The sequence below is a fragment of the Pinus tabuliformis genome, chromosome Q (genome assembly GCF_031772625.1).
Source record: "Pinus tabuliformis cultivar Carrire ecotype Pingquan chromosome Q, CPIR1, whole genome shotgun sequence".
Lineage (NCBI taxonomy): Eukaryota > Viridiplantae > Streptophyta > Pinopsida > Pinales > Pinaceae > Pinus > Pinus tabuliformis.
This window is the reverse complement of record NC_142296.1, coordinates 1,208,750,784-1,208,822,872: the sequence shown is the minus strand read 5'-3', so window position 1 is coordinate 1,208,822,872 and position 72,089 is coordinate 1,208,750,784. Positions and strand designations below refer to the sequence as shown.

General features: G+C 36.9%; 1 protein-coding gene across 1 annotated transcript; it reads right to left on the bottom strand.

The window, feature by feature from the left end:
• Positions 1-48,219: 48,219 nt before the first annotated feature.
• LOC149224126 (fluoride export protein 1-like) lies at positions 48,220-66,801 on the bottom strand. Its single transcript, XM_089383494.1, has 5 exons — positions 66,654-66,801; positions 49,669-49,767; positions 49,339-49,531; positions 48,662-49,083; positions 48,220-48,567 (listed from the first exon to the last, which is right to left on the bottom strand). Exons 1-5 carry the CDS (start codon positions 66,702-66,704, stop codon positions 48,349-48,351), a joined length of 984 nt encoding a protein of 327 aa, XP_089239620.1. The 5' UTR covers positions 66,705-66,801; the 3' UTR covers positions 48,220-48,348.
• Positions 66,802-72,089: the final 5,288 nt, after the last annotated feature.

The following is a 72,089-nucleotide window of genomic DNA, read 5'->3' as shown; positions in this document are numbered from 1 at the left end:
CCACCACGGGTGGCCGTGGGGCGGGGGCTCGATTCCGGGAATCGAGCCCCCGCCCCCGGCCGCCCGTGGTGGCGCGGCCGTGGGCGGAGGGCCCTACGTGTAGGCCCTCCGCCCAGGGTCGCGCCCCCACGGGCGGCCGAGGGGCGGGGGCCCGAAACCAATTTTTTTTTTTTAATAAAAAACAAACAAAAAATGCGTTTTTTTCTCTTTTTTTTAATTTTAATTTGTTTTTAATAAATTTTTAAATTTGATACTTAAAAAATGCGTTAATATTTTTTTTAATTTTTATTTTTTAATAAATTTTTAAATTTGAAATTAAAAATTTAAATTTTTTTGAAAAAAAATTAATTTTTTTTTTAATTATTTGTATTTATAAATTAAAAAAAAAAGTGTTCGAAAAAAATTATAATTCTTTTAAATAAAAAAAAAAAAGGTTTATTTAAAAATAATAATTTTAATTTTAATTTCTTTTAATAAAATTTTTAGGTTCAATAAAAATAATTATTATTAACTTTAAAAAAAAAAAAAAAAAAAATATGCATTTTTGGGGTTTTTTTTTCATATAGTTTTAATTTGTTTTATGGTTTTTTTTTTTAATTTGAATTAAAAAAAAAAAATCAAAAATAGGTATTTTTTTTTTTTAAATTGTAAAGTTTTTTTATTTTTTTTTTATTTATTTTCTCATTTCAAAAGACATATATTTTCAGCCATATTCATATTTTTTTGGGTTTTTTTTTTTTTATAATTTGATTTTATTTTTGATTTTTTTAATATCAATTTTACTACTTTTTTAATTTTTTTCGTTAATTTTCTATTTATTTTTTTAAATTAGTTTGTTTTTAATTTCTTTTATTTTTTTCCTAGTTTTTGCTAATGTTTTTTCTTAATTTCTCTATCTTTATATATATATATATATATATATATATATATATATATATATATTTTTAATTTTTGTTTTTTTTCCAAATTCTTTTAGGGTTTTTGAGATAATTTTTTTTTAACATTTTTTTTTTTTGTCTTTTATATATTTTTTTATATTTGTTTTTTAGAGACAATTATTTCATGTGGATTGAAAATTTAATTAAGGATGTATAAATATGTAGATTATCTAAAATTCAAACTATCAACTTTCTAATTTAAAAACGCAAAACAATAAAAACCCCACTAAAAAAAAATTAAGATAGAGAACAAGAAAATATGAATAAAATGACCACTTCAAAAACTATCAAATTTAGAAAATAATTTTTTACATTTCACACACTAGAAAATTTAAAGTCAAAAAATAGGTCTTTTAGAAAAAGGGTGTGATGCAGAGTACTCACTTTTTAAAATCAGCATGAAAATCACTACCATTCTAAAACTTAATGCACATGAAAAAAATTAAAGTTCCAAAAACCATGTTCTAAAAAAAACATGTGTATTCTGCATCACCACTTTTGAAAATCGGGTCATTTTTTTGCTATCTCTACGAAACGTGTAACAGTATCAGTTCCCGTTTCAAAGTTTACATTGTTAAATGCTCTTTAACAAATGGGACGAGCAAATTAGGGAGGCAGAACAAGCGGTAGAAGGAGCAGCCACAGCAGCAAGCAGTCTTATTGATTGTGTAAATGAAAATTTGCATAGGGAAAATTTGGTCGCAGAGACCACTCTAGGATATTTTCCGAACGCACAGCAACTAGAGGCAGATTGGAAATAGAGAGTGCAAGAAAAGGCAAAAGCAATTCAAGGGCTAAGCAAGTTAAACTGGGATTATTACTGGGCATACTTGTTGAAGCCACATAGCCAGTGGATGATTGTTAAGTGTATCATAAATGCGGCCAAAAAAATGGCACCAGCTCTTGTCGATTCTATTTTCTCAACTCAGCTAAAAGCGGAAGTGAGCCAGCCGACTCTCCTTAAACAGATGATGCTTACGTGCGATTTCAAAGACCAAATACAGAAGTAGTTTAATTTTAGGTTCAATTTTAGCTTTAATTTTGTTTTATTTTCATGAAAATAGGATAGTCATTTAAACTGCATCCTATATTTTTGTAATAAATTATTTTTAGAATTAGTTAGTAGTATTTAAACCCTTCTCATGCATTTAGAGAAGGGTCCAGAAATTTGTCAAAAACTTGTCCTCAGAACATGCACTTTTGCACCCTCCAAGGAGGTTTTGATGAATGAATGGAACATGATTTGTTGATGTTTGCATTTAATATCTGCAACCGATGTTGCACTTCTATACTCTTAGTGGATGTTAGAGCAAGAGGAGATAAATCATTGTCACTTGAAGCTCATGTGTAGGACTAGTTATAAATGGTACTTTTATCTCTTAACCATTTCTGCTTATGTGTTAAAGTGATATGCAGTTTTAGTTGTTTATATATTAATGTATGAATGCCTGAGTTATCATTTGGCACTTTTGTACGGTGATAGCTATTTATTTATGCTTAATGTATGAATAGATCATTATGCGATATGTTTTTCATAACTGTTTCGTCTAACTTTTTATACGAAGTGGTTCATCCTTATTGATTTCTTTTCTCATAATAGCTGAATGATCTTTATTACCAGTTGTTATTTGAAATCATTTTAGATCGCATAATAGAAGAATTACACCCCGGGTTATTATAGACTTAGATGTTGCTGCTTATTAGAATACAATAGCATAGCATTAGATTAAAGTTAGAATTAGAATATCTTAATTAGGAACTATTAGATCAGGAACATCAAATTCTATACACACACACTCATAATTTGGGAAACTGGTCCCATATCCCCAATCGGACCCGCTATACCAAACGGATAAGGAGCTTCCAACCAAGGTCCGGACCGGGCGGGTATCCCCCTTGTTGTAGACCCAATTTTCGGGGCTTCAACAGGTCCCTATGGTTAAAAAGTGGATTATATCCTTGAAGTGGCCATCCGCGATGTGCACTGCATAAAGTTGTGCATCAGGTAGTCCTTCCTCTAAATTTATGGGCTCTTCACTGTTCTCAATTCGGGACAAGTGATATGGGCCTGCGTTTAAGCGTCTTGGCTTTACGATGACTTGGAAATCATATTCTTGAAATAGCAACAACCATCTACAAATGCGCCCCCCCTAACACAGTCTTATTCACTAAGTATTTCAACGCAGAATGATCAATATACATCTTAAAGTGTCCACCGAGTAGATAGTGGCAATATTTCTGGAGCGCGTATACCATTGCCAACCCCTCACGCTCAGTAGTGGAGTAGTTCTTTTCAGCTTTGGACAATCGTTGACTCACGAATGCGATTGGGTGATCAATTCCTTCCATTCCTTCCTACATGAGTACAACGCCCAGCATGATACATGACGCATCAACATGGATATGAAATTCGATGTCCCATTTTGGGAAAACCAAAATGGGGGCAGATGCCATTTTTTCCTTGAGAATCTCCAAACTCTTATTACAATCATCATTTCAACAATATGTAGCGTCTTTTTTTAACAGTTGTTCCATTGGTGTCATGATTTGTGCATAACCCTTAATAAACTTGTGATAGTAGCCAGTGTGCCCCAACGTGGTGCGGAGTTATTTGACACTTCGCGGCGCTTGCAGATTGAGTATGACAACAATCTTCGTAGGGTCCATTATCAGGCCTTGTCTGTAGACCACATGGCCAAGCAATTTTCGGAAGGGGACAAGGAAGGTACACTTCTTAAGATTCAGCGCAATCTGGTGTAGTCGGCATGTATCCAACATCAACCGTAAGCTTGCTATATGTTTCTTGACTAGCCCAAATACAGTGCAATCGTCAAAGTAATCTTCCAAAAACTTATGGATGAATTCCTTGAATGTGGCCACTACTACGCGTGAAAATATCACTGGGGCATTCTTTAACCCAAAGGGCATAATAGTGTACTGAAAACATCCCCATTCGGTTGCGAAGGTGGTCTTGCTTCTATCTTTCGGCACGATCTTGATTTGATTGTAGCCTGAGAACCCATCCTTAAATGAGTACACTTCCTGTCCACCAACATTCTCTAGAACTTCATCTCTAAATGGCATCGGGAATGGGTCATGAACACAAGCGTCATTCAGTTTTCGGAGGTCCACGCAGGTTCGAATTTTTCCCTTTTGTTTTTTCTCCTGCACTATCATAGGACTCACCCAGTCAGACTCTTCCACAGGTTCGATAATTCTTGCTGCAAGCATTTTTTCCAATTCTTCATAGACCTTTTCCTTGTACTTTGGATTCAAATGGTAAGGACGCTGCTTCGCTAGCTTCGCGTCTGGTTTCAGAGTTATCTTCATCATCCCTAGATCGCCTAGGATCCCTTTTAACTCGGTTATTTTGGTCGGGAATAAGTCTTGATATTAGCGAAGTAATTCGACAACCTTATTCACCGTGGCATCATCCCAATAGTCCCCAAGCGTTGCGTACTTTGGCTCCTCCTCTGTACCAATGTTCACTTGTTTGGTTTTCAGTGGCGCGGTGATGTCGGGGTCCTCGAGCAATGGCCCGCGAACCTCACGACTCCCCTCTATTTCTAGAATATTGATGTTTTTGGGGTCATCATCATCATCCTCTACCTGCACGTTGTAATATTCTAGGGCCTGGCTCAACTGATGAGACCATACTGCTTGCACTATTTCTTCTGGTTCCAGTGGTATTTTGAAAATGGTGGCTTTCACAACTTGTGGCACATCGTCAACAGTATCCATCCATTGGTCCTCAAATAAGAATGTTAATAAAAAACCTTCACGCAAGATATCCCATTCACCTGTACCATGTCGGAGTTTTGTCTCAATATACTAGTTCCTTGGGATGACATCCAGGGCATGATAAAATAAGTGTACCCACTCCAGCTAGGGTTCTTCCCCATAGGCTTTGGTCCATTCAATGAGGTGTACGCGTGGGTCATCACGTCCATCGTATTTCTCAGTTATTTGTAGTTCCAGCTTCCCAACCTTATCTACATCATCCTCCTGTAGTCGCACAAGTCTCCAAATATTCCTTCATGTGTTCCCCACCAACGAGCAGGCATCACGCGCATCGACCATTTTAATGCATCGAACCTCTTGTGCTCTGGTACTGCACTTTCAAACTTGTTCAAGAATTCATCTACCATTGTCAACCCATCATATGTTAGTAGATCTCGATCCTGAGCAGTTACGCAACACAGTGACCTAGACATCATGTTGCAGTTTAAAGTTGTTTAGTTCAACCGATTATGACAACATTCGTCCTCTTTATCTGAATCTGAGGGGCAGGAATCTATGCATGCCCATGATATTCTTCCCTTTGCAATCAGATTTATCTAATCCTGATCTCTCGCAGTTATAGTATAGATACAATCCAATTCATCATCACTTCCTTTGTCTCGCATGGGTTTAGTGTAGCGCGCTCCTTTGGCCGGATCTAACGGAATGATTAAGCGTAGGGACTTTTTCTCAAATATCATTTTTCGCTTCTTTAGGTTGATAACTCCATTCATATCCGTGGCCCAATCTATTCCTAGAAATGTGGGGTAAGGGTTGTTGTCATCCACAATTTCTATTACCTCAAAGTCATTTTGTGTGCTCACGCCTTCGATGTCCACTGTTACTCCTTGCAATCTCCCCATGGGCAAGATCTTTTGTTGGTTCACCATCCGTTATTGAATCAGAGACCACTATAATGTGGGCCTGCCCATGCTTTCCCATGTCTGTTTAGGTAGCACATTCGTGTCCGAACCTAAGTCCAGAATGATCTGATCCATCTCATATTTGTCAATCTGAGATGTTAATCACATTTCCCATCTAGTGCACAAATGCAAGGTTCCCCTGACCCTGTGCACCTAGTTATCAGCGCTTGTAATCCTTTAACTGCCTTGTTGTCACGTAGAAGCTTCATGCATGTCTCTAAAAAGGTAGTTAGCATAGAGGGATCCATTTCCGGCTTGGGTTGATCCTTACTACTCGCAGTAGAGACCTTTGCAAAGCTCTTCTTAGCTTGCATAAATGTCTCCTTCACGCGTTCCAAGTCGAACTCAGGCTGCTTTGTAGAGGCCTTGCAAACCCATGTGTCTTCCTCGGTTTATTTCCCCTTATCTTCCCCTGTGTTTGCGCCACTTCTGAGCATCATGTTCACGTTGGGGTCTTCCTCACACGATTCGGACCTCATCATATGGATGCTTTGTGTCAGCATAGCCTGTGCTACCATTTTCTCACGTATCTACGCTATCAGCGTGGGACAATCTATCATTTCACGATCAAACTTTTCACAATAGGGGCGTGATATTCTAGTCGGGTTGGTACAGTCACGAGCGTAGTGCCTTGGTCCTCTGCAGTTATAATAGATTAGTTGTCCACGGCCCCTTCCTAGCCCCATTCCTCCTCATCCTCGACCTCGCCCTTGAAACCCAGCACGTACCATCCCCACAGCTGGATCAAGGCCTTGCATCCCCGTCTGCACCCTATAGGCACGTGTTTGGTCCATTAACAATTCATAACTTTGACAGTTTTGCTCATCGTGGCCTACTGATCTACAAAAATTGCAAAATATCTGTTGGGGGGTCTATGTAAACTTCTGCAATAGATGACAGTTGTCCATTGTGTGCTTTCCTCCCACTTGACAGATCACACACCAGAGCGTGGGCGCCGCACTTGGCCCTGCCGATGCCTCTGGTCTTAATGACATTGGTCCCCCCCTGCCAAATAGTTTGCGAATACTAGACAATGCTCCTTATTGTGACCTTGACCCTTGCATTTCATGCACCACACTTCCTCGCGCACTTTTGGTCGGGGTGCCCTATCATGTTTCAAACTATGCATCTCCAAGCATAGGTTTTTTAGTTGCGCGTGGATCTATTGGAATCCCAACCCAGGATCCTATATCGGAGTTTCATGCAACCTCATCGCTATTTCCAAAGCTTTTTCCTGGGTTGAAAGCTTCTATTGTGATAGCACCATCCTCAGGTGTGGGGTCAAAGATGCCACAAACCACGCACGGTGTTGCGCATCCATCAACATCATGTTAGCCTCCCGGATCGTGCTCTTTAGTCTCTGATCCAAATCCCATGGGATTTCACCTAGAAGCATTGCAATCTCCTTGAATCCGATGATTGACTGCATTTCTAATTTCGGCTAGCTAAATTCTTTGTTCAATGCAATTTGGATTTCTACTATTTCGGCATTCGGATGATCATTCGAGTGCTTTATATACCAAGTCAGCGCGCGATCCTGCAACACACTTACCAAGGTTGCCTTCTTAATGTTAAGATCTATAACTCCATGCACTTCTCACACTGATCTTACTACGAACCAAAACTAATCTGGGTCTTCGCTCCCTACTCCTTTGAATATAGGCAACTTGATCGCACTCACCATGTTGAACTTTTGGTTTGGTGGAGGTGATGTGGGAGAATATGGAGGTGAGGGAGGTGATGCAAGTGGTGGTGTTAGCGAGGATGATAACTATGGAATGCATTGCCTGATCACACTCCTTGGAGAAGCCCAAGCGCGCTCTTCCTCGTCCTTTTGCGGTGGTGAAATTAACGGGCTATTCCCTAACCCTTCGATACCCTTGTAGGCCTTCCTGCTCCGCGCTGTTCCACTCATTAATAGATTCGCATCACCCGTTTTTCACATAACAACATCTTAATCTAGGTATTCAGGGATTTTATGTACCTACCTCGCGATCCCTTGAGAAAACCTCGCTCAGCTTCACTGTAGCTCACGGTGGTGTCTATCGCAAACTCAGTGATAAACCCTCCTATTATCTGATCCAGCCACCTCTTCTCTGATATCTGCGGGGTTTTGTTTTCCTGTAACACGAACTCGTGCAGCTTTTGATCCAACCAATCCTCAATGTCTTTCTTTGTAGGGTTCCAACGTTCCGACATCAGACATCCCTTAGGCAGATCCTGGTGTTGAGCCCCAAACTTGCACCTTCCCTATACACCTTTCTAACCTTTTTTTCCATTTACCTGGACCTCCTAAGCTGTCAAATCATTTCATATTAGTTTAAAAAGAGCATATAAAGTGGTTTCCTAACTATGTCTTGTGTCTGCTGTTTGATTTAGATTTTTGTTCATTCCGCTGCAGAATCTTGTCACTTTCCGCAGCCAGTTCAACTTTCTGCAACCTTTTTGTTAAATTCTATGTCACAGGTGTCTTTAGGCAAATCCGGCCACATGGGAAAGTTGCAAATGACGTGGACATGGACCGTGTCCTATTGGCTCAGTCGAATCCATCAAAGAAGACCGTGGTCAAAGATAGTCAAGCGGTGGTCAACCTAAGTGTCCTACGGTGACATAACTCTGTTTTTCACCATGTGAAGATTTGCGTGGCCATTTCTAAATATTAGGAGATGTGTTAACACCTGTGGACTGCTCCGTGAACTGAATCCAACAGCCACCCTCCTTAGATTTAATCTTCACGGCTACCATAATGCTAGATTCCTAGACGTGGTTGCTTCACGTGTCTTTTATCAGCACAGATTTTAGGAAAGTAGTTATGTCATCCTCTGTTATAAATAAAGCGTTCTCATATGCATAGTAGCTAGTTCTTGTAATGTAATTTTGACTGTTAACGAGCCCACTGTGCCGTGACTTTATCTCTATGTTATGACTGCATTTTAATACATGAGAAGACTCTGTTTATAATCTCAATTCGTGGTTGATTGTTGACTGCCCGAGGTTGTGCAGAGGGCCCCTGTACACACCGAGGTTTTGTTAATTGATGTATAGTTTCATGCTTTATTTCTTCATGTTCCTTATGCCATAATCATTTACTTGTATATATTGCATTGCTTATGGTATTCACGTTCATTGCTGTCCATAGTTTTTATGCTTTCTAAAGCTGTTAACTGATCAGTGTCTTTGTTTCAGATTATAATAGGCAGCCTGAGCATTTGCACATAGCTTTATAATGACTAATAACATGGAATTATTCTTGTCCTTCTACTGATTTATTTTCTTAGTTCTAATTCCAGAACTGTTTTATTTCTTTCAGTTTTGTTCATTTACTTTTTGCAAGATAGATATTAGATTACTCATGTCATTTTCAGTTACCTCCGAAAGCCAGAGTGAGTCAAATGGTGAGGGATTGAAGTATGAATGCGTAGTTTGATATTAGTTTAATTTTCTGCAAGTTAGTTACTTAATTGCCCATGTCATTTTCAGTTACCTCCGAAAGCCAGAGCGAGACGAATGGTGAGGGATTGAAGTATGAGTGTGTAGTTTAATAATAGTTTTATTTTCTGCAAATTAGATATCAGATTGCTCAAGTTGTTTATGATTACCTCCGAAAGCCAGAGCGAGTCGAATGGTGAGGGGTTAGAATATGAGTTGATGTAATATGATTTTAGTTTAATTTGCTTGAAGTTTTTGAATTTCTTTGAGTTCAGTTTATTTTATATTTATACAGCAGCAAGGATACTAGGTTTCATGGTCACTAGCTCACTGTTTGTTTAATTAGAATAGTGGTACATTTTCATTCTCTTTTAGGAATTGATTTCATCATTGCAATTTTTAAAACCTTTCTAAAAATTTTGAAGTTTGGAAATCATTTTAAAGGACACCATTGCCTTGAAAACTTATATCCATACTTGACTTTTAGAATTGCCATCTCACATTAGGGAATCAACGAAGATAAACCCAAAAGCAAACTAAAAATCCAAAACGACAAAAAGAAAGAAATCGGTTATCTTGCATATATAGTGCACCTCACTTCAGCAGTTTACAACTCCCGGATTGACAATTAATATAGCAATTTAGGACACTCTAAATTGACAAAACATTTTGGCGTCGTTGCCAGGGAAGTGAAACTAGGTAGCCAATTTCTTAAAAAAAAAAAAAAAATCAAAGAAGGTAAAAATTGATAACTTCTCAAAGTATGCTTTCCTCTTGCACCTAGTGTGATCTGGAGGATCAGGAAAGAGAGTTATTGGTACAATAATTTCTTGAGTATGCTCTCTTCTTGCACCTAGAGTGATCTGGAAGATCAGAAAGAGAATTATTAGCCTGACTTGAAGAAAAATAAAAAAATGACATGCATAGAGCAAGAGATTCTAAGGGAAGGTTTATAGCTAGGGCCAAGAGTTTGATTTTTACAACTCCATCTACTTCAAGGCATAGACAAGATACACCTCCATCATCTCCAACTCACACTCCTAGCCTTAGGATTCCTGGAATTCAAGGGGCAGCAGCTGAATTAGGAGACTCTCCCACACTATCCATTGAATCTGAATTAGGAAAAGACCCTTTATTTACTTCTACAGGAGAACAAATTGTAATCAAGGAAGTAGAATCACCTGAAGAAGAAGAGGGAGAAATTCTTCCTCGTTCGCCATTAGTAGAGGAACCAGAGGACTCTGAAATATCTGAGGAAACTATCATGACAGAGGAAGTAGTAAACGGATTTGGAGGAGGAAGTAGAGGTAGAGGTAGAGGAGGAGGAAACAATGGAGGAGGTAGAGGTAACAACAGGGGAAATAGGGATGGAGATAACTCATTTGGATTTCCTATAGTTGATGAGGAATCTCATACAACAATGAAAAACATCTCACTATCTGTCTTCCCAAACTTTTATGGGTTGCGAAGTGAGGATCCTGAAACATTTCTATTTGAGTTTGAAGTCGTGTGCCGAACTTATGACTATATGGAAGACTCTCAAAAACTCAAATTGTTTCCTTCAACATTGAAGGGAGCTGCTCTAAAATGGTTCATGGGATTAGTCACTCAATCTATTAGGACTTGGAATGATATGAAACAAGCATTTTTGGATAGATACCTAGACTATTGTATGCCCACCAATCATAAGGATGAGGTATTCAAAATGGTGCAAAAAGAAGATGAAAACTTGGAGGATTTACTTGAAAGATTTCAATACAATCTGAAAAGAGCAAAAATGAATAACCTAGATGAGGCCTTGAAAGCCCTTCTATTAAAAGCCATTAGAGATGAATGGATAGATATTTTAAACATGATTGGAAAAGGAGATATTTCTCAACTTCCACTTCATGATATAGCAGAACTATGTGTCCATCTCTCAAGGGGAAAATCTAAAACTGGAAAAGGGCCTAGAGATCCTTCTTTCATTAGAGCAAACAAATCTGCAACTGGATCAGTAAGTAGGGTTGAGATTGGAAACATGCTTGATGAGTTCAAAACTGATATTTTAGGGAGCCTTAGTGAGAAACTAAACACCCTTAAAATACAAAACAAGTAGAAATCATAAGCTGAAGCTTTGGCCATCTTTTGTCCAAAATGTAGGAAGAAACATGCTCTAAGGAAATTCCCCTTGGATGCAAAAGTTGTAGAAACATGTATGATTTGTTCAGAAAGCTATGAGACCAAGGATTGTCCTTCAATTCCTGGGCTCAAAGCTGTCTTTCAAGAAGATCAAAATTCAATTGAGTCTCTCTGCTTTGTTTCAAGGAGACCTTGGCAGGGGCAACAAAATCAAGGGTTTAACAACCCCATGAACTTTCAACCCCCAACAAATTGGAATCCTTGGCAACAACCTTGGTCCCAACCTCAAAATCCATTTCAATCATGGGTACAAGGTATGCAAAATCCTTATGGGAGATTTGCTCAATTTTATCAATATCCTCCATCTTTTCAAAATCAACAAGCTCCACAACTTCCAAATCAAAATCCACAACTTTCATTTCCATTTCCACAACAACAACAACCTTCTCAACAAAATCCAAATTCCCAACTCTTGCTTCCATTCCAACAAAATACAAATCAATTACCTTCCCAGCTATTGCCAAATCCTAATAATAAAAATCCTCAAAATGCTCACATGGTAGAAGGACAACAATTTCCTACCTATATGATTGTTCCTCTCAATGATGTACAACTTAGATCTGGTAGAGTTTTAGAAAATCCTTCTATAGATGCTCAAAAGCAAAGTATTTCTGAGGAAGATTCTCTTGAAGCCAATAAAGGTTCTGAATCATCTCTTCAAAACTCAAGCACTCAAAAAGAAAAAGAAAAATAGTCAACCCCCACAACTCCTATAGTTGAGCAACCTGCATCTTCATCCACACCTCCTTATCTTGAAAGATTACAAATTGACAAAGGAGTAGAAAAACAAATCTTGTTGCCTAACTATGATTTTCTATATGAATTAAAGAATGTCAGTATCAAGATTCCCTTACTACAAGCCATTAGAGAGATTCCTATTCTAGCAAAAACAATAAAGGAGTTGAGTCTCAAAAGACCAGGAAGGAAACCAAGAGATACAAGAAGAATCCACCTGGTAGGAAAAATTGCAGATATCATGATGGGAAAAATTACCATGTAGAAGTATGTATATCCTAGTAGTCCAATTGTCAAAACACATATCAATGGGGTAGAAATTCCAAATACTTTGATTGATTTAGGGGCTGCTATCAACATTATGAGTAGACAGACTATGGAACAACTAAAACTTCCTAATCTTCTTTTTACACCTACTCTACTACAACTTGCAGATCGATCAATTATCAAACTAGATGGTGTATTAGAAGAAATTTCGGTCTCCTTAGATTCTTGGGAATATCCAGTAGATTTCATGATTTTGACTCCCAAGAGTAATCTAGGAGGGCACCCACTCATCTTAGGAAGACCTTGGCTAGCCATAGCTGATGCTATCATTAATTGTAGATCTGGGGATATGTACATTTCTGATGGTAATTCGACAAAGAAATTCAATTTGTATCCTCCAGCAAAAGCAATTATATAAGTAGGAGATAATGAGTGGGTCGATGATGAGGACACTATACATCCTGTCTTTACCATTTCTGAAATCAGTGAAGATAGTCAAATTCCGAACACAATAGAAAATTTTGAAACATCTTTGGAATATGACCACACACAATTTGAATTAGATTCTGACATTGAGTATCTATCATCTAGACAAATGTCTCTTTACTCTATGGGATAGTTTGGAAGTTCCGCCATTGAGATTTTTCCGGGTAAAACATTGAATATCAACAAAAACTTGGAAAAATCACAATAGGGAGAGATAACCAAAATCTTGCAAAAACATTCTACTGCATTTGAATGAGAGTATATTGATATGAAAGGTATTGACCCTAAGACTTGCATTCATCACATCTACATCGAGGAAAACAGTAGACCAATCAGACAACCTTAGAGAGGATGAATCCAAACCTTAGGGAGATAGTGAAAGAGGAGCTCCAAAAACTACTCAATGTAAACTTCATTTATCCAATTTCAGATAGCCGATGGGTTTCTCCTTTGGTTATAGTACCCAAAAATAATGGTAAATGGAGAGTATGCATTGATTACAGGGAATTGAATAAAGCAACTTTGAAGGATCATTTTCCTTTTCCCTTTATCGATCAGGTATTAGATACTCTAGCAAGCACAAAGTACTTTTCATTTTTGGATGGTTTTAGTGGCTATAATCAAATTCAGGTAGCACCTGAAGATCAAGATAAGACCACATTTACCTGTCCATGGGGAACTTTTGCTTACCGAGTGCTTCCTTTTGAATTATGTAATGCACCCCCAACATTTCAAAGAGCAGTACTAAGAATCTTTTTTGATATAATCCATGATTGTGTAGAGGTTTATATGGATGATTTTACAGTTTATGGTAATTCATTTGAAGAGGCATTAGAGAATTTGAAAAAATTCCTTATAAGATGTAAAGAAACAAACCTTTCATTGAGTCATGAAAAATGCTTTATGATGTTTATTGAAGGTATTGTTTTGGGACATCACATTTCAGGGGATGGGATTAAAGTTGATAGATCAAAAGTTGAAGTCATCTCCAAGTTGCCTATTCCAAATTGTCAAAAAGATGTTAGAAGTTTTCTGGGATTTACTGGCTACTATAGAAGCTTTATAGAAAACTTCACCAAAATAGCATCTCCACTCTTCAAATTGCTTACAAAAGACTGTGAATTCAAATGGGATCTTAATTTTCAATCAGCATTTGAAACTTTTAAAACAAGAATATCTGAAGCACCCATCTTGAGAGGGCCAAATTGGAAACTTCCTTTCCATATTTCTACAGATGCTTCAGATACAGCTCTAGGAGCTATGTTGGGTCAAAAGGATTTAGTTCCTTATGCCATTTACTATACCAGTAAAAATTTGACTCCCACTGAGTTGAACTATACTGTGACTTTAAAGAGTTCTTAGTTGTTGTTCATGCAATCAATAAGTTTAGACATTATATAACAGGCTATGAAACTTTTGTCCACACTGATCATTCTACGATTAGATATCTAATGAACAAACCTGTTACTAATGGAAGAGTTACAAGATGGCTCTTACTTTTACAGGAATTCAATATTACTGTGCTGGATAGACCAGGGAAACAAAATACAATAGCTGATTTCTTGTTTAGGATCCAAAATACTAAAGAAGATTCTCCTGTAGAGGATAAGTTTTCAGATGAATATTTATTTGCAGTAACTACTAAGACTCCTTGGTATGCAGATATTGCTAACTATTTGGTTACAGGGAAACTACCTCCACATCTATTTCCTAGTGAAAGAAGAAAGATTATTCAGGAGAGTTCAAAATATTCATGGATTTCTAACGAATTGTTTAAAACAGGGCCAGATTTTGTGATCAGAAGATGTGTTAGGGAAGATGAAATGCCTGACATCCTCAAGGCATATCATGATGAACCATGCAGTGGACACTTTGCTGACAAAAGGACGGCCTATAAAATCCTTTCTTTAGGATATCATTGGCCTTCCCTCTTCAAAGATACAAAAGAATATGTCAAAAGGTGTGACAGCTGCCAAAGAGTAGGGAAACCGACTCTTTCAAATGAAATGCCATTACAACCACAGGTACTAATCGAACCCTTTGAAAAATGGACTTTAGATTTCATTGGACCTATTAATCCACCATCTAAACAAAAGAAGTATATATTGGTATGTACTGATTATGTCACTAAATGGGTAGAAGCCAAAGCATTACTTTCTGCTACTGAAAATTCAGTTGTTAGTTTTCTTTGAGGATGTTTTTACTCGCCTTGGTGTCCCAAGAGAAATTGTGACAGATCAAGGAAGTCAATTTACATCCAACATGATGGAGAAGCTGATGGAAGAATAAAAAATCAAGCACATAAAATCTACTCCTTACCATCCACAAGCAAATGGCCAAGTGGAGTCTACAAACAAAGTTATTGAAAGCATCATCATCAAAACTGTTCATCTACATAGAAGAGATTGGGCAGAAAAGCTTCCTGAAGCCTTAAGGGCCTACAGAACTACATGGAGGAATACAACAGGACATTCTCCCTATGAACTTGTTTATGGGAAAGAAGTCCTGCTCCCCATTGAGTTTCAAGTCAAAACTTTCAAGATGGATGTTCAGTTGGGGATGGATCTATCAGAAGCCCAAAAGCACAGAATGGAGCAGTTGAATGAGCTGGATGATATCAGACAAGAAGCAATCCTAAGAACTGATCTAATTCAGCATCAAAGAGCTAAGTGGCATGACAAATACATCAAAGAGAAAAAGTTTCAAGAGGGAGATTGGGCATTACTATTTGATTCCAAGTTTAAAGACTTCAAAGGTAAATTTTAGACTCATTAGCTTGGGCCATATGAGATTGACAAAGTCTTTAGCAATGGAGCGGTAAGAATCAAGACCATTGATGAATTTCAAACTCCTCTTATTGTGAATGGCCACAGATTAAAGATTTATCATAAGCCACTCTCAAAAGAGGAATTTTTCAAAATGTTTCAAGAGAATTCTGCAATAACGCTGGTGAAGAAGAATCTTTCTTCTCCACCAACCTAGCCTTTGTTCCTTTCTGTTAAAAAAAAAAAAAATTGTATAAGCCTGAAAACCAATCACTGATTGGCAGTCTTATACAGAAAATATAGAGTGAAAATCAGGAACACCTGACACCCTATATTTTCCAAAAAAAAATCTCTCTTTATTTCCCATTTTCAATTCACTTCACTTCATTTTCATTCCACTCCACTCCATTTCATCCATTTCATCAATAAAAGTCTCTTTCATGACCATTTCATTCAGTTAGTTATTATCTAACTATCTTCATTCAGCCAAGTGGTTGCTATGTCAGTTTTTGCAGCTGGAATCAATTTCCGCAGCCAGAAGCAGTTTCCGCAGCCACCACTCTATTTTTCAAATTGACAGTCAAGATGTTAGTTCAATAATCATGAAAATGCAGGTATGACTGAGGACATATTATGAAGACATGGAGCATCTAAAGGCATCAATAAGGAGCAGTTGATTAAGGGCTAATGGACAACAAATGGAAAAGATTCCAAGGTATGAGTAAAAATTTCTTTCAAATAGCAATCAAAAGCACAATTTTGCATAGTTATTAAACCATAAGCTCCACTATATGCAATGATTGCCATGATAGCTCCATAACCATTCCATGACATTCCTCCACGAACCATGCATTTATTTTCTAAAAAGTCTCATGATTAATTCTCGGGTTTAACTCGTAGTTGACTGCACTTTCACACTCCACTTGTAATCATGAGATGTGACCGATTTAATTACGGCTCCTCTCCACCGCATAATTTCCGCAGCCATTTCATAAACTTGTTAACATTGCCTCCGCAGTCGTTTAGTTTAAAAATTTTGTCGGGTTCACTTCACTCCCCTGCCATTTTATTGAAGCCACAGCTACATTACCACCTCGTTCACATACGTTTCCACTCCACTTCGTGAACTTACCTTGGCTGCCTGTCCTCTATTTTCCGCTTATAGTCCTTGAACACTCCCGTTACCTGTTCTCCAGTTTCCATTTTGAGCCACTATTTTCTTCTCCATAAACCCCGTAACCTAGCCATCTTACCTCTGCTAAACCCCGCAGTCGAATTTCAAACAGAAGAAAGGATGGGTCGGTTATTAAGGGCAGAACCGGAAGGGACCAAGTTCTTAGAAGGATATCCTCAAGTGAAAGACTTACTGAAGAAGGAAAAATGGCTATGTCTCATTCAAAAATTTAAGGGCCACAATAAGGAGATAACAAAAGCTTTTGCAAGGTCTTTTAATGGCCAGGTGGTGGAAATTGGAGACCTTAAGTTCACAGTCGCCGAAGCATCCATAGCAGCTGCTACAGAATTTCCCCAGGAAGGTGAACGCTAGTTCAAGAACAAGAGTTTGGACAAGCAGGCTTGGAGAGTCATATTACGCAACCCAGGTATGGACGTAACTGTATTCACAAGAGGAATTCTTGTTCATGCATTAAAAGAAGAGTGGGCCAGCTTACTGTTAATAATTCAAAAGTTCATTACTTGTGAAGGCCGTTTTGGAGCAACGCACATGTATCATACTCGGTTATTGATGAACTTTTTAGAGAACAAAACCCTCAATCTGCCCTACTTTTTATTGTTGAGCTTGAAAAAGATGTGCACAACAGTCCAAAAGAACATAGAAGACATAGAACCTCATTTATATCATCATGGGCTTGTGAGAATTCTAATTGAAGACCAATTGAAGAAAAATAGGGATACCTGGGAACGGTTTTTGGTGAGAAACTACTTCCAAGAGCCATCCGAGGCACCGTAAAGAATTACACTAAAAACACCAAGAAGGAGTAGGAGAAAGGAGAAAAGTGCAATAATTCAAGACTCTCCTATTAGCAAAACTAAATAAGTTGATCAAAAAGAGATGGAGGAAAGAACCAAGGATAGAAAACAGAAAAAATTGAAAGGGAAAAGAAGCATAGAGGATGTCTACCAATCACCAGAACCATGTTTAGAAGAAGACTATCAAGTGTTGTCTGAAACACTAGCGCATCTTCGAAAACAAGCGGCTACAGCCAAGAAGAAAGAAAAAGGAAAACAGAGTATGGAAGAAGAGAGTACTAGCCCACAACATTTAAGAAGAAGCAACAGGCTTAGAGGAAAGTGGAGGAAAACACAAATAAAAGGACCCCACTTTATTGACTTGGGTGGGGAAACACCCGAGAAACCTCCAGCTAGTTGTAGCCCACCTCATCTTCAGCCAAATATTGAAACCAGTCCTCCAGATGTTGATATAAGTCCTTCTCGGCCAGAGTTAGAAATCAGTCCTCCTCAACAAGACTTTGGGGTCAGCCCAAGGAAAACACCCGAAATAGACCCAAATCAGCAAGAGGTGTATGATTATCTAGAATCCTTAGAGAAGACAGCTGTAGGCCCGAGCACGTCATCCACTCTGCCTCACATAGCACAAGAAGCACAAGTCCAATCATTGAAATAAGAAGTGTTTGAATTGGAGGTCTTAAACAGGCACATTAAACAATAAAATGAAGCATTAAAGGAGAAAAGCAAACTGGACAAGATCATTCATGACAACACTATGTTACATTTGGGACTGTGGTAGAAAAAGAACAGGAAATTAAAGAAAAAGTGCAGGAAGTTGAGTAGAGAATTGATCAGTCTCAAATTCAGATGTTTGATGAGGAAGCCCAGGATGGTCGTAGCACCAAGGAAGAGGAGAAGAGGACTGGATGTACTGGTAGAAGCTTTAGAACACATAGACTAAAGGGGGGATGATCAAAATTTTGGTTGCATGAGGACATGCAACACCTTCACAGTGGGAGTATGTTGAGCCCCAAACTTGCACCTTCCCTATACACCTTTCTAACCTTTTTTTTCCATTTACCTGGACTTCCTAAGCTATCAAATCTTTGCATATTAGTTTAAAAAGAGCATATAAAGTGGTTTCCTAACTATCTTGTGTCTGATGTTTGATTTATATTTTTGCTCATTCAGCTGCGTAATCTTGTCACTTTCCGCATCCAGTTCAACTTTCCACAGCCTTTTCGTTAAAGTCTATGTTACAGGTGTCTTCAGGCGAATCTGGCCACATAGGAAAGTTGCAAATGACGTGGACATGGACCGTGTCCTATTGGCTCATTCGAATCCATCAAAGAAGGTCGTGGTCAAAGATAGTCAAGCAATGGTCAACCTAAGTGTCCTACGATGACAGAACTATGTTTTTCACCACGTGAAGACTTGCATGGCCATTTCTAAATCTCAGGAGACGTGTTAACACTTGTGGACTGCCCCGTGAACCGAATCCAACAGCCACCCTCCTTAGATTTAATCTTCATAGCTACCATAATGCTAGATTCCTGGACGTGGTTGCTTCATGTGTCTTTTATCAGCGCAAATTTTAGGAAAGTAGTTATGTCATCCTTTGTTATAAATAAAGTGTTCTCATACGCATAGTAGCTAGTCCTTGTAATGTAATTTTGACTATTAAGGAGCCCACTGTGCTGTGACTTTATCTCTATGTTATGACTGCATTTTAATACATGAGAAGACTCTGTTTATAAGCTCAATTCATGGTTGATTGCTGACTACCCGAGGTTGTGCAGAGGGCCCCTGTACACACCGAGGTTTTGTTAATTGCTGTATAGTTTCATGCTTTATTTCTTCATGTTCCTTATGCCATAATCATTTACTTGTATATATTGCACTGCTTATGGTATTCACGTTGATTGATGTCCATAGTTTTTATGCTTTCTAAAGCTGTTAACTGATCAGTGTCTTTGTTTCAGATTACAATAGGTAGCTCAGGAATTTGCACATAGCTTTATAATGACTAATGACATGGAATTATTCTTCTCCTTCTGCTGATTTATTTTCTTACTTCTAATTCCAACACTGTTTTATTTCTTTCAGTTTTGTTCATTTACTTTTCTGCAAGATAGATATTAGATTACTCATGTCATTTTCAGTTACCTCCGAAAGCCAGAGCGATTCAAATGGTGAGGGATTGAAGTATGAATGCGTAGTTTGATATTAGTTTATTTTTCTACGAGTTAGTTATTGAATTGCCCATGTCATTTTCAGTTACCTCCGAAAGCCAGAGCGAGACGAATGGTGAGGGATTGAAGTATGAGTGTGTAGTTTAATAATAGTTTTATTTTCTACAAATTAGATATCAGATTGCTCAAGTTGTTTATGATTACCTCCGAAAGCTAGAGCGAGTCGAATGGTGAGGGGTCAGAATATCAATTGATGTAATATGATTTTAGTTTACTTTGCTTGCTGTTTTTGAATTTCTTTGAGTTCAATTTCTTTTATATTTATACAGCAGCAAGGATACTAGGTTTCATGGTCACTAGCTCACTGTTTGTTTAATTAGAATAGTGGTATATTTTCATTCTCTTTTAGGAATTTATTTCATCATTGCAAGTTTTAAAACCTTTATGAAAATTTTGAAGTTTGGAAATCATTTTAAAGGACACCATTGCCTTGAAAACTTATATCCATACTTGACTTTTAGAATTGCCATCTCACATTAGGGAATCAACGAAGATAAACCCAAAAACAAACTAAAAATCAAAAACGACAAAAAGAAAGAAATTGGTTATCTTGCATATATAGTGCACCTCACTTCAGCAGTTTACGACTCCCGGATTGACAATTAATATAGCAATTTAGGACACTCTAAATTGATCAAACACCTGGTCCCGGCAACGGAACCATTTGTTGGCTTGATGGGGCTGACCCAAGTTTGGAAGTTTTTTAGCCTAACAAATCCCGCACTACTTGACCTTTCAGCAACAATCCGCGGAGTGCAGACTGAAATCTCACCCGAGCTAGTATGGGAGGGTGCTGGAACCAGGTTTCTGTACCCTAGGGATGTCTTGATGAGGTCTGGTAGGGTTGCGAACCAACCTGCACACTCGCACTGCTCTGCGTAGCGATCCGTCCTTCGCCTAGATCCGCGACGGGGCACTTCCTAGCTTCTTATTATTATTGCAGTTATTACAGATCTGATCTAATTTTTGCGGTCTTAATCAAGCATTCAATTGTTATAACCAGTGTATGAAACCATACTCTTAAAGAAATGCATAAAATCATAACATAAGAACAATCATTCAGATTTGCTACCAGATGCAGAATATAAAACAGATACGCAATATTTCAGAACTAACTTCTCTTTATTAATGTCTTTGTTCCGATACAATCCCTTCCTGCCATGCGCACTATTATAGACATTTTTGTGCCTTACAACTCCAAGCATGAAATGTCCATAAACCAAGGGCTCCTAAGTCCCTAAAAGTGTTGTTCTAACCCCTAAAGGAACAAGGTCAACAAATTACAGCTTCTCCCAGAATTTCCCCACCAGAAATTGCTCAGAATAAGTCAAAACGGGATCATTTCAGCTGCTCCACTAGCTAAGTGCGTTGCATAGCACCTAAATCCACTGGCTAGGTGTGTTGCAACGCACCTAAATGCACTATGAGGGTGCGTCGGGCGAGAAATGACAAATGGCAGTGTCATTCCGCGAGGTGGAGAGACAATGGAAGCTTCCAGAATCTTCTCCTATGACACTTGCCTCACTGAATTCGACCAAGGATGAGTAAGAGGCCTTTAGTCTCCAAGTGGAAGCAAGAACTGACAGAGAGAAGACACTAATCAAATCACAAGATGACTCATCCTCCTTACACACATCTATATATGGACCCCTCATCCCAGAGATCCAAAGGCTGGAATTTTGCACATTGTAAGGAATTGTTGTTGGTTTTGAGACAAACATCAGAGAATTGGGTGATCTATGCTTTGTTGGAGGTGAAGAGGGGCTTCTTTGCTGGGAGGTTGATGCTGGGTCAGGAATCATCGGTTGTAACTCCTCCTAGATCTTCTTGTTTATCAATAAAAACTATTTGAGTTTCTCCTCCATGCTTTTGTATCATTGATGCTTGTTACATTTGTATGGTTAACTTAAATCTAATCCTAAGTTGTTTATGAATATAGATCCATGTCTTTGTATAGTTTTCTTCTTCTATGATCTTACAGGTACTTGGTGAAGCTGGGCAAGTAAGGGAGCAGGTAGCTGGAAGTTGTCAAAGAAGAGAGGGATTGAATCAAAGGATTAGCGCAAGACACAGGTTGGTTCTTTCTATTCCTCCCTATTTATAGTTCATAAAGGAAATACAAAAGTAGTTTTTCTCTGTTTGTTTCTAAGGCAGCTGTCACACCTTAGTGGGATAGAGCAGTTCTAAATAGACACTTTTCCCGGTAACAAAATGGCGACTCCACTGGGGAGAATGTCTAATTAGTTTGTTTGTGTATCTCTTGTTGTTTGTTTCATAAACTTATAAGTAGCATTCGAACTGCATTTGCCATAACAAATGCAAAGTAGACATCTTCTGCTTCAATCCATTCACTGGATCTGTTTATGATTTGAACAGCTGATTCACAGACTATCTGATTGCCCTTGTGATAGCTCTTAGACCCTCCTTAGATCTACCCCTGATTGTGCATTACTGATTGCTTTTACTCGGCCAAAAACCAAAGACTAAACTGCAAACTGTGACCCAGAACCCGGATAGAATTCTCGTTTCTGGCCCAGCGCAGGTACTGTGAAGAGATCCTGCATTTCAACGCACTTCCTGAAAGGGAAACCTGCGCTGCAATGTAGTTTCTCTGTGTTACAGGTGCGCTGATCAGCCTAGCCCTGTGCAACTGAGGTTCTTGTGCTTCATTCTTTCCAGTTTTGTCTCTGAATTTTGCATCCTGTGATCAGTATATGTCTGTTTAAAACCCCTTTTCCTTACTGATATTCCGCCTCCTTTATACAAAAGAACTGTAGATGTTTTTGTGTGTTTGTTGAGTCGTTTACAGTTTTCCATTGCAAAAGTAGAATAATCGTACTGTCGTCCTTTGATTTAGATCTGTCGCAAGTGTCGATTTCGATCATAGGAGAAAGTTTAATTGCTGTTGATGGTCGATTATACTTTTACTATTGCCTTTGGTCTAAATTTGTGATTTTCTAGTGTCAAAACGAGTATTCATTTCAAAATCGTAAAGTGTCGTAATCATCTCTATCTTTTGATTTCGAAAAGAAGCTTGTTTGTGTTTGTCGCTTGAAAGCAAATTCAGATTTGTACATCAACTTTCTTTTTAGCATCAATACTAAGAAAGTGGAAAACAAATACATGCATGTGCATTTGCATATAGACAGTCTGTTTGGCTTGATTTAGGAAAGTGCATTTATAGTGTGCTCTTTGCTCTTTGTGAAAAGATTGTGTCTTTCTTTTCCCCTAGTAGCTAGGATTTTCATTGCAGAAAAGAGATAAAAGTTTGTTTATCATCTTTAGATTGCATTTTAGGAATTACATCTACATCTCGTGGTGAACCCAAAAGGCAAACTTCATAAGCAAGATCAACTTAAAATAAATTCAATAAATCTAACAACGCTTTGGAACTTAACGCACAACATTTAGAGGTCTAGGCTAGAGACGTATTCCGGCGTCGTAAAGCCTGGTAACTGTTGTCCTCACTGATGGTTGGGTGATTCCTCCACTTTGAGACGATAAGTGCCAGTACGGACTTGTGCTCCCACGTACCGTCGAGTATATTTTTGGAGACCCCTATAGGCTTAAATCCTTTATCCATAGGAATTCGTGTCTGCTGCCTTATCGATCGCAATGCACTGAACACAGCATTCGGGAAGATTGACTGTCGTACCGTAAAAAGTATTCTGCAGTTTTGCGATTGGTTTGGTACTCCCTCTACCTAGACCTCCAGAGAAGTCCCTTTCGTTCCTTTTCAGACTCCTTAACGGAAAAGGTCCATCTGAGCACTTGTCACTTCAGGCTCATTAAAAATCAAAGGAGACTAGAGTCATCTTTTGTTTTTTCTCGACTCTTAAAAACTGAAAAAACAAGTTGTGTCAAAGCGTATAAAAAATTATTTTAAATGGAATATTCATTACCCCTTTCCTACGTTGATCTTGGGTTGAGAAAATGGAGTCTACCAACCAAGGAATTACCCTTGGTGGAAATCCTAGTTCCTTCTCCTCTTGGGGAGATGTTGGTGCACCCCATATGGCCACCTTGTCGCTTCCAAGGCTGACAATTGGTTTGCCTGTATGGCTCTTCTCAACCTCTGTCGTTCAGAACACCACTATTCCTGAACAATCGAATCAGCAATTAGACGAGTCCAGAGTTTCCTACCAACCTTCTACTTCCTCTAATTCTTCCCCTCCTCCTTCCTCTTCGCTTGATGGGGCTGGTAAAGCCAAAAGTCAAGTTCCTAAGGAGAAGAAGGAAAAGAAGAAGAAAGAGAAGAAGAAGAAGGAGCCAAAGGCGAATGGGGGAAAACGAGTGTCGTATAACGAAAATCCACACACTGCACCGACCAGGCCTAAATCGCTATGTGTCATTTGCAAAGGAGACCACTTTCACAAAGATTGTCCTTGCATCCCTCGGATATTAAGGGACTGGTCTCCTCGTTTGCACAACCCGGTGTCATCAACCTCTGATGACCATGTTGAAAGCACACCATCAACTAGTGAAAGTGAAGCCCCAGGACAAAAAGGGAAATGTAGATTTCCTTGTAAACTGTGCGAAGGCGATCATGCCATCCACTGTTGTCCCTTCTTAGACGAAGCTAAAAGAGTTTTGGATGATCGCCCGGTTTCACCGTTACGACTTCCTCCTGGATATAAAAAACTCTTTCCGAGTCCGTCATTAGTTGAAAATCCGGCTGGCCCGCTCAGGTGGTCGGCTGAAGCACCTATCATTGAAGATAAACCATCCGGATCCATACCAGACGAAAGTCAAAAGGTCGAGGCGGCAGTTGACCCGGTCTTGCCTTCAGAGGTTTTATCTTCAGATGATACAGTCACTGAAGAGAACAAGGATGACACCGTCCAAATTCTCTTCACAAACACAGACTCCGACGAACATGGGGGCAATTTACCCGTTCCTTTACCACAGGAAGGAAGTTCGTCAAAGCCGTACCCGGCTGTCTATTCGGTCCCACCTCCAAGCAACCTAGTTGTCTCCTTCGACTCGAATCAACTAGGCAGACCCCGTTTACCAGCAAGCGTACCATTCTGAATCATCGTTCAAATATATAGAATGGTTATGGCTGGTACCATCATAGATGAGGGGGCTTCTGTGAGTATCCTTTCCTCAACTGCTTGGAAAGCGCTTGGTTTGCCATCGCTTTTGCCTGAGATGAGAAATCTGACGGGCTTTGATAAAGGAACCAGTCGACCTTTAGGGATCCTTCCCGATGTGCCCATAACATTGAGAAGGAAAACAGTTCGCATGAACGTAATGGTAGTTCAAGGACCCCTGGATTACAATCTACTCCTTGGACGAGACTATATTTATTGCATGGGGGCAATTGTCTCCTCACTATTTAGAGTAATGTGTTTTCCACACGAAGGAAGAGTGGTCAAGCTCGTGGACCAGCTTTCATTTCCCGGATCATACAGAGAAAATAGTGATATACCGTCCCTGAATGGTCTTTTCACGCAAGAAATGTCTCAATCTCCAGTCCGTCCTCCCAATGAGCGCGAGTAATTCGGAGGGATATGACTGAAACCCAGGGGGCATGCACCCTGGTCTGCTTCGGCAGGAAAACTTCGGGTATAGGGTAGGTTTCCGTGGGAGAATATGACTAGTCTGTACCCCCGTCCGTGATTGGAAGAGGGGGTTATTCTAGAACAAGATCCTCTTGTCAAAGTTATGTCAGGGATGGTCTCACTATATCATCTGTTCACCTTTGTTTATTTTGGTAGAAATTGCCAAAGAAGTGTTTTGTTTGCGCTGTGAATAGAACAATCTTTGGGTAACCTGTAAGAGGTAGGCCTCTCTCGGTAAAACAAATGTTTTGGCAGATAGAAGTAGAGGTAACCTTGAAACTCTGTTTTATACCTGGGGGCATGCAAAACTTTTGGAGTGCAAGCAAAGAGCGACTATTTATTTTTTAAATTTTTAGGACCTCTAACCCTTTAAACTCGTAGGATTGGTCGTCTCCTAACTTGCATAAAGAAAGGATGTGGGGCAAAACTCTAAAAGTTGTCGTTTTTATATGAGACATTCTTATCATATGACTGGATTAATCGAGCAGTGTTACCGCAAGGTTCAAGCTCATTAAAAAATAAACCCGCACCGAGCAAATGTTTCCACCCGCGTTTAAGCTCGTTAAAAAATGAACTATTCCCTGGTAAATAACCACCGTGAATGTAGTACTTCAGCCATTAAAGCCTTGGTCGTGTTTGCACTGTCACCTCCACTTTTTCATTGGCCGATCATTCACCTCCATTTGATTGTTTACCCATTTTGAGGAACAGCTGCGAAGAGTGATTTCACTAGCCATCCTTGTGACACTGCCGTGATTGGAAAATTCCAAACCTTACCTGAAATCAGCTGCTACCCATTTTATCACTCGTTCCTCAAAAGACGAGTCTTCTTTAAGCTCTTTTCAACTGACTCGTAAAATATGAAAAGATTGCCGAGTTCTTGGCCTTCCAGCTCATTAAAGGGACAGGAAGTGCTATCCCTCATCTAGATTTTAATCTTTTCAGACCTGAGGGATTATTGCACAAAACGATCGAGCGCTTGTTTTGTTCGGCTCGTTAAAACTATCGAAAATTCATCCCTTCTGTATGGTTTTATACTTTTTCGGACTTAAGGGATTAGATGAAGAAAAAGGAATTTTGGAGTTACCTTTACGTACCTTTTCAGACTCTCTAAAAATGAAAAGGACCGAGTTATCTTTGTCGTTAAACTCGTTAAAAAGGTTAATATCGACAAACTTGTCTTTAGACGAGAACGAGTTTCACTATCGCTAGGCTCGTTAAAACATAGCGATGGGTTTGCCCGAAGGGCAAATTATAGAACAAGCATATGTTATCCTCCTCAAGCTTGACAAAAATAAAGAGGTACTGGTCAGCAATGACTGGGGAAAAATTGGGAAGAAAACTCAAAGAATCTTTATTGGTAGCAAGTCGCTCTTGAACATGACACTTCCACTCCGTATCCGAGTCGGGTTGGGTTGTTTCATTCACCGGTCACATCGCCATGGTCACACCATACCATCCACATTTGGGGTTAATGCTACCAATCCATCACATCAGTGTCGCTGACATGTTCAAGAGAAGTCATCCAGAAAGGCCACCTGTGTCCCACCCACTACCATACATTATACTCCATTATTTCATGACCGCCACCTTGAACCGTATATCATCAGATCGTTTTCACCTCCATCAAAATCATTTGCTCTGTTCCGTGTCATTGATGTGGGATTCATTAAGTCCCTCCTATGACGGATCACTTCTTGTTGACATCAGCTCATTATCCAAGAAGTTAGTCTAGGAACACCCCATTCAGTACTTTGAAGCTTGCATGCCTCAATGGCAAGTTTCTCACTTCCGGCAACAAGTTCACATCAATGACCTTCGACTGAAAGATTTTGCATGGTGTTCGATGCCAAGTCCTTTATTCAAACCACGTGAATTGTACTGCAGTACCTTGAGGATCATTATCATTATCGGTGATTCCTCTCGCGCTTATTAACAGTTTACATCATTGACTGGTAATCAAGCAATGTCTTTCCATGTTCGACTTCAAAACATTTCTCACATGGATCGACTTGTACTTCGAGTGAAGATCAGACGAGATTGAAGACCCCGGATCTAGTTTCATCCATCCGGGCTGTGATATATATTCAGGGAAATAAAGACATTAAAATGTACAACATTGCAGCACAGATAATCATCCTACCAAAAGGATGATGGCTCTATCAGAATCATCAGTCTACAATCAGACGATTGTCTGTCCTATGTACATGAAAATGAATTTATAAAGCTGAGCATGGGAATGCCCGCCTCAGCTAGATCATGAAAACAGTATGAAGATAATGTATTGTATTGTATCTTATTACAGGTCTCCTCCCAGCATTGAAAGAACTTCGGATCCTCATAATAAAGCATTTCACCTGATTAACGGCCTCATACTTTAGGGGGCAACTATTATAGACATTTTTGTGCCTTACAACTCCAAGCATGAAATGTCCATAAACCAAGGGCTCCTAAGTCCCTAAAAGTGTTGTTCTAACCCCTAAAGGAACAAGGTCAACAAATTACAGCTTCTCCCAGAAGTTCCCCACCAGAAACTGCTCAGAATAAGTCAAAACAGGATCATTTCAGCTGCTCCACTAGCTAAGTGCGTTGCATAGCACCTAAATCCACTGGCTAGGTGCGTTGCAATGCGTCTAAATGCACTATGAGGGTGCGTTGGGTGAGAAATGACAAATGGCAGTGTCATTCCGCGAGGTGGAGAGACAATGGAAGCTTCCAGAATCTTCTCCTATGACACTTGCCTCATTGAATTCGACCAAGGATGAGTAAGAGGCCTTCAGTCTCCAAGTGGAAGCAAGAACTGACAAAGAGAAGACACTAATCAAAACACAAGCTGACTCATCCTCCTTACACACATCTATATATGGATCCCTCATCCCAGAGATCCAGAGGCTGGAATTTTGCACATTGTAAGGAATTGTTGTTGGTTTTGAGACAAACATCAGAGAATTGGGTGATCTATGCTTTGTTGGAGGTGAAGAGGGGCTTCTTTGCTGGGAGGTTGATGTTGGGTCAGGAATCATCGGTTGTAACTCCTCCTGGATCTTCTTGTTTATCAATAAAAACTATTTGAGTTTCTCCTCCATGCTTTTGTATCATTGATGCTTGTTACATTTGTATGGTTAACTTAAATCTGATCCTAAGTTGTTTATGAATATAGATCCATGTCTTTGTATAGTTTTCTTCTTCTGTGATCTTCAGGTACTTGGTGAAGCTAGGAAAGTAAGGGAGCAGGTAGCTGGAAGTTGTCAAAGAAGAGAGGGATTGAATCAAAGGATTAGCGCAAGACACAGGTTGGTTCTTTCTATTCCTAACTATTTATAGTTCATAAAGGAAATACAAAAGTAGTTTTTCTCTGTTTGTTTCTAAGGCAGCTGTCACACCTTAGTGGGATAGAGCAGTTCTAAATAGACACTTTTCCCGGTAACACGCACCTAGATGCAAGGGTTCGCGCACATAGCTACGGACTCTGTCTGGCCTCCGCGCACACAACTACGGAGCCTCTATCTCCTACTACGACCCAAGGCTCGGACTTACAAACTCAGATCTATTACCACATTTAGAAACCCTTCCTTTTTCTTAACATCATCAAAAAGCTACTTCCTACACTTAGAGCCTCGCTCTATTTATACATTCCCATGGTCTGTGGACCATGGGTAGGCCGACACCTTCTAGATTTAATTACAATATTTTAGGGCAGACTACCCTTAGACTTGACCCATTATAATTCGTGCTCTACGCACTTCGCGGAGCCTTTAAAATATTAATACCCAAAATTGTTGGATTTAAGCCCCAAAACTGTTACGCGAGGCCTTCGCTACCCAACACAAAAAGAGAGATTCGTTACATGTGTTCTTCATTTATTTGAATTAGGGAATCTTCAAAGGCACCATGGGTATCTAGGGCTTCATTTATTCATGGTAGGGATTTTAGGGCTTCATTTATTTATGCATGCATCATTCTAGGGCAAACCATCTAAGGTTTCATGTAGCAAGAAATGTGCCTAGGAGGGTTTCATGGAAAATCATCCTTCATCCATCATTAGATCATGCATCATTAGATTAGGGACTTGTCATCATATAGATGGGAAATATATAGCTAGGGAATTTTCATCATTTCATGCTTAGGGTTTTCTCCTAGGGTTTTTCATGAGGTTAGGGAAACAATGTTTATTCATGTATCACAAGAATATTTTCCATCTCCAACAATGCCATATTGACATCAATGACAACATTGACCAACATTCTCCCCCTTTGTCATTGATGGAAATATTCTTGCCCTCTCAACAATTTCTCCCCCTTTGACATCAATGGAAAATGGGGTGCCCAAGTACTACACCTATCAAGTTGCTTCTTGACATCCTTTTCATCATATTTTCTTCATCAATGATAGTTCTCCATGATAGATATGTTTCTCCTACTGTCATGGTGCTCCTTTTTGTTATGCTGCTCTTTGCAACTCCCTCTGTCATTATGATTTTTCTTCAATGTATTTACTTCACCTAAGCCTTTGCATGCCTTCATGGAAATGGATGAGGTAGATGATCAACCAAATACCCCTGCCTACATAAATTCCTCTAGCTCTTATGTTTTCTCAAGATAAGAAATATTGTTGCCTTGTGATCAAGTGGAAGACATCATCACAATATCATGATTTTCTTCAATGGAGTTACTCTCGAGAGATGATCTATCAAGAGATGATTATCCATGTGTCACTCATCAAGGGTTTCACAGGGATATTCATGGATAGATTATGTAAGAATCACAAGCCCCCCTAACAATATGCTTAGCAGAATTTTATCATAGAAACTTGGAATATTATCTCTGCCAATGATGCATTCATCAAATCAACAACATGTGTTGTTGACTTGAGTGTTCAAGATACTTTTTGCTCCAATTTGCTTCCTTCTCCATACTTGTGTAACTTTCTTTTCTAGATTGGTAGTCATGGTTTTATCTTGTTTAGGGACCCAAGTCGAGTTACAATCACGAGCCATATGTTCAATGTTATGAAAATTGAGGCATTCCATCTTGTTCATGAATGAGGAATCATGATTTCTTCTTGCATAGATTCTTCTAGGGCACTGATGTGGACCATTATATTTGTCCTTGTGGTATGCCCTACAATCCTTTTCCATATGCCCAAAATTTGTTCAATAATAGAAATAATGAAAAAAAATACTTTAGTACATGGAGGATGGAGATTTCCTTGATGTACTTCTAAAGTCATTTTTCCTTGGGATCCTTTGATGATATAGATTGCCTCTTGCATTCTTAACACCATCTTCATATCTTCTTGAAGGAGGGTTTCTTCCAATTTCATCTTGACTCTTCTCCTTGCTTTCGCTGGAATTGGGGGCATCAATATTTCTTCAAGGCTTCTCCACATCCTTATTGTTTTAACAATTAGGGTTTGCATCATTTTTGTTTGAGGGTTAACCTACATAACCAAGAATTGATTTATCAATAGGATATCTTTGATGACTTAAGATGTCATATAGGGTTTGAGATCTCTTTAGACTCTTGTTCAGGTGATCAACTTATTTTATTAGGAGATTAATTTCTTCTTTCATCGTCTTGCATTATTCATCCTTATTTGCTAGATGATTCTCCATTTCTTCCTTCATCTTGGTTGATTCACATTATTGGGCCTTAAGTAAGGTGATTTTTTATTTTAATTTGGTGATATCCTCATCCTTTTCTTCTAGTTGGCATGTCATGGAATTTATTTCTTTTTCTGCTTCATTGAGTTGTCCTTCTAGGAGGATCAAAACTTCCATCACCTTTTTTGCTCCTTGTGCTTGTTTCTTTGCTTCTTCTAGTTGAGATTTAATGGAGGAGATCTCTTCCCTGTATTGACTGATGTTTCTTTCAAGTTTGTTCAAGTCTTCATGTCTTTGTTCAAGATGGCTTGACAAAGTTTCTTCCCTTTTCGTTGCTTTATCCAATTGATTTGTCATGAATATGACTTCTTCATGATGCCTTTTCTTGTTTTGATGAAATTCCTCCTTAAGCTTTATGAGCTCCTCATCTCTTTCTTGTATTTGAAGCTTAAATAGGTCAACTTCATGCCTTGTTTTATCAAGGTCATGGTCACTGTCTTGTGCTTGCTTCTTGAACTCCTTTTTCAAACTTCTAATATCTTCTAGGGAAACTACAAGTTTTGCCATCAGATCTTCTTTGAGATATTCTTCATTTTCTTCATCTTCTAGGTCTTCCTTAGTTTTGATGTATTCACTCTTGTTTTCATCCTCCTTAATGGATTTTGGATTTCCTTATTGATTTCCATCATCTTCTTGACTAGAGGTCATGGTCAATCCACCTTCATCTTCTTGACTAGAGGTCATGGTCAATGCACCTTCATCTTATTGAATAGAGGTCATGGTCAATGCACCTTCATCTTCTTGACTAGAGGTCATGGAAAATGCACTTTTTGAGTGAATATATTGAAGTTTGTCCCACATACCTTTCTCTAATGAACATTTTTCTACTTTGGCCTTTATAGGATTTGGTAGCCCACTCAAGATTTTCTTTATTGCTCTCGCATCATATTCCTTGGATTCTTCTTCCATCGCACTTTTAGTCATCACCGATTCCCATACTTCAAAATCTTGAGCCATGAAGAAATTATTCATTCTTACCTTCCATATTTCAAAGTTTCCATTTAACAATGGAGCTTTCCCAATTTGATTGTCTTCTCTTTTGATGGTTGAAGAAGAGACGTCTTTAGAAGGATTGGAGGCTTTATTCCTTGGCTTTGCCATTTGTGCTCTATGGATCTACTGGCTCTAAGATTGATTGTTGGAAATAAGGGTGGGGGGGTGTGAATCAATATTTATTTTCAATTGTTATTTTTACCAGTTAAGATTAATTATAATTAGAACACAAAATGAACAATGATAGAACAATAATTTTATTTAATCAATGATGAGGACTCCAATCCTCTTTACAATTAACCAAGTACAATAATAATTGGGGCTCCAACCATAGATGAAGACACCAATCTCCAATCCACCAGGCTCTAACCTATATTTGTTCAAGCACCGACTTGGACTTCACAAGGCTCCAACCTCTACTTTTCCAAGCACCGACTTGGACTTCATGAGGCTCCAACCTCTTCCAACCCCATCTTCCCAAAGATCCAACCTTATCACTTTGAGGCACCAATCTCTAGGGATCCAACCCTATCTCTGGTACATGCTCCAACTTGATCTTCTTGAGGACTCCTATCCTCTAGGGCTCCAACCCACAACTTCAATTCATCAAGATAAGTTTAATGATTCTTTACGACTCCCAATATCTTAAGCAACGAGCCTTGACAATATATTCACCTTCAACACCACCCTCAAACTATCTCCAAGGCACTTAGCTCATCAATGACAACTTTGTCTTCTCAGAAGATGTCACCACAAATCTTCATTTCACCCAACCAAAATCTCCAAGGTGACCTCATGATGGCTTCAATTACGAAAAGTCCCAAAAATTTCTTTAAGGTATCTTTCAATACGTGATGTTAATGTTGCTTCAATAAGACTTCTAAAAATTCTCCAAAGTGTCACGAAGGCAACTCAACACAAAAAGTCTACCAATGTCCCTTGGCAATTCCAATAGATCCAATCCAATTTGTGTCACCACAGGACTGTCTACATGTTTGAAGTATTTTTCCTTAAGGTGATCCGAGCTTCACAAGACTCCATAGGTCTGAAACCTTATAGTTCTGAGCTATCTTTGAGTCTTCTTCTTATTACATCACTTCAACACCCAATATAGGTCCAATCTCAAAAATGTGCCTCAAGAACCAAGCCCCTTAACAGATTTGAGCCACAATTAGGTGACTGTTCCAAGTTGTTAGAAAATTATATATTACGGAGCAATGGAACACATAAAATATTGCAAAAATATAAACACAGAAAATGCATAAAACAAGAGAGACACAAATATATGTGGTTCACCCAGTTTGGGCTACGTCCACTCCGAACAGCCAGTCCTTCCTTTCTATTATCCAGCAAAATGAAGAGACACAACCTACAACAGGTCCGTTGTAATATCCTCTGTTTTCTCTCACGGTCTCACCTCTTTTTTTCTCGCTCACCGAATACACATCTATTACACAGCCTCGAATACAATGTCCTCATACAAAGGGAGGGGTTGCCTTCTAGAGCAAAAAACCCTAAACTAAACATAAGTTCTACCGTCAGATCATCCGCCTAATGAACAACCAAGATTGACTAGAAATTACTATACTTTTACAAGGCAATTTTACATCTATTTTTGGCTTCGAGGGCGCTGCCCCCAAGCCCCCGCCGGCCCCCGGACCCCCCAGCTGGGGGGGATTGGCCCCCCTGTACCCCCGTGGGGGGGAAAGTCCCCCCCGCGTGGAGGGGTGTACAAACTTCCTAGGGTATACATCCGGCTGAAATAAAGACCTCTGAACAATCATGCTCCACACACAACACAAGTAGCGCCATGGTATGAGGAGGAAGGATGACTGTCCAAGATTCCTTCTGAAATGTCTAAGCTATAGATAGGTGTTACTTTTAGTCCAATCCTCTATAAATAATATGAGCACTCCACAGAAGGCATAGTCAATAATGTTATCGCTATTCCGAGCTTCTGAGTAGCCAATACAAATATGAGCTATGTTCACTGTTTGATTTTCCAAACCTTGAGCATAAGTATCCTCCACAAGTCTATCCTATCCGAGCTCCAAATAAAAACAAAAACTAGTTTTCACTTCGATTTATGTGATCAGAAGACTAAGATATCCGAGCTTCTAAAGCTACTAGTCTGAAATATGCACCAAAGCTCCGAAATTGTTTAAGGCTTATCACTGTTATATCTTAGATGAAATGGAGGAAGTTTATTTAGCCCAACCACAGATTTATCTATCCACACACATATCAGCAATTCAAGCTAAGGATAACTCAATCGCAATTTTTGAAAGATCCACCTCAATAATCTGAGCTTCAAAAATTGTAACTCCAACGGCCTTATAGACCTCCATGAATTTTTAAATCCACAGGTCTGCAATTTATAATAGGCCTGTAGCATGGGTTTTAAATTAAGTCCGAGTTGTCTCTCACAGGGGATCTGAGCACTTAAGAATGCAAGTTCGAGTTTGAAAGGAGTATAAAGGTATTTTCCAAAAGCAATATGCTTTTTTAATCTCCTCAGCTTCTGTCCTGCTTCAATTATTCTTATCTGTATATTCTTTATCTGTGTATTCTTCATTGAGCTAACGAGTGGAATGACGAGTTCCAACCTTCTACATATAGAAGTTTTGATTTTGTAGCTAAGAGACACGTCACTTAAGAAGACATGTTGCCCTACATGAGTTGGCTAACCAAAAATAATATTTTTTTTTACTTATAAATTCAATTTTTCTCAGCTTATGAGGAGCTAAAGGGCATGTAATAGCTCATTGGAAAGGGAAAATTTTCCTCTACGAGATTATGCTAATTTCATCTACAATTAGGGTCCTTTTTATCGTGACTCAATAAAATTATATTTGTGAAACAAGCATCCTTATTTTATCCATGGCAACTATAAGGTTTTATATTTATGTTTTAGGGCTCCTTCTTCATAGACTTAAGCCATCAAGCTTATTAGGATTAGGGATTTCATTTTATCTTTTAGGCCTTCAAATTTATGACATGCAAGAAGAGAGATTCGTTACATGTGTTCTTTAATTATTTGAATTAGGGCATCTTCAAAGGCATCATGGGCATCTAGGGCTTCATTTATTCATGGTAGGGATTTTAGGGCTTCATTGATTTATGAATGCATCATTCTAGGGCAAACCATATAAGGTTTCATGTAGCAATAAATGTGCCTAGGAAGGTTTCATGGAAAATGCTCCTTCATTCAACATCAGATCATGCATCATTATATTAGGGACGTGTCATCATATAGAGAGGGATATATATCTAGGGAATTTGAATCATTTCCTACGTATGGTTTTCTACTCAGGTTTTTCATGAGGTTATCACAACAAGGGTTATTTATGTATCACAAGAATATTTTCCATCTTCAACAATGCCATATTGACATCAATGACAAATTTGACCAACATTTCTAACACTCCCCCTTAATCACAACTACTGATATTGAAAATTCCCAAACAGTCTCTTAGATGGACAAAACTTTCTTTTTCCAATGGTTTGGTGAAGATGTATGAAAACTGCTCATGTAACCTGTAATGTTGCAAAACAATGTTTCCATTGTTGATAATCTCTCTGATAAAATGATACTTAGTGTCAATGTGCTCACTTATTTTGTGAAAAACTAAATTCTTGGATATCGTAATTGCAAAATAGTTGTCACAATAATTCTTTTGTCATTCCTTTTTGTTCATGCCATAAATATTTCAACATTCTTCTCATCCAAATTGCTTGACATGTTTCCCTTGTTGCTACGACATATTCAAATTCAACAGTCGATAGTGAAACTATTGGTTGTTTCATGGAAGACCATGAAATGACTACCGAACCCATATGAAATGCATAACCTGATGTGCTCTTTCTATCATCAACACTTTCTGCCCAATCATTATCAGTGTATCCAACTAGCCTAAATTCATTTGATGTAGTATACACAATTCCATATCCTTTAGTTCCATTAACATACCTTAGAATTATTTTAGCTTATTTCGAATGTGTCTCCATTAGTGTCTCCATGAATATTGAAACCAAACTCACTGCACACATTAAATTAGGCTTGGTTGTAGTCAAATACATCAAACTTCCAACCATAATTTTGTATCATTCCAGATTAACATTGTTGCTACAATATTCTTTACTCAATTTCAAACACATGATCGTTGGAGTTGGAACATGCTTGCTATTCTTTATTTTAAACCTCTTCAATATTTTTGAAGCTATCTTTTTTGAGAAATAAAAATGTCATTTTTTGTTTGCTTCACTTCTATGCCTAAAAAGTATCCTAACAAGCCCAAATCTATTATTTCAAACTCACTTTTCATGATTCTTTGAAATCAACGATGAGGAGATCATCACTCACTGTGAAAATCAAATAATCTACATATAAAATAACAATTATAGTATTACCATCACTTTCTTTGATGTAGAGTGTAGGCTCATTGTCACATTTACTAAAGCCATTATCCAATAAATAAGTGTCTATCCCACTATACCATGCGCGTGGTGCTTGCTTCAACCCATAAAGGGATTTCTTTAGCCTGTACATCTTATCTTCTTTCCCTTGAACTTCATAACCAGGTGGTTGCGCCACATACATTTCCTCTTTTAGTACTCCATTCAAAAATGTTGATTTCACTTCCATTTGGTACACCTTCCATTTATGTTTCACGCCAATTGCTAATACTTTCCACATAGTACCAATTCTTGTGACTGACACAAATGTCTCCACATAATCTCTTCCACGCTGTTGTTTGTATCCCTTAACAACTAACCTTGCTTATGTCTTTTAATCTTTCCTTCTACATTGCTTTTGGTTTTATAGACCACTTCACACCTAATAATGACTTCTTTTCTTTCTAGAAGGTCCACTAATTCCCAGGTGTCATTCTTTCTATTGCCTTTATTTATTTATCCATTACTACTACCCATTTTTCCTCTTTAATTGCATCTTCAAAATGAATTTGATCATCTACATGAAAAAATAAAGTAAATAGTGAATTCAAACTTGTGCTACTGTCACCTTCATTTTTCTCATAAATCTCACTCAAATTTCTGAATTTTTGTCTTCTTATGCTTGCTAAAGATGGATTTGACGTGTCACTTGATGTTGAACTTGGAGAAGATGGAGTTGTTGATCTTTGTTATGCACTTGAAGGGGTGTTTTCTTGAATGTGTGACATTGTCTTATTGCTTGTTGAAGATGTCACTTGATGACTGCTTTGCTGAGATTGAATAGGTGTAGGAGGAGTCAACATTGAAGGAGTATTTACTACTGCAAATTCTTATTTATCTTCTTGTGGCATGCTAGCTTTTACATTAATTGTCTTATCCAAACTTCCATCCCATGCTTCCTCTTCTTTGAAATGTACATCTTTGTTGATTATGACCTTTTTGGTTATTATATTGTAGAGCTTATATGCCTTGGATTCATCACTATAACCAACAAATATGCATTTCTCCCCCTTGCTATCCAACTTCTTTTTTAATTCGTCTAAGACATGTGTATAAGCCGCACCTCCAAACACTCTCATATGAGTGACAATATTTTTTCTTCCACTCCATGCTTCTTTAGGAACCATATTCTTTACACTTTTGATTGGACACCTATTTATAATATATGTTGCACAAGCTACAACTTCAACCCAATAATCATTTGGCAAATGCTTTTCCTTCAAAATAAACCTTTCCATTTCCATAATTGTCCTATTTTTCCTTTTCGTGACATGATTTTGTTGAGGTGTGTACCTTGTTATGAATTTTTTATGAATTACATGCTCCTTGCAAAAATGTTGGAAGTCATTTGAGATGTATTCACCACCTTTGTTAGTTCTAAAAAAATTGATGTAGTGTCCACTTTGTTTTTCAATAAGAGCTTTGTATTTATGGAAGCACTCAAACACCTCACTTTTTTGTCTTATAAAGTAAACCCATGTATTTCTTATGTAGTCAGATACGAATGTTAAGAAATAAAGGCTTCCACCAGTTAATCATGTATGCATCGGTCCATGTAAATCTGAGTGAAAAATCTCCAAGGGTGCTTTTTCCCTTATTGAATTTCCTACTAAAAATGATTCTCCATGTTGTTTCCCTAAGATGCATCTTTCACATAAGTTGTCTAGTTTTTCTATTAGTGGAAACCCCTTTACCATGCATTTCATGTGTAATAAGTTTATACCTCCAAAGTTAATATTCCCAAAGCTTAGATGCCATAGCCAACTTTCATCTTTAATTTGTACTTGAAACTTTGTTTGTGTGACTGTTGCAACCTTTCTTTCATCTTCTTGTGAATTCATCGACAATTGTGCTTGCACACCTTCTTTCTTAAAATTTGGTTTTATCTTCAAGGGAAACATTATATTGCTTATCGTTTTAATTTTTACAATCAACTACTTGCTTGGAAATTTATCCAAGATTGTGCATTCTCCATTTTTTAGAAAGACTTTGTACCCTTTTTGCATAAGTTGTCCAACACTTATTAGATTGTGCTTTAAACCAGGAAAAAAATACACATCTAAAATATATTTCTTCTCCCCCTTCTTTGTTAAAATATTGACTCTTCCTTTACCCACCACTAAAACTTTTTTATCATTCCCTAATGTGACTTCTGATTTTACACTTTCATCCAAATTAGAAAACATTTTTATGTTCCCTGTCATATTGTTGTGTTTTAGTGGCTACAACCACCCTCTAAAATTATTCCTTTTCTTTGTTTTGGAGCCTCCCTCCTTAAATCTTAGTAGCTTGTCTTGCACTGCTTAGGTACTTGTGCTTTCATTTCAATTTATCTGTTGCTTTACAATTTGTGTTCACCTACTTTCTTTGTTGTCTAACCACAAGTTGAACCCCCGTGACCTGATTGATCCGGTTTTTGCACTACCTTGGCAAACTGTGTAGTCCCAGAGGGAATCCAACCTTGCTCTCAGGAATTGTGCAGAGTAGTCCAGGAATGAGCCTTGCTCTCAAGAATTGTGCAAATTATTCCAATAGTGAGCTTCAACTCCAGAAATGTGCAGACCCAACTGACAACTTGCCTTCAACTGGGAAATTTCATAGAGCATGAGAGGAAGCCAGAGCCACTTCCCAGGAATTGCATAAAATCATTCCCTCAGTTGCTGCCCAATGCATTTTCTGGTAGGTTATCTGACTCCCTCAGGAGCTATGCAATTTCTCCATGCATGCATGGCAACCTTTCTCAAAAATGAAAAAAAGAAAAAGCATCCCTAAAAAATAGGGATCTATTTTTAGCACTAGGAGTTACACTTGAGGTAATTTTAGAAATTTCCGATACTTGTCGCTTTTTCCTAGATTTTTGGCATGTGCGTCATAAACCCTAAATCCATCAAATCTATTTAATGGATGTTGCCAAAGCTTACTTTCACATTCAATCTTGGAGATATGGCATTCCCGAAGCATATAGGAACCTTCAGCATGATCGACACAAATTTTCCGGGTAAGTTTTGCTTTTCAAGTCTTTTGATGCATTTTTGTCGCTTTTGTTTCCTTGGCTTATGTGAGTGTTGTTTTGCATGTTTTATTGAATAACCGTTGACATTTTAATTTGTTTTAACTTGTAGAAGTGTTGTTTCAAGTTTTTCATTGCCTTTCTTAAGTGTCGCATGCATAATCCCATTTTTCACTGACAGTCGATGTTGTCATGACTCTCCCCACTAGCTTCGTTGTTCACATGTTTCACTAATTTCTGCAATTGCTTTGATTGCATGCATGACCATTCACTTAGATCTACACCATCGTTTTCTCATGCATTCAAATCTACTCGTTTTCCAGTTTCCCTTGGGAGATCTGGGCTACCTTGGCTCATATCTAGCTTCTCCCAGCATGCACTGCGCATATATGGAACTCAAGGCTCTGCCTTGGCTCCAGGAATTGCGCAGAGGCTGCTAGTGACTAGCTCTAGCTGTGATCTACGCAGTTCTAGGAGACAGTCCCCAGTCCTACCCACTGGGATTGCAGAATGCATAGTTCCAATCATCAGTACCTCTCACTGGCAGCTGGGATGCGTAGATCGAGATGAAATTCCCTCACCTCTAAGAGTCACAACTGCGCAATATTGCCCAGTTTGTTGCATGATCGACCCTTGAAGCGCTTTGTGTTTTCAAGATGACATTTGCTTGCCGTGTGTGTCTGATCTATCCCCAGGTACATCAGTTGTTGAGAAGCTTCTCAGTAATACAAACATCATGGTTTCCAAGAGAGCTGGATCAAAAGATACAGTAAAGATAAGCATTGGAGATTTGGTTGAACAGGTGCCAATGAACTTGCCTCTCTATGCAGACACACAACTGTTCGTAGAAAAGGACATGAAGATTACATGGAAATAAATAAAGGACATATTTCTAGGTAGCTTCAAGGAAGATCTGAAGATTGACAAGTCTATGTCAACATCCACAAGTCAGGCTTGTACAAGGTTGCATGCAGTTACCCCGCCTTCCCATGAACATATATCATTCACTAGATTGTCTCACATACCGATCCCGAGACGATGACACTGAGTTGTACCAATGGAACATAACTTTTCGCCTTCAGGACGAAAAACTACCATTAGATGTGTCACTTGTCGCAACCAGTGAACTACATGGATGCACTGTTCTACACTCCCAACAACAATGTTAACACTAGAGCCATCAAATTTCAGAGTGACATCCAACCAAGTCTACAAGACAAAGTCACTTAGGAAGGCTCACCAACTCTTGGTCATATTTTCATGTCACTTGTATGGTCAAGAGAGCACGGAGACCTTCCCGCAGAGTTGGGTGGTTATGTTCAATTAGTTGGAAAATGAAGGAAGGTGATTCAATTGGTCAGACATGTTGGCTCTTCAGTTGAAAGTGCATGTGTCTAATGCCCGAAGTCTACCTAAGGATGAGCAAGCAATATTCTTTATGTTCGAGTACCTTCTTGATGCAATCTGTCCCCAACAACAATTCACTAGCATGGGTTGGACGTGGACACCATTAAAGGATGATTTGAACATCTATTGTAAGTTTCTCTCTGAGTGCAACTACCGAGTATTCATGGCAAGGTTGTCTGACCACTTCATCGCCCCGCTGTACAGGATGATATTTGAACAAGATCTCCCTTGCATGTCCCAAGAAGCAATGAAGGAATTGCTTAAAATTGTAGATTGGTATGCCTCACCCGATGACACCTTCATCAGGATGTTTGGTGCGGAGAAACCTTCGCATGAGCTACCAAGGATTGACATGGACAAGCTAGCCATGCAAGAGGTTGCATACCACATCTCCACAGGGTTATCAGTAGGACTGCACAGGAGGAAGAAGGCACCATGGCCTACTATTCCTTTGCGGATTGAGTTGTACGAGATCCGTAACTTGAAGAATGTGGATGCCAAGGCAGAGGAATTGAAGAAGTTTGGGTTCGACACCATGAGTTTCAATCCGTATGATCCCCACTGCATATGCAAGAGCCACTTTGCGAAGGTGCATTACCCATGGATCCATGGGGCATGTCATTGGCCAGAGGAAGATCCTTGGAGGTATTGCTACAAATCCTCTAGGCTCAATGAACCGGTCAACATAGCTGTAGAATCAAAAACAACATTGCAGGAAGCAACACCACAAGAAGCAAGAACAACAACAACATTGAGTAGCAAACCGACGAAAGACAAAGGCAAGAGGAAGATTTTCGAGAGTGCAGAGGTTGAGAAAAGCTACAAGTTCAGAGAAGATCCTCTTGTTGAGAGAGTAGCTTTGGAGATAGAGGCAAAGAGACGACATCATGAAAGGAGAGTAGAATGAAGTAAGAGAGATAAGAAAATGTTGGGAGATGCAAAGAGGAAGTTGTAGGAAACAGAAAAGAATCTGAAAGCAGAGCAAGAGCTTAAGAGGAGAGAAAGGGAAGAAAAGAAGAAACAAGAATAAGAGGAAAGGCAAGGCACACTTACAGAGCAAATTGCACCTATACATGTTGAGACAGTAGAGCAGCCAACAGATGAAGAAGAGGGTGAGCAAGTCCGGGTTCGAGAATTTTCTCAGTAGGTTGAGAAAATGGTTAAGGCAACGAACATGGAGATGGAATAGGAGCCGCAAGACCAAGACACTGATCTCATGCTGAGAGTATCCAAGGTCGCACCACAGTCTCTGCAACCCCCATAATCACAACCAGTCCTGAGCGAGAAAGAAGAGGTTGTTCTCCTTGATGATGATCCAAAGATGGATGTGTAAAATCTGTCATTTGATGTCACATCACACAATTGTACAGACACGAAGAACGCAGCTCCCAGATGATCACACATCACCTATGCACCTAGAAGACAGGGTGATTGTATCAGATGTTAGAAGACATCCAACTGCCATGGACGAGGCTTCTCAGGCTTATGCAAAATCCATGAGTTCGACAATCAAGTTCTTGATAGCAGAGAATGATCGAATGGCGAAGGACTTGCAAGAGGCCAGGCAGAGAACAAAGTAGTCCGTAGGATCTTCTATGGCAGAAATGAAGAAAGAAATACTTGCGGAGACATCAACTTTGGAGACCACCATACAGATGTTGTATAGAAGATTTGTCACCATGCACAAAAGGGTTTTCCATCTATACGGTTTTCAGCAGTAGTGCGCAAAGACAATGCAAACTCTCAAAGACATCCACGTTGCCATTGCAAATGTATAGGAATGGACAATGAGGTATAAGAGGGCACCACTTTACTTGAACAATATGATGAAACCGTAGGCAAAGCTAGACAAATCACAGATTCAAATGTTGATCCTAAACTATGAGCATCCCCCTCCACTCATCACAAGCATTGAGGCTTTCTATGCACAATTGTATAGGAGTCTGGATATCATAGTGAGGACACACAAGATCCCTTCCATCAAAACCCTCACTCAAGCCATGAGGAAGAACTAAGTCATGTTGGAGGTCAATGGGTACATAGAGTAGTTGATGCGTGAAGCTGCCAGTGATGACTTGCAACTGAGCACAGAGAACATGCAGAAGTACATTGGTGGTCCAATCACACTCAAGACAGTGTTGCAGATGTTTCAGGATGAGATGGACAAAGGCTTCAGAACCATATACCCGGAAGCCATGGAGGCGAGAGTTCGCTTTGATAAAGACATCACCAAATAGTACGGGGACACGATAGCATAGTACCAAGCTTGGTTCAGTTTGTCACTGAAGATCATTGCGAGGAGGTTATCGATTTGGTCTTTCCCCAAGGCCCCAAGTGATGTTGTTTGTCTTGTTAGGCTGATTCAATCCTATTTTGTCCCACATGGGTATATGTGGAGATTGTATTATTGTAAATATGTTGTAAGTGAAATTCCAAGTGTCACTAGTGGAATGTGAACAGTCGCTATGTAATGTGAAGTGTCCTGAGGCTAGTCCAAGAGTCAAAGGGGAATGTCTATGGTCACCCCACCTTTTCATATATATAGAACCTCATAACTCATAGTATGGGATTTTTGGGAGCCAAGCTTTTGGCTAAGCATTTCTTAGAGAAGGCTTGGAGAGTATTGTGATGTGCCTTGGCTTCTCCACAGCGTAAAGCGAGTACATATCTTTGGAGGAGCATGTGGTGTTGACTGTAATGTTCCATTATTTGGACTAGTGGTTGTCAATGATGTATATATGGATGGAACTTTCACTTTATAATATAATTGAGCCAACACGTTTTCATGCATATGTTATTATTTTAGTTCGACTATTCTAGTTACTTTAGCAATGTATGTTATTTCACTTACGCATTTGTGTATGATCTATTTTGTATATGATTGTATGAATCTTGTTGAAGGTGTGTTGTTGTATTAACCTGTCACTTTGGATTGCGAACTATTTTACTTCCAGCTTGTGATGTCATTCACCTCGTGTGTTCCTTCTAGGCTGCGTACTATTACAAGCTTATAAGGGACGCACTTTCCTTCCCCCTCTGTGTTTTAGAACCCCCATGCATCTCACTTGACTCGTTGCAAGGTCACACACTTGCTTCCGACAAAGTTATCATACTTACCTCTACACGCTATTGCAGTTAAGGCACCATTGTACTAACCATTGTTGGGACTCCTACTCTAAATGGTCTGAGGTCTAGTTGGGCCTTCTTATTGGGGAGATCCCCTGACATGTTAGTGGGTCCAACGCCATCAACATGTTGCTACAACTTGTCTAAAACCCATACATCCTTGTGCTTCTCTTGTGCTACATTGCATGCTAAAATCATACTTTCTTGGTTTTTATTTTCTTTTGTAAAATTTGCATTTGGTTTACTAAGGTCATGTTGTTTCTTTCTGCATTCACTTGCATAATGTCCATACTTCTTGCAATAATGAATTGAACTTGAGATTTATCATACCTCTGACCTTGTCCTTGATTTTAACTTGAATTTTGGCTTTGATTTTGAGTGCTACCTATTCCACTTGAGCTTGAAGAGTTGTTTCTTACGACTCTTTGGGGACCTCTTCCTCTACCTTTGGGATTTGATATTCCTCTGCCTCTATCTTGACCAATTAAGACTTGCATCTTGAATTCATGTGCCATTGAAGATTTTTCTGTTCTTCTCAACCTATGTTCATGAGAAATAAGTGAGGCATGAAGCTCATCCACTGAAAACTGCAAGAGATCATTTATCTCCTCTATGACCACAACAATAGGATCAAGCCTTGCTGCTAAAATTCTTAAAATATTTTCAGCTATTCTCCTTTCTTCAAGTGTCTCGGCATGGGATCTGATTCGAGGAATCTATACAATAAATTGTGTAAAAAATGAGTCTATTACCTTAGACTCCTTCATACATATGGTTTCAAAATCCCTTCTCAACATTTGTAATTTTGATGGCTTCACTTTTTCCATACCTTGATATGTTTTCTAAAGAATGTCCCATGCTTTCTTATACTTTAATGCTACTACAATCCTTGGAAATATGTGTACTACCTGGAATATGCAGAAAAGGGATTTGGAGTCCTTCCTATTATCTCTCAAAAAAACTCTTTCTTCTTATGTCAATGCATTATATGTTCTTGCATGTTAATTTGAAAGCTCATGGACAAATTCCCTCCTTTGGAAAACCTTCCTCATCAAGAAAGATCGCTCTTAGCCCTTGGAAGAATTTAATTTGGTTAAGGAAAAGTGTATTTTGAAGTTGAAAACCCACATGTGCACAAAAGTATAGGTTGGCATTAAAGAAAAATTGGGCACCCCTTGGAAGCATATAAATACAAGAAAATTCAACCTCATTTGGACACATCACTCACACATTCATTATTCATCTCTTGGAGGTTTTATCTCTCTTTTCTTTGGATTGACATGTACATGTCTGAAATTGCAGGGTCTAAGCTCACACGTGTGAGGAGAAGAAATTAAATTGGGCTCACATGATTGGATCGAGGAAAATTCGGCTACAACAACAATGTTGATATGGTGCTCCCTGTGGATGGAGGGTTACGACCACACTCTATGTCACTAGGTCCCTATGACTATGACCTAAAATACTGTTGACCGATGACCGCAGACTTTGATCGATTTTGGAGACTTTGACTTTGATCAGGTTTGTCTATTAGGCTCATCTCTTGGATATTGTTTGGTTGGTTTTGTTGGATAGTCAAAGGATTGACTTTGACTCTTGATAGATGAATTGGAACATTGTACTCTCTTTTCTAAACATTTTATGACAATATAATAAGAAGAATAATTTGAAAGGTTTTCCCCCTTGTGGGGTTTTTCCTTGGTCTTTAACCAACCCTGGGGTCTCTTGTTATTGCTCTTGATTATCTTCTATTGTACATTTCATTTACTGTTCTATCTAAAATTTCTATTTATTACTAGAAGATTGATTTGATTGCTAATTGAAGTTAATAATTGGGATAAGAGTGATTATAACAACATAGAATAGTGGAAAATTAGCATGGTATTAAAGCCAAGGTGAAGTCAAGCCCAAGGAGACAATAGACAAGAGCAATCATTCTTATAAGAAGCTAAAGGAGCCTATTTGATTTGGTCAAGATGCCCACCTCTTACTTCAAGGATTCTGAGAAGCTGGGTGACTCATCAAACTTTGTTGCTTGGAAGATCGGGTTGGAAGTGATATTGGATGAAAATGAAGTCTTGGAAAATGTGGAAGGAAAGGTTCTTGTACCCTCAGAAAAGGCTATCGCTAATACCAAATCCAAGTACAAGAAAGGTGAGCTCAAAGCCAATAAAATTCTCATTGATGGTTTTCAAGATCATTTACTTATTTATGTTGGTAGCTTGAAGAAGTCTAAGGATATTTATGACAAGCTGGTCGGGATGTATGAGGTCAATAACTTGAATAACATCCTCTCCTTGAAAAATCAACTCAAAGAGATGAATATGACCAAGGGAGAATCCATGAAATCCTATATCATGAGGGTATCCCACCTAAGGTATCAATTGCAATTTGCTGGTGAACAAATATATGAAAAATCACTAGTGGTGGAAACTCTTCAATGCATTCCTCCTATTTGGGAAACCTTCATTACTACTCTAAGAAACAATAATGTTCTTCTGACATTTGATGAGTTCATTGGTAAATACATTCAAAAGGAGACCATGATGATTACCAAAGGAAGGATTCAAAAGCATGAAGAAGGAGAATCATCCGAATTTATTTCTCAAGACAAGAAGAGAAAAGGAAGAGGAAGATCATTTTGTTCAAGAAGGCATCCCCCTGAATCAAAGGAATCCAAGAGAAAAAGAAGTAGAATTGAATTCTTTAACTGCCACAAGCATGGTCATTATGCTCTAGAATGCCCAAAAAAGAGAAACAATTCAAGATCCAACCACAACAACGATCGAGGCTTCAACATCCCCAGGTTAAATGATCGAAGAAGAGGAGATAATTGAAGAAGAAGATATGATAGAAGAAGAATGGATGATAGAATAAGAAGATAGACTCTGAATGATCAAGAAGAAGGCCATTATCGTCAAAAGAGGTCAAGGAACTCTAGGTATGATAGTAATGTAGTTGCTAGTCAATATGAATATATTCTTATTTATACTCTTTCTAGTTCTTCCCCTCTAGATTCTTATGATAATTGGTTGGTAGATAGTGAGGCTTCTAGAAATTTCCCTAGATACCAGGAAGTCCTCTCAAGCCTGGTTGAGAGGGAAACAAATTTAAAATCATCCTTGGATACAATACTACTCATCTTGTGAAGGGTTTTAATTCTGTCAAAGTTCAATTGGACTTCGGTGAAACCATTATTCTTCATGGTGTTATGTATGTTCCGAGACCAAAGAAGAAATTGGTATCTATATAAGCTTTGGAAGACAAAGGGATGAGAGTAGCATTCATAAGCGGAAAATTCCTCACCTGGCCTATGGAATCTCGCATGAGAGATGATTTTACTTTGGGATCTTTAATTGAAGGACTCTTTAGAGTTAATGGAAGACCTTTGTTGGTAATGGTTCACGCCATCAATTATCAAATCTAGCTATGGCATCAAAGGTTGACACATAAACATTCTGAAGCCCTACTGAAATTTAAGAAGTTAGCCTCTGAGATGCCTGATGTTCAAGATAGTCATGATGGAGAATGTTTGGGAATTGTTAGTGGAAAGAAGACAACGGGACGATTCCCCTCTAGCAAGAATAAAACTATTGATGTTCTTCAACTCATTCATTCTGATCTATGTGAACCCATGCCAATGCACTCTATTGGTGGACATCTCTACTACATAATCTTTATTGATGATTTCTCAAGGAATACATGGATATACTACTTAAAGCATAAGGATGAGGCTTTCGATATGTTCAAGGATTTTAATATGTTAAATCTATAGGCATGGCAAGTATATCATTTTGTCTATAATCTCATGTAGAAGCATGCATGTTATCAATGAATACATATTCTAGTTTCTATGATATGTAAACTCTCTCCTGTAGATGGGTTTTTCTTATTTCTTCTTAAATATCTAGGATACTTTTGTTATATGGTACTTGTATGCAATTAAATGTTATGTGTACCAAGTAGAATACTAACAAATGAGCACAATTTTGGATATATTGTAAATATGATTAAAGTCATTTGTATAAAGAGTTTCAAGCATTGTTTAATAAGTGTATATGTAGAGTTATCGTAGAATATTAAATTTAAGATTGCATTCTCATATGGTATCAATATATGTACTTGATCATTAATTGGCAACAATTGATTAATTAAAATCATTTTTTAGCTAGAAAAAGGTATGTGTATGTTTACATGCATATACTATTTGTACATATACATATATAGGATACATATGTGTTTGTATATATATTCTTTTTCACACAAATCACCATGTAGAAACATAACATATAATCATGTGTATATATGAGAGAGATGGAGGAAGGTAGATTACATTTACTGAAATAGTAAAAGGTACGATTTTGACTAAAAAATGAATCAAAGAAAGTTTGTTGATAAAAATCATGTTTAAGAGTATCCATTCACCCATACTGGAATTGAATATATTAATGTTTCTAATATAAATGCTACAACTAATGTAAACAAAACATATGCAAATGCTCTCCATGGATGACTGCTTTGATACATAGCATAAGCTTCCGCTACAAATGTTGATACAGTACTCATGCAACCTAAAAATCCAAGTTCAAGTCCCCCTAACAACAAGTTGGAATTCTTCTCCTTGACCTGCATTAGAAACATTTCGAACATTATGATAATGAATACTATAAATGATAATTAATTATAAACAAATTTAGAATGGTATGTGAGAATGTTATACCATTAAATTGATCAATGATAGAGCAGCCATAAGACACGTTGCAATAAGATTTGTGAGTAGTGTTCCCACTGGTAACCATTTCAAATGCTTTTGCTTTCCAATTCCTTGGCCATTCAGGCGTGCTAAAAGCCACCTTATCCATACACCAAATGGTCCAACTACACATGCAAACCATAACTTCGTTCCATGGTGGGAAATAAAATCCATATTTGATAAAACAAGGCCCCCTATCCATAATATTCCACCTATAGTAAAAAATATTATCAAGCCATATATGTGACATTGATAATGAGTGGTAGATGGAATATGTATGAATTTTGGCCACCTTTTCTTATGTTGGTCATGAATAGATGCTCTCTTCGATTTCAACAATTCTGCAGTTCCAATTCCTACTAACAATGACATATAAGCAAGTTCCATTCCTGTCATTTTCAAAATAATATATATCATATATTGGCATTGTAACTATAAACAAACTTTAGTTAAAAAATGTAAGAAGTGTTCAAGATATATGGATATAATTATAAATAAATAACTATTAATTTAATATATTAAAATGGGTTCTTGCATTATCTTAATTCTTAATCATAATGAGGATCATGCAAAATGATTGTCAAACTATTAATTTAATTCAAGGTACTAGACAATGAACTATTATCACCATTTGTATACATTACCTAAAAGGATACCAATAAAACCACGCATCCAATGCCCTTTAGTTGTTAAGTTTACCATTTCTTGAATCCAGGCTGTGAAAGTAGTAATGCTTCCCATTAACCCAGTTGATAGACCAATGGCTAAGACTTCAGAAAAATGAGAAATATCTCTTTTGAACACAACTCCAACCCATCCCATGAAAAAGCAACCAACCTTGCAAATAAAACATAAGTTAAGATGAGTCTAAGAAAATAATAAATTTATTATAGAGATGATTGATTTATTATATTATTATAGGAATCAAGTGTTCATAATGCTAAAGTTGTAGGAAAAATCAAGTAAATTCTTACCATATTTGATGGAAGATCAATATAAAGAGGACTATGAATATTTGTAACATTTGCTCCATCAGGTCCAAATAAAACTTGCAATCCATATCTCGTTAAGACCTACACCCAAGGAAAACACAAATCAATCACCAAAGAAATTTTTCATTAAGTTATTAACATAAGTTTCAAATTTCAAATTATTTTTAGAATGAATATATATATATATATATATATATATATATATATATATATAACAATTTTTTATATTTATAAAGAAAATTTACAATGTAATTTTATTATATATTAACCATTTTAGTTTAAATTTGTTGAAGATGAACTTTATGTGGAGAACAATGCACCATGCAGAAATTGGGCAGTGCAAGGAGCAATTCCCTCCTTTGGGAAGCCCTTCTCACCCTCTAGAGACCCTACTATCCATTGGAAGAATTTAATTTGCACATGGGAAAATATTATTTTTAATGTGGAACCATGTCATCTCAAAAAGTACAAGTCGCCCTGGAGGAGGAAATTCAAACCCAAAGACCACATATAAATAAACACCATTTGGTATCACTTGGAGGCATCATCACACATTCAGTTCACCTTATCTTGGTTAAATTAAATCAAAAAATTGTAGGTCTAAGTTCACACATGCGACAAAGAGAGAGGTGCTTTTGTTGACCAACGTTGATTTTCTGTTTGGGACTATTTTGACCAACGTTGACTTTAGAGGGTTTGACTTGTTTTGACTTGGGATTTGGTTCAGTTCTTGGAGATTGAATTTAGGAGAGAGAAGGCCAAATTTTTTTCGGCACTTTGACCACATTTGACCGCAAGCTTCAGGAAACTTTGATTGTAGGGTTAACTTTGACATTGACTAATTTAGAGGCAGCTTTTTGTGACTATTTTGACCAAATTTGACTGAGGAAAAGAGGCTGAATTATTTGCTACCTTGACAAAAAAAATTGGATCACTTTGACCATTAATTGTTGATTGGTTAGGGTAGAGTTGACTACTATTAACTTTGACCAAAAATTTCAAATTTGAAGTTTGAACAGATTTGACTTTCTTGCTCATATTTGATTGGATCTTGGTTGGTTGATTTGGCTAGTCAAGGACTTGACCTTTGACTCATTGTTGATGTACTTGGACTATGTATCTCTTTGCTAAAAAATTGATGGTAATCTAATAGAAGAAGAATTTGGAAAGGGTTTTCCCCCTTGTGGGGCTTTCCTTTGGTCTTTGACCAAATCTTTGTCTCTATTGTTCTTGGTTGTCTTCTATTGTGCATATGGTTTTATGTTCTATCTACAATTGCTTACTATTACTGGGTGATTGAAAATATATTGGATAATTTATTAGTATAGGAAGAATAATTGTTATAAGTGATTGCTACAACATATTACATTGGAAAATTAACATGGTATCAGAGCTAAGGTGAAGACAAGCCTAAGGAGATAAGATAGATCACCCTAGAAGATTTCTTATCCGCTAATGAAGATCACTTGATTTGGTCAACATATCTACCTCATACTTCAAGATTGAGGAGAAACTAAATGACTCATCAAATTATGTTGTTTGGAGAACTAGGTTGGATGTGACTTTGGATGAGAATGATGTCTTGGAATATGTTGAAGGCAAAGTACCCGAGCCTTCAGATAATGCTTCTACTGCTATCAAAGGCAAGTACAAGAAAGGTGAGGTCAAAGCTAAGAAAATTATTATTGATTCTTTGAGAGACCATTTGATTATTTATATTTCAAAGTTGAAGAAGTCCAAGGAAATGTATAATAAGATGGTTGGGATGTACGAAGTCAAAAACTTGAGCCATATTCTTTATTTGAAGAATCAACTCAAGGACATTAAGATGAACAAAGCAGAAACTGTGAAATGATACTTCATGAGGATATCCCAACTCAAGGATCCACTGATGTTTACTGGAGAAATTACATTTGATAGAGAGATAGTACTAATTTCACTTGGAGGACTCCCTCCAATTTGGGAGACATCAATTACCACCATTAGCAACAATGACATGTTTCCTTAATTTAATGAGCTATTGGGCAAGTGCACTCAACAAGAGACCTAGATGATTTCTAAAGGGAGAATTCAAAAGAATTAGAGAAATTTTGAGGTCTAAAATGGGCCTCCTAAGGAATATGAAAAATAATAGTGCAAATAATAAAATAAGATTAGACTACTTCATCAAGCTTTGGAGGAAAAAAAAAAAAAAAACCTACTTTTTCAACTTGTATTTTCAATTTATTTACCTATGGTTTTACTCAAATTTTGAGCGGGAGCTCTTGTTGGATGTGGAATTTAATTTTACATCCAAGGAGTACCCATGTTGCATACTCTCGGTGGACCCTACTACACAAAAAATGTGAATTACATGAAAAAATGTGATTAATCATGTTTTTTCATGTATTTCACATTTTTGTGTAGTAGGGTCCATCGAAAGTATGCAACATGAGCACTCCTTGGATGCAAAATTAAATTTCACATCCAACAAGTGCTCATGCTCAAAATTTGAGTAAAATCGTAGGGAGGTAAGTTGAAAATATGAGCTAAAAAAATAGTTTTATTTTTTATTTTTTATTTTTAATCTTTTTACTCCAGAAATGATGAATCATTGACGTCATCATATTAAATTCTATTGGTTCTTATAAATTTGATTTTTGTTGTACATTTTTATTTTGAGGCCTATTTTTGACCTCAAAAATTCTCTAATGCATGAAGAAGGAAGCCCTTTGCCTTTGCCACCCAAGCTAAGAAGAAGATAGGAAAAGGAGGTCCAGAAAAAATCAAGGATTCAAGAGCAACAATCAAGGATTGAAGAAGGACACATCCAACATAAAATGCTACAATTTTCAAGTATGGTCACTATGACCGAGATTGTCCAGAAGAAAGAAGTGCTCTAAGGAACAACTGCAATCTTAGGAGGAAGAAAGGAGGATCCCCTGCCCGAGAGAAGACTCATCATCCTCCTAAAATATCAAGGAACTTAAGGTATGATAACAATGTAGCTACTACTCATTCTGAATATTTTCTTATTTCTGATTTTTATAGTTACTCTCCTCCAAATGCATTTGATAGGTGGTTGGTAGATAGTGGGGCCTCTAGACACTTCATTGGCTATCGTGAAGTCCTCTCAAACCTGGTTGAGAGGGAGACAAAATTGAAGATCATTCTTGGGGGAAATTATACTTATTTTATGAAGGGGTTTGGTTCTATTTCATTTCATTTGGATTTTGGTTAAACGATACATCTTTAGGATGTTCTGGGATTGAAAAAGAATATTGTGTCCATATATGCCTTGGAGGACAAAGGGATGAAGGTTGATTTTATAAATGGAAAAATCCTCACTTGGCCCATGGAATCTAGCTTGAGGGGTTCCTTCACCTTGGGATCAAGAATTGAAGGCCTTTATAAAGCCAATGAAATACCAATTTGAGCATTAGTTCATGATAGTAATCATCAATGTGAGTTGTGGCACCAAATATTTGCTCACCTTCACTATGAAGCGTTGCCTAAGGTGAGAAGGATGGTTTCTGGGATGCCCAAGATTCATGTAGATCATGAGGGAGTTTGTCTAGGATGTGCAAGTAGAAAGAAGAAAAAGGGACCATTCCATTTAAGCAGGAGTAGGACCACTAATATTCTACAACTCATACATTCTGATCTATGTGGACCCATGCCAATGATTTCACTTGGTGGCTACCTATATTACATAATCTTTATGGATGATTTCTCCCAAAAGTCATGGATTTTCTTCTTGAAACATAAGGACCAAGCATTCAACATGTTCAAAGAATTCAAAGCATTGATAGAGAATCAAACAGGGAAAATAATCAAAATCTTCAGGTTTGATAATGCAGGAGAATTCATTTCAAATGAGTTCATTAACTTTTACAAGAAAGTTGGAATCAAGAAGGAGACCATCGTACCTTATAATCTTGAGTAGAATAGTGTATCTGAACAGAAGAATAGGACTATCATGGAAGCTTCCTAAGCCATGTTGCATGATCAAAAGTTGCCAAAGTTTCTATGGGGAGAAGTTGTTAACACAATGGTCTATGTTCAGAATAGGACTCCTCATCAAGACTTGGGTGATGAGACTCCCGAAGAAGAATTCACAGGTGTGATGCCCGATATTGGACAATTGAGGATCTTTGGCTGCCCCATCTACTTTCATGTGTCGAACGACAAGAGGAACTAGCTGACATTAGAGAAATTTTGAGGTAAAAAATGGGCCTCGAAACAAAAAGGTACAAACAAAATCAACTTTATAAGAGCTAATAGGATTAAAGATGACGATGTCAACCATGGGGGATGATTCACCATTTTTGCAGTAAAAAGGTAAAAAGATTTAAAAAAACAAACAAACAAACAAACAAACTTTTTCAACTCGTATTTTCAACTAATCTCCCTATGATTTTACTCAAATTTTGAGCGGGAGCACTCGTTGGATGCAAAACTTAATTCCTCATCCAAGGAGTACCCATGTTGCATAATTTCGAAGGACCTTGCTGCATGAAAATTTAGAAATACATGAAAAACATGATTGCAATCACATTTTTCATGTATCTGTCATTTTTCATGTAGCAGGGTCCATTGAAAGTATGCAACATGGTTACTCATTGGATGAGGAATTAAATTCCACATCCAATTATTGCTCCCACTCAAAATTCGAGTAAAACCCTAAGGAGTAAGTTGAAAATACGAGTTGAAAAAGTAGTTTTTTTCCCTCTAAAATGTGATGATGTAATCTAATATTATTTTATTATTTCCACTATTATTTCATAATATTCCTTAGGAGGCCTATTTTAGACCTCAAAATTTCTCTAATGAGAGCTCATGGGATTGATCGAACTCTGCACTATAGGGTTGAAGGATCCTTGTCTTTTGATAAGTGGATATTCCCTATCATGATTAGGACTTGTTAGAGTATACCCTAGTATGCATCCGACCCACAAGCTAGGCTTGGCTGGATTGCCACTCATCTGGCCAATGAGTGAGGAGAGTGCTTAGGTCGGAGGATCTTTACCCATGGAAGATGCGTATGGTAAATTGATCTCCCTATGTTCGAGATGCATGGTGTTGAAACCACTTGATCACTGAGGGTCAAGTTGGGTGACATAGGGTTTGGAGGATCTTTGTCACTTGTAACAAATTGATCTCCCTTATTGTCAAAGATATAGGGTTTGGAGGATATTTACCCCAAATGTAAATCGATATCCCCTAATATCTGGATGGAACTTTTCAATTAGTCAGTTGGATATGGTTATGAAGGATCTTTACCTAGAGGTAAATTGATATCCCCTAATATCTAGATGGAGCTTTTTAATTAGTCGGTTGGATATAGGTTTGGAGGATCTTTACCTAGAGGTAAATTGATCTCCCCTATGATGATTCTTCTTATTTAGGTTGAGAGTGTTCAACAAATGAGCAGATATGAGCAAGAGATGAGAAGATATGAGATATGATATGATGATGATGAGACGTTTTAGATGAGACTTATGATGTAGTCATTAATTCCTCCCTAACAAAGAGGGAGTGTTGAAATTTGGCAGCTCAAGGAGCAATTCCTTCCTTTGGGAAGCCCTTCTCACCCTCTAGAGACCCTACTAACCCTTGGAAGAATTTAATTTTCACATCGAAAAATATTATTTTTAATCTGGAACCATGTCATCTCAAAAAGTACAAGTTGACTTCGAGGAGGAAATTCAACCCCCAAGACTACATATAAATAAACATCACTTGGAGGCATCATCACACATTCATTTCATATTTTCTTGTTTTGATTAACTCTGAAAATTGCAAGTCCGAGTTCACATGTGCAAAGGAGAGAGAGGAAATTTTGTTGACCAACATTAACTTTATGTTTGGGACTATTTTGACCAATGTTGACTTTGGAGGGTTTGACTTATTTTGACTTGGGGGGTTTGGATTTGTTCTTGGAGGTCAAATTTAGGAGATATTTTGATTACAGGGTTGACTTTGACTAATTTTGAGGCAAATTTTTGTGATTGTTTTGACCAAGTTTGACTAAGGGAAATAGATCGAATTCTTTGCTACCTTGACCGAACTTTTTGGAGCACTTTGACCGTTGACTGTTGACTGTTGTTGAATTTGACCAGAGATTGCATATTTGAAGTTTGAGCTAATTTGACTTTCTTTCTCATATTTGACTGAATCTTGGTTGGTCGATTTGGCTAGTCAAGGCTTTGACCTCTGACTCATTGTTGATGTACTTGGACTATGCATCTCTTTGTTGAACATTTGATGACAATCTAATAGAAGAAAATTTTGGAAAGGGTTTTCTCCCTTGTGGGGTTTTCCCCTAGTCTTTGACCAACTCTCTATCTTTATTATTCTTGGTTGTCTTCTATTGTGCATATGGTTTTATGTTCTATGTATAATTGCTTACTGTTACTAGGTGATTGAAAATATATTGGATTATTGATTTCTATTTGAAGAAGAATTGTTATAAGTGATTGTTACAACATATAACATTGGGAAATTAACACATCCTTGGTACACTATCTTTGTAGAAATTTATATAATTCAGTATCTATGATGTAAGCAACCAAGAATCTGATATATCCTTATGGATCCATTATTATGTCAAGGGAAAGACTCAAATATATATATTCTTACTTTCATTTTTCACAATTGGGGTGAAAATGTTGCTTATTATTGATAGTGTAGTTATATTAGAGAAATTTTGTGGTCTAAAAAACAAAAATGTACAACCAAAATCAACTTTAAAAGAACTAATATGACTCAAGATGATGATGTCAGCCATGGGGGATGATCCATCATTTCAGGAGTTAAAAAAATATTTAAAAAAAACTACATTTTCAACTTGTATTTTCAAATTATCTCTCTTTGGTTTTACTCAAATTTCGAGCAAGAGCACTCGATGAATGCATAATTTAATTCTTAATCCAAGGAGTACCCATGTTGCATACTTTCGATGGACCCCACTACACGAAAAATGAGAAATACATGAAAAAACGTGATTGCAATCACGTTTTTCATGTATTTCTCATTTTTTGTGTAGAAGGGTCCATCGAAAGTATGCAACATGGGTACTCCTTGGATGAGGAATTAAATTATGCATCGAACGAGTTCTCCCACTCAAAATTTGAGTAGAACCGTAGGGAGATAAGTTGAGAATACAAGTTGGAAAAATAGTTTTTTCTTTTTTTCCTTCTAAAATTTGAAGATGTAATCTAATATTATTTTATTATTTCCACTATTATTTTATAATATTGCTTAGGAGGCCCATTTTAGACCTCAAAATTTCTCTAATGTAACCTTACAATCTATTGCCTCTTTTTTTTTTTTTATCTCATTATTTTCCTTTAAATCTTATCTTGGTATGACAACTATAATGTCCATATCCATTACAAATGTGTAAGCAAATTGAGGAATTTGGAATTATGCTTCATTGGTAGCTAAGTTCAACACCTAAAAAGAAGAAGATGCATTTGAACTAAAGATGATGTATACGGCATGCTCCACACATGTGGTCATGGTTATGAACCTATTTTGTTTATGTTTTATTAGGAAGGAATGATAAAAAAGCACAGTTACTCCCTCTCTAGTCCCATTTTTTTTCAAATAATGAATGATAGAGTATGGAGTATCAATTGGAAACACCCACACACCCATGTCATACATTATATCCCATAAGCTACAAAGTGCCAAATATTAGGGTATACGTATCTGATTAGAGTTTCCCAAGTGTGGGAAGCTGTGTTTTCTTATATTGTGCATAAGTTACAAAAAACACCATGAAAGTTTCAAACCAAAAGGACCTACACCAATTAAGGAAGTGGTGTGTTGATAGATGTGACCTATAAGATCTATGGAAGGGGGTGTTACAATGTGTAACATGTAACAATATATCACTTCGTTATAAGGAGATCATAGGTAAAGTATAATGGTCTTTTCAAGAGTTGTCACATGCAACATGGTTAAGCATATTTTACGCTCCTCCCATTAAGGGAGGCGATTTAAATTACAAGAGATAACTTAGTACAATGGTCATATGTTAATTTAATATTGTAATTGTATGTTTTAATTAAATATAGCTAAGTTATTAGTAATAAATTTGCACGTGATAATAATATCAAGATAACTCAGGTTAGGTCATGTATTAATCAAATAAAGAGGTTTCAAGACTTGATATCCCTCCTAGGGGAGGTATACTAAAATCACTATGAAATGAATACTATAACATACCCAGCTCCTTAAGTTAATTTAATGATATGGGGTTATAAAATTTTACTTTATTTTACTCACCTTAAAAATCATTTTTTTAGACCACCATCATTTTATCCTCATCGAGGAATTTCCAATGATAGAAATTTCATTAAAATCCAAGCTTTGGGTGCAAAGTTATGCCCTTCTGAATACTTTTCCTTCTAAGTGCCATGTCAACATCCATACCATTCCCATGTGGAAGACACGTGAAATTCCTTTTTCCCATGTGTCACCACCATATAAAGATACATTATCTAAATGTGGTTGGCACATGGAATTCCTTGCCTATGTGTCTTTGCCACCTAGGGCGACATCCTCACAAAACATGTTAGAATCCCTCCCTTTGAATTTAGCTCCATGATTTTCTTTAAGCCTCCATGATAATAAATTCTAGATATTCAAACTTTCATATGCATTTATGTTTTATAAAGCATCAAGGTCTATCATAGTCCAAGATTTTCAAAACATCTAAATCCCTCTAGATTTGAGACTTCATTCTTCCAATAACAACAAATAGGTTAACCTTATGGATATCCAAATCCAAGATTTTTAGAAAGACTAGTTTAAATGGGATTTTTTGATTTCCATATATTTGTTATCCTTAGCTTCCACGTTCATTTTCACCTCCATGAGGTTTCCACATGGCCTCCATCTCAGCATTGAAGCACCACTAGTCCATGTCACTTTTCCATGTTGGTATGCCACTTCAGCAAAATTAACTTATGTGCCACATCATCATGACATGTCACCTAGTTATGTTAGCTCAGAGTGCTCACATGGACTTGACATATCCTCCTTCTAGCCTACTAAGTTGGCATCCAACATTGAATATTTTCTAATTATAGCTTTGTAGTTTTTCTAGATCTCCATATCACTAGAAACATAGACATCATGCTTCCTCTACAAATAATTTTTCAACTGCAATTCCATAATTTTTTTTCTTTTAATTCCATTTAAGAAATCGTTGAGATGCCCATATATCTTAATCTTAATAGAATCTAGATCCCAAGCTCTGTCACTTAATAGATCCTTCAATTCTCACCTATAGAAATTAGCAAAATACAAATCTTAACATATTTTGGACCCTTGGTCCCATTACTTGACAGACCCTGCTAATTTATGTCCTAAAATGTTTAACATAATCAAGATCTTGAAAAACTCTAGACCCCTACTCCCTTCACTTGATATATTATGGAATTCATATTTCTATTAACTAAAGGGTCTATTAACTAAGTAATTGGACACTAGGAAGGATGAAAAATAATGTTGAAATATTGAAGCTAGTCCAGTTAATGAATTCCCACCAATAAAAATGGCAAGAGGGGCTTGTTAATAAACAATTTTTTTTTTTCAATTTGGCCACTAGCGACTACAAGGGCTTAAGAACTAACTCACATGGCTCAAGGTTGTTCTAGTCAATTAATTTCACACATAAGCCCCCTTGCAACCAAATACGAGTCATAAGACCAGAATGGCTCATGTGTCTAAGGGATGGGACAAAACCTCTAATCCTCAAATTTACAATTGACCTTAGCCAAGGAGATCAATCCTTGAATTTATAAACTTCTACAAAGTTCTTAATCTTGTTTCATAGGCTAAAAATAACTCTTAATAGGGGAAGCCTTTCCTAGAATATTTATGAGAATGCATAGGTATTTTCTAGCCTATGAAGTGTTGAACACACACTTATACTAAGAGGGGGGTGAATTAGTATAATGCAATTTTTACTTATTTAAACACTCATGAACCATTAAAAAGTAATCATAAATGATATTTATTATTTTTTAAACATGGAACAGAAGATTTACATTGAAACCCATTCAAGAGAAAATCAAAAACCTATTTATAGATACCAACCTATTATTATAAATATTTATAGGCAATAACCTACTAGAGACATTGATCTTCACTAGTACAAACCCTGGTAGGAACCAACCTATTCTTATATATATTTAGACAACAATCCCAATAGCTAGAAATGTTTGTAGGGACCAACATACTTGAGACACCAATCCCCACTGTTGCAAATATTTGTAGGCACAAACCTACTAGAGACACCAAGCACCAACTTAGCAAGAGACACCAATCCCTTTGTTTGTTTAACAAGCCTTAATTACAACTCATCTTCAGTATATATAACTTCTTCAAAATATGATAAAATTCATATTAGCTACCTCTACTTTCATCGAGTCTTCTCAATGTTTTTCCTTCACTGGATCTACTCACTACTTCTGCATTTAGTGTGTTCGACCAAAATTTGAATCTCCAAATGAAATTTATGGTAGCTCTCCCAATTCTTCTTGTTTTTGGCCTCTTCCAAAGGTCCATATATCCAATTTTTCAAATCCATTTTTGACGATTTTACCTTAGGTACTTATGTATGTCTCCTTAGATATATGAAAATTTCATAGACTAAAAATTGCCAAAAAAGAAGTTATACAAAATATTCCAAGCCAACTTGTTTGAAGTTGATTTTAGGACCATTCATAAACCCTCACTTCCATAGGGAATATTTTTGAAAATATATTGAACCAAAGTTTTAATTTATTACCTAAGCTACTTCTATATGTTTCATTAAATCTTTGAAATTGTCATATTTTCAAAATTCCCAAAAGTAAAGTTACAAACAAAATTCCATGCTAACTTGATTGAAAAGGATTTCAAGGCCATTCAGAACCCCTAAATTCCACAAATCATATCCCCAAAATTATATTGAAAAAAATTCTAAAATTTGGATTATTGGTTCCTATAGATCTCATCTTTGTGTGCTTAAAATTTCGTAGTATGAAACATCCCAGAAAATAATTTATAGTGTAAATTCCAAACTAACGTAATTGAAACTAATTTTGGGAGCATTAAGGAACCCTAAATTCCATTGGTCATATCTAAGAACTATGATGAAATAATGTATAAAATTATCACCACGTGTACTTAGAGATATCTTCTTTGTCTCCTCAAAATTTCACTATCTAAAACATCCTAGAAAATAATTTATAACAAAAATGATAGACTTACCTATTTAAAATTGATTTCAGGAGCATTCAAGAACCCTAACTTTCATAAGGAATATATCAACGAGTATAACGAAACAATGTATCAAATTATTTTCACAAGTACTTATAAATCTCACCTCTGTATCTTTGAAATTTCACAATTTGAAACATACCAAAAACCAAGTTATAACTAAAATCCCAAGATGACTTGTTTGAAGCAGACTTCGAGATAAATCACAAACCCTAACTTCCATCGGGTATTTATCCAAAAGGATAGTGAACCAAGCTCTAATAATTTAACTAGATGTTCCTGTCAATCTCTCCTCAATATGGTCAAAATTTCACCATTTGAGGTAGGCTATAAAAAAAGTTCTAGCGAACATGCCAAGATGACTCATTCACTCCACAAGTTACTTTTTTGGTCACACACACTTTCCTTCCAATATTGTCTCCTTTTAAACATGATCATAACCCTTCATGAAATGACATGTTAGTTCAAAAAGTCACGTCAATTAATTAATTAAGTAATTAATTCCCCTTTTCTATTTCACATTTGTAAATAAGATGGGAAAATACAATGGAATTCTCAGACCACATGTTTAAAACTACCATGGATGGGTTTGAAGACACCATGTCACTTTTTGACTTCTCCTTTTCCGCAAGAATCCCCTTTTTAATATATTTGGATACTTATATATAATATCAACGATAAAATATCTTTGACATCAATGACAACAATGTTTTTAGCAATATCCCCCTTTTTCATTGATGGAGTCTTGTAACTAAATGCATAATCGACTAGGAATATAGTATCAATGATATAATCCTTTTAAAACTGATGATAACAATTTGCTCAAGAATATCCCTATTTGGCATTGATGGTGATGGAAATCCTATAATTAAACACATAATCCACTAGGAATAGAAATAATTCTTCCCATTGTTGTAATACTCTACCTGCCTACAACTACCCCCCTTTGAAATCAACAATATGGGGATGCACCTCCTAAAATTGTGCTCCTCCTAATTATTGTCCAAAGAAAATTCCTAGTTGATTAGTAAACTGAACATGGCCACAACATTATCTGTCAATCCAACAATATCTATTATGCCAATAGTCTTTGTCAATCATATTAGTACAAAATCCATAACTTCAATAACACTCCTGAAATTGAGGGAACAATGAAATCATTGTTGATGAACTACCTAGTCAAAACTTGGTTAACTGGTATATCTACGCAATCCTCAACCAATCATTGTCAATTATTTATTTGCAAGGGAAAGTCACAATGGATGAGTTATAGCTCAAAATGACACCCCCTTAGGCCTACTAAGGAAGCACCTCAAAATGAGGGATAGAATGTAAGAAAACTCCATGGAAACCCTCTCAAAAACTTAGGTTTGCCTCTACAATGCCCCTAGTACACTAGGAGGGAGAGTTGCAATGCTCCAATTGGTCTAGAAGGGAGAGTTGAATGCTCCAATTCTTCAACACAAGATAATTGAAGTGGCTAGGGTTGGTAGTGTGATTGAATAAGGGTAGAAAAAGTAAAAAATGATTAGATATAGAATATAAGGATGAAAGGACCATATTAAACATGGTCAAAAAAGTGTCTAGATACATCTAATCACCTCTCAAACCCATCCGTAAAATACATACCCACCATGGAGGAAATGGATAAAAGGTAGGGATAATGAAATGTTGTCTAATTGAAAACCCAATTCTATTTTCACTAAGTTGCAAAACACAGTGAAGCTTGATTGAGTTGTGGTGAGAGGAGGAACCAGGGGCAAGGACACGAAGTTTGCAACGTTGTAATATTTCGTTGATATAATAAAGAGATCATGCTTCCCCCCCAGTTACATATATTTTTCATGTTGTTGTTAATGTATGTTCTTGGTTTATTCATGATGCTAACGTTAATGTGGTTTGTAGGAAGATAGATATAATGGTTTATGTTATTTGTGTGTAGGTTATAGGTGTAAGGAGTTCAAGGGTCAAGATCTCAAGGGACTTGACCACCAAAGGCACAAAAAATCCACCTTTCAAGCTAAATTGCACTCCCTATCCATTTCCATGTTTACTTCTATTATGCATGTGTGTGTCATTCATTTTGGGTAAAATAGATATCTAGTGCACTACCTGTCAGAGGCCCTTCGTAGGCTAATGGATCAAAAGTATGTTGTTACTACAAAGGAAATTCTTTATAAACAGAACTGGTAACTCCACTAAGATCCCAATGGGTCTCTTTATGGTATTTTTTTTTCTCATTTACTTGATTTCTTTTAATTTTCTCATTTTTGAGTCATCATTAAGGGTCCTAGGAGAATCTTTTTTGGAAAATTTATTGTTGAAAACTTTAAAATAGGGCTTTTAAACCCTTCAAATCTCCTTAATAGCCTTAAAAAATCATTGATCACTTGTCCAATGCTTTTTCTAGCCTATGATAAAGTGTTGCAACTCTTTGTTCCTTCTATGACAGAGGATTGCAACATTCAAAGTGGGGTTTTAAAGGGGTTTTCTATGTAATTTCTTTGGTTTTCTTGCATCATTTTGAGCCAAAATTAGGCCAAAATTAGATCTAATTATTTAATCCTTTTCTTAGTGATAACACTCTCAAATTTACCTCAAATAAGTGAGTTTGTAGTCATGTTTAAGGGTTTTGATTCCCAACAGTGACATTAGAGTTGGATATGTTTCTATCACCATTGTCCTAGATCCCTATTTATTTTTTGCCTACTATCATGAGTATGTTATAATCCTTGGATTCACTTGTTTGATCCATGATTTCTTGTAAGTAGGATCTTGGGTTTTGGGTGTGTTTCTTTTTGTCTCCTTTGGATTTTTCTTTGATTGCTTAATCTTTTAGATTATAATCTATTACTATATGTAAAACTCATAAAGGAGAGAGTTGTGTGAAGTGTATTCATACTACATTAGAAAGATCTAGCTATCTTACAAATATTTTTCATTGAAAGAAAAGATTTCACTTTCATATTTTTCATCTCTTTCCTTGAAGCAAGTCAAAATACCATCAAGTTTCATGCCATATTCCCCTAAATTAAAAAACAACCACTAAAAGCAATAATTTAATAAAATTAATCAAACATTTTTCATTTCTTTGGTAGCAAACCAACATTAGCTTAGGATTTTATGGCCTTGGAATAGGTTGGTGAGGAAACTTTCCAAGGCCATAAAAAACAAATGCTATAATCTTGAGTTAGGAAGTGTAAATCTAGTCAAAATCAAATGTTTCATGGGAAGCCCTTCTAACACAAGTGTCAAGCACTAGATCACGCTGGGATTGGTGGACTAATCACCCTACTTTATTTTCTCTTGGCGGCGTGATTTATATACATATCAAGATCTCTTTTGGGAGGTTGCATGCTCGATACCTTGCCCTTGTGTGTGGACCCTACCCATGACTATCCCCCTAGGTTTGCTAGTTGTATGTGGTAACCGTAGTGCCCATAATCATAGTGACCTTACACAAGTGATGACGAGTGTGACATAATTGTTGTACCTCAAACAAACATTCATCAGTATTCACTAGGATCCCCTAAAGGGTGCCCACACATAATTTAAGGGTACTTGCATCAAGTGCATAACCGTTATGAAAGAATCCAACGTAACCCATCCCTATCTTCACAATTGACTTGGGCCCTAATAAACTAAGATCTAACTAAGGGAAGACCCTTTTGATCCATTGGTTTTCTTGCTTGCTCCTTAGGTTTGCTAGGTCTATGTTGTTTGGTCAAGTCTAGTTCTCCTTATGTTTCATTTCTTTTTATTTTGCATACGTCCTTTGCAACCACAGTGGTTGGGATTAGTCCACATCATTCTCATCACCTAGAGGGCCTTTCTCTTGAGGAGGAAGGTCCAACTCCCAATATATGTAGTATGAACCCCACTAATACCATAGACTTAAGTATTTCTTAACTCTCATTAATGGCTTCTCCATATGCACTCAAGTTTATCTCTTAAAACTTAAGAGTGAGGTTTTTGACATATTTTTTATTTATAAGGCCCTTATAGAAAAACAATTTAAAAAATAATAGTATAATTTAAGAGAAATAATTGCACATCAAAGGAAACGACAAATTGTATGATTCAATATAAGGAATTAAGCCTTCATTATTAGGAAAAAACCACTAATTGTGTCAATTACATAGTCAATCATATTCCCACAAAGGATTTAGAAAATATAACATTGAAAGAATCATGGAGTAAATTTAAATTAGATTTAATCCACTTGGCATGTGTTTGAGAGTGAAGCATGTCAAATAACATTTCTAATGAGAAAAAAATCATGTGACCTAAAAGCGGGAAGTGCAATTTTGTTGGACAATTTGAAGATGTAAAAGGATACAGACTTCTTCAACCTAATTCTAATAAAATTATTATTAGGAGAGATGTTAAGTTTCATGAAAATATTTCAACCTATGAGCCTAATTTAATGTTTGTGACATATTTGGCATTTGTCCCATCTTCCATCCCCAAATTTTTTGTTAATGATCCTAGTATAGTTTCTTCCTTAGATGATGACAATGAGGATGGAAATGCCCCTTTGCCTACTCACCTTCTTCTAGTTGGGTTCATTGAACATGAACGTACACCAACACCATTGTTTTTCCGATGGGTTCATATAAAAAAAAGAAACAATCAGTGATCTTGTTGGTGATCCTACAAATCAATGTTGTGCAAATTACAATTCTAGTGAGCCTCGTCTCTTTTGGCTCAAATGTGAGAGAAAATGATCCAAAAAGATTTGCAAAAGCTTTTGGCCATCCATATTGGGACATAGTAAAATGAAGAATATTGTTTCTTAATGGTGAATGATACTTGGAATCTTATGCATCTTCGGAAAGAGAGAACACTTATTAGATGTAAATAGGTGTAAAGGGTTAATTATGCATAAAATGGAAGTGTTGAAAGACACAAGACTCGACTAGTTTCCAAATAATTATATATTCTTGACATAAATTTATCCAACAACTCATACTCTCCTCGTTATACTGATCCATGACTCTACACTCAATTGGTCTATGATCTCTATTTAAAGAGCATGGAGAGTCATTTGTTGATAATTGATTGTGAGAAACTTATATATATTTTTTCCTTTTGCATTACTATATTACCTGAAGTGGCAACATTAGTTAACTGTGGATTGTTTCCTTGAAATTTTAACCTTATCATACACTGGTCTACTAGTTTTTAATCTATTTTTTAATGATAGCTTAAAATATTTAACTTATATGAAAATATCCTATTTATTAAATAACTATACATTAAAAAAAAAACTCTATGAATAACTAAAATTATTAATTAAATTAGCATTAAAAGGAAAGAAAAAAATGATAGCCAAAAGCTTATTTTATTTGCTAAATGTTTTCAACCTATCAACCAAAAAATGTGATCACATCAAATAAATTGATAGTAAAGGGTTGTAACATAGATTTTTGAGTGTTTTAAAATTGCATTATAAAGAAACTATTGCATTATAAAGCAACTCTTTCTAACCTTAATCTTATAATTGAACAAAGAGCACCTCTATTATGAACGTTGTATATCCAATAACGATCATCCCTTTGCATTCTAGTATATACCTTTACGGTCTTGTATTTTAAAACTACTTAAATCAACGTGAAAGGTCATTTTGTACATTGACTAATTTGTTCATTTGCCATATAGATGGGAAAGCATAAACATTTTGATGAGAAAGTTGTTTATAATCTTACCCCGATAATACCAAAAGCTCCCAGATAAGTAAGAATTGATAGAGATTCCATGATGCATGAAAGTTGCTCCTCATTACCCTACCATTGAAGGAATCCAAAAACCAATACATAAACAGCGATTATTAGTTGTCAATATAGAAGAAGTGTGTACAAACTAATTTATAAATAATGTTAAAAAACAATTATTTCAACCAACCAAATCTAATAAAATGGATTAAGTCATCAAGTTGGTTGTCATTATCTCTCGAAAGATTCATTTGCTATATATCCAAATTAAAAGAAACGGTTTAAAGAGTCTGGTTAGTCGGAACGTGATTAAGTATAACGTTATATGAATATGATATAATATCAGAAGCATTGCACAAAAAAACATGAAATACAGTGTGAAAAAGATATTTTATCTTTTTGTTAAATGAGTCTTGATTCAGGTTTGTTTGTGTATAATTATTATTTTATTAAAGTGAATTGAAATTTTTTTAATTTTTTTTTTACAAAAATAATTAAAATTTATGTCAATATGATGAAATTGTTTAACAAGATAATATAAACCTTATAAGTTTTTAAAGTTAAAAGCATCGAACATAATTTATTTTTTTTTATTACTTTTTATTTTAGATGTTGATTAAAGCTTTTTTTTATCATTATTTATTTCGTAGTTGTATGCCTCTATAAATTATTTTAACAAAATCACACATTTCTAAAACATTGCATTATTGAAAAAATAGTGATAATTGGGCCTATTATGTGCTTCTAGATTGTTACTAAACTTGGTTGTTTGAATGACAAAGGATTGTTTCATTACCTGGCTGGATGAATTTTACATAATAACATCCTTATCGCTCATCAAAATATTCCCTTCAAAAGAACTAATTGGAAAGGAAGGATGAACCACCAACTTGTACTCTTCATTATCCTTCTCTTTCTCAATCTACAATTTTAAAATCCTAGCTTGCAATATGTTTATATTATTTGTTACCTCTTCAATCTTCTATTTGTTGTATTTTGAAATAATTCTACTGTGCATCTATTGGTTTTAACTACATGTATTTGGTAATTGAACCCCATAATTTTCCTTTTCTTTCTTATGTTTCTTACCATTCCTTATTTCCCCGTCCTTCCTCTAGCCTTCCCACTTTCTAGAATATAAAGAAAAACAATCCCAAGCTATTTTGAATTGGTTCTCACATCTCCAACTACCTTACCCTAGCTTTGAATTCTCACAAACAATGCAACGATCAGAATGACCATGAGAGCTAGCCATCTTCCTTCACTCACCTTCACACAAAACAACACATAGTTGAAGCTTCCAAAAAATTCACCTTGCAACTTGAACAATGAGTCTAGGATTGATGATCTATATGCCTTCAGTACACTTATGCAAAGCATGGTGAACAAGTAAGCAATGAGTTTATAATAAGCTTCAAGAAAGTCAATGGTTAACACCACATGGGATTAGTGATCCCATCCTCATGTTCTTTATGGCCTTCACCTCCATCATATTGTATGACATAATGGGAGTGTTATGGATGTTGTAGATTAGTAACCACCTTTGGATATTCATTATATTTTCCCATATTGCCTATGGATTCAAACTTTAGGTTATATGTTGGTGCATGGTTCATGGGAGATAATGGATTGATAGACTCCCCTGATTTGTCCTAAGAATCCTCAAAGAAAAATAGACCCCTTTGTCTATGAACTTGTGTGTAATGAAAAGAAGGTGCCTCACAAAACATGATAGAATTCACAATTTGAAAAATTATTTACCAATATTTGATCTATGATAATGATCTGACATAGTGAGGGTTCTTCAACTTATCATCATTAAATCCCAAATCAACAAAATTCATTGAATTCATTGTTAATATAGAAGCATTAGACCTTGTATCAATGCTAATGCCTCCACTTGATTTCTTGTGGTATCCCCCAACCCTTATTGTAAAAGTGGTTTCTTTTTCTCCTCTAGGATCTAAGATGATCCCCTCGCACTTACTAGCTCCATCCCTTACATGAACAATAATTTCATATACATTTTTCTACCATTATCTAAGCTTACATTTATTCCCTTTTACAAAGAAGAAAAAACCCATACTATTATTACGTTAAGTTAAAAAACAAATTATGTGTTCATTCCATTTTTACTATATATTAATTGGAAAAATGTTAATTATTATTATTAGGATATTTTTATAAAAGAAAATGAGTTACATGACATCCATTACAAGTTAATATAATAAGTATATAAATATTTCAAAATTTATGAAATCTACTCAAGAAAATTATGGTTTTTACTAGAACTATCAAAGTTAGGAAGTTATCCTTAAGAAGTTATGGGGTAGGGTTGTGAGGCCATATATGCTCCATAAACATTAAGCTTATGGTAGAGGTGATTGACTAGCATAGATCTTAACTAATTTTGTAGAAAAATAAAATGATTGTGTAACACTAATTTTGATTGTGCAATACTTGTATACTATAACAAAAATGGAGAAAAATAATGCTAAATAAATCAATCACACACACATTATAATAGATTATACTCTATAAATCCATTTGGAAAAGATAACAAGTAATAGGCTTGGTCTCTTTCCATGCTCGAGAATGATTACAAATATGATTCATGCACTTTGAAACATAGATTATGTTTATTCTTATTCCCTAGTTGTGTTTTACATATCACAATTTGGCTGTAAGATAATCATCTTTCTCCATGGACATGCACATATACCCATGTTTGCCCTCTTGATTTTGGGAGGAAATTCTCACTTTGAGTCTTCTGTTCTTCTACTTTTGTAGCTTTGACTTCTGAAGCTTCAAATTATAATTTCAACAATTTATCCCCCTTCTTGCTGCGATTATACCTTTTTATCAACTCCCTCCATCAAGAGATCATTGCTAATATCTTTACAATTATAGCTCTTAGCCTTTCTTAACATTGTAATTATCACCTCCAAATCCCAAGAGAGAATGTTACAAAGATTTTCCTTTAGGGTTATTATCACCCATGTGGAGTCCAAGTGGCATCCTTTTATTCATAGGAATTCCTGTGGAATTCTTCATTTCACCATGTTGGAGACCAAATAGACCAAGAGTGTCCTCTCATACCAAGCCCTAGGGGCTCCATCCTTTAGATGTAGAAAGGGCTATGATCAAACATATAGTGGTATATCAGGCAACTAGTGAAAATATCTCATCATAGTCCAATCCTTCCTTTTTAGAGAAACCTTGAGCAACGAACTTGGCCTTGAACTTTTCAACACTCCCATCAGCTCCATGTTTGATTTTTTAAAGCCATTTTGAACCACATCCGAGACATCATTGTTCGTGATTGAATCATATTCCTCGTTCATCGCATGCTTCCAAACTTGGTGCTTCATGACTTCTTCAAATGTACATGACTCAAATTGTACTATGGTACTCATGGAAACTAAATACCCTTGGTACCTGTTTGGATTCTTTCTTTCACGAAATGCCCCCCTTAGTGCAATATGTCTCTCAACATCTTCAAGAGTATATTTGAGCCACAAAGGTCTTTTTCTTGATGTATAGGGATCACTAGGAAGTGGATCAATGGGATCCATCAAACCTTCAACATCAGGCATCAAATCATCTGTGAGAGATTCAACCTGCTTTCTTCCATCATCATCATTGTCCTTCCTAGGGATATGAAGATCTCAAACTTTCCCAAGGGAAGAATCTTCATCGAAAGAGACACGATGACTTAATTCCACTTCTCTTTGACCAGGCACATATATTCTATATGCCTTCCAAGTTTCATTGTAGCCCACAAATGTTCCTTTCTTACTAGATGCATCTAGTTTGTTTCTTTTCTCTTTAGGAACATGAAAATATATGGGACAACCCGAAATTCTAAAATGAGAAACATCAAGTTTCTTACTAGTGAAAACTTCTTCGGTTGTCTTGAAGTCCAATTCTTGATGCAGGCATCTATTTTGAATATACACAACGGTTTTGGCAGCGTCTTCCCATAAGAACTTCAGTAGGCCTTGGTCATGAAGCATGGAACGGGTGGCTTATATGATAGTTCGATTCTTCCTTTTGGAAACACCATTTTTCTCAGGAGTAAATGCAATAGTGGTCTCCCTCTAATCCCAACTTCTCTACAATAGTCATTGAATTCATTTGACTCATATTCAATTCCATTATCGGTCCTCAATATTTTGATCTTCTTCCTTGTTTGATTCCCGACCAAGACTTTGAAAGAGCGAAACCATTTGAAAACTTCATCCTTCTTTAAGAAATATATCCATGTTTTGCGAGAGAAATCATCCACAAAAATTGCATAGTACAAACTATCTTCCTAAAGATGTTACAGGAAACATACCTAATAGATTAGAATGGACCAATTAAAGAATATCGGTAGTTTGACTTTCACTTGAGGGGAATGGTCCCCTTGTATGTTTTCCAACTGCACAACCCTAACAAACTCCTTCGTGATCCATGTTGAATTTGGTAATACCTGTGACCATATTCCTTACATCAGGTAAGGCTTTGTAATGAAGGTGAGCAATTCTTCAGTGCCATAATTCGGATTGAAGAAAAGTATCACAAATCATTGCTCCCAACAAAATTCCTCCAACCTAAAAGGGACCTTCAACCCTAAATCCAAGTGTAAATGCATCTTTTGGGTTCCTTTGCCAAACACGAACCTTGCCATCAATGAATATCACCTTGAAACCTTTATCTTCTATCACAGAAATAGAGACCAGGCTCTTTTTCAGATCAAATACATACAATACTTCTTGAAAATGAAGGGTTTGACCTTTATTTAAGTGAAGAGTGACAGTCCCAATTCCTTTCACGGGATAAGTGGCATTATCCCCAAGTATGATCTCCATATTTATATTCTTTTCAACCAAGTATGAGAGGGCCTCCTTGTACATAGTGAAGTGCCTTGAGGCACAACTATTAATCAACCAATGATCCAATGTATTCGGAGGAGAGGCAGTGGTGAGGGTATAAATAAGATAAAATTCTTTTTTCTTTTCTACAACATTAGTTTCTTCATACCAGGATTTTCTCAACTTCTTGGGAGGATGACCATTTCCATATCGAGCAGCGGGAGCATTCCTCTTTCCATTGTTGTTGAACTTATTGTTCCTTTGATTGCCATTGCCTTTGTAGTTGTTGTGGTTGTTGTTGTCATCATCCCTTGGAGTATCCTTCTTGTGAGGACACTCTCTAGCAAAGAGGCCAAACCTGTTGCAATTGAAGCATCTTCCTCTTCTTCCTTCTTTGAATCCTGGCTTGAACGCTTGACCTTGTCTTCTTGGACCAACATCGTTCTTCCTTTTAGCATGAGCAGAGAAGGCATTAAGATTATTTCCATTTTAGGGCTTGTCTCTTTCCATCATCCTTATTTCTTGAGTGCATCTAGACAATAATTCATCAAATCCAGGAATCCTATCACTATTG

What these genes read in the sequence shown, in the direction of transcription:
- LOC149224126 (XM_089383494.1), bottom strand. Translation starts at nt 66,704, where the DNA reads ATGGAATCTCTATCAATTCTTACTTATCTGGGAGCTTTTGGTATTATC. An exon ending in TTTTATTGGTATCCTTTTAG is followed by an intron (nt 49,084 to 49,338) that starts GTAATGTATACA and finishes TGAAAATGACAG; the next exon opens with GAATGGAACTTGCTTATATG. An exon ending in TATCATTGATCAATTTAATG is followed by an intron (nt 48,568 to 48,661) that starts GTATAACATTCT and finishes TTTCTAATGCAG; the next exon opens with GTCAAGGAGAAGAATTCCAA.